This window comes from Haliotis rufescens, unplaced genomic scaffold (genome assembly GCF_023055435.1).
Source record: "Haliotis rufescens isolate VD_foot unplaced genomic scaffold, xgHalRufe1.0.p SCAF_69, whole genome shotgun sequence".
NCBI classification, from domain to species: domain Eukaryota; kingdom Metazoa; phylum Mollusca; class Gastropoda; order Lepetellida; family Haliotidae; genus Haliotis; species Haliotis rufescens.
Genome location: NW_025964360.1, coordinates 4,537 through 76,625, shown reverse-complemented (window position 1 = coordinate 76,625; position 72,089 = coordinate 4,537). Strand labels below are relative to the sequence as shown.

Genomic DNA, 72,089 nt, shown 5'->3' with positions numbered 1-72,089 from the left:
ATGCATGTCTCAGACGGTTACCACTTTGGCGAAACCAACGAACACAGATTTACTGCTGACAAACCACGAACCATGTGTGATCAAGATAACCATTGGATACTAGAACAGCTGAGCGACGTTACTCTGCATAACGAATAATAGAGATGAAAGTGAAATATGACATGAAATATCAACACATTATTTCCTATTATCAATGTATAACAGCCCTAACCCCCGTGAACATCCGGGTTAGAATTAGTCTTTAGCAAGCGATCGGTTGGTCAAGCTCATTGACTTGGTTGATGAATGTCATTGTAATTGCGTAAATTTATGCTCATGATGTCAATCAATGGAATGTCAGATCCAATCTCGATTATTTATAGAACGCCGTCATATAGCTGGAATATTGTCAAGTGCAAAACGAAACAAAACAAAACAAACAACCGGCTGTCTGAGCATGATAAAACGAGCAGACACATAAACCATTTTGAAAAGAAGCCAAATCTGGCAATCAAACAGATAGAGTTTCCTTCCTGTTCAATCATGGCGATTGCTCTTCTGAGCGTTCAAGGGACTTATAAAAGCACCGCCGCCTTTTAGATTATTTTGGTTCAAAGCAATATCCTCAAATTAGTTTAAACAGAAGGAAACAAACACGCATAGAGCAAACAGCCTTCCAGTATCGCCACCAATTCGTCTTGCAAATTAATTTCCTTAACTTAATCCTGGTATGCCTCTACTATGTCAAGTGTATACTACTCAATTTAGGAATTAGAATAACTGTGGCCATATCCAGAACATTAATATATACACTTGTAAATAAAATAAGCATCACCTTTCAAGACAAATAAACTGAGCGTTGCTATTTGCTGTTTGATTGGACAGGTAAGGAAAGGATATGCATCATCCTTCTGGGGATGGGGTTGGGGGAGTCGCATTTGTGGCTAGGGGTCAGCAGTCGCATTAATTTGGAGACGCACTAATTTCCAGATTTACAGTCCATACCAATGGCGGATATAATGACGTTCAAGTTACTAAAGTCTCCGAGTCAACACGATCCACTGAACAACAAGCAAAGTTTGCTGAGGATACTTTCAACACTGGATGTCCCATTGATGAACTTTTCCTGAGAAGCATCCTATCACTGTTTCATATTTCGACATATGCATACAAATTCGGAGTGACAAACTATCCACAAGACTGTATCACACGAGGAAAGACTCCACCTTTCTAAAAGTCACTTTCCTTTTATGTCCAGCAATATTTCAGCAGCTCAAACCTTTGGTGTCTACATTTCACAACTTTAAAGCTTCAACCGATCATGCTCTTTCTAAGATTTCAGAGAGCGTCGTGTGACTTTGGCTCAAAAGCTGTTTGCCACCTGTGGGTCAAGATCACCTTTTCGCAAACATCTGGTATCCCCACTATTTGACATGCTCATGATTTTGTCAGTCTTCGGTTTTAGCAGAAAAATTCTGACGATAATGAAAAGTGTTTGTCGCTTTTATTTACATTTACCTGTGTTCATATACCGGACCAATAGAATACATTAAGTTGTATTGTTACATTTAAATTGGAAATAAAACCTAATATTACAAGTATTATTAGATGTAGATTAATTACAATATTGTCAGCTACTGTTTTTTAGGATTAGTTTGCAGGTCGTATACATATGCCTGATATAGCTTTATTACTCAGCAATATTACGCTGAGATGACGGCGGTCTGTAAATAATCGAGCTTGACCTGACAAACCAGTGACTGACATCATGAACATCGACCTACGCAATTGAGATACGATGGCATGCATCAACCATGTCAGCGCGCCTGACCACCCGATCCCGTTAGTCCCCGCTAACAAGCATAGGATGCCAAACCGGATGTTCAGGGGGCTATTACCTCAACATCAACTCCCAATTAACCACTCTCTGACAAATATTAATTCTGCCATTTTATGGTAATGTCGATACAATATTATCCACTAAATGAAAGTTAAATATAACAATAATTCTTTACAGTTTTTAAGCCATTTGTATTAAGTGTTTACGATAGTATTATTTTTTCTGCAAGATATTTGTTTGGTGGAAAAGGGTTAGTACTTATTTGTACTAAAACAGCAACATAAAAAAGTATTGATAGTTTTATAAGTAAATGTCACATTCAAAGATCGACACAATTACTCATCTTTGTTAATAACTTTATGGCTCAAATTGACTCTGGACGGGTTCTTCAAACGGAAAGTTAAAGCATTGTTGGAGTATGTGACATATTGCTGTCACTTCGTCAAACATAATCCCTTCTCGTCCTTCGGAATTTTGGAGAGAAACAACGTTTATGACATTTCCTTCTTTTTCTTCTGCATAATCTAAAACAAATGTCAGTGCTTGGTCATAGAAACACGTTGAGTCGTTTCCACAACCAACGGCCCGCATTCTTGGTTTTGTGGATAGAGCGTCTGCCTGGCACTTGGGCTTTAGAAGATAAAACAAGGACTTGCAAAACGTAGTCAGTATAATGTTTCTGAGTGGGGTATTCATTTTAAAACTGTGACATGATATATCAGTGGGATAGCACTATCAAACCGGTATTTGTCCGAACAAGTTGAAGCAGACATAAGCGCGCGCACACACAAAGACATATACACACACATGTTTGCACGTGTATGCACGGCGCTATATAAGTCCATTGCGTTAAACCCCGCGGATTTCACCTCACCTTAACTATAACCAGCGTGTTTGACAGCTCTACAACATAACCATGTTCGTAGCTTCATGGTTGAAATGGCCTGTGTATTCGATTATTCAAATCTTAGTTGGAGAATAAGAAAGAAGGGAGGAATATTCAAACCTTTCTACTTCTGGTTGAAATGCTTTGAAAAATGATATCTGTATTCATAAATATATTTTTCACTCCAATAAACCAAGTTATTTTCTCCCTCTTTTTCAATTTACTCTGCCAAATGTCATACCTTCAGGCTGATTTCCAGAATTATGTTGACAAAAAGGAAATGAGTTTCGACACATATTTTCATTCATAGTTTCATTCATATGTCTACCAGTCTGTTATTTGGAATGCTTATGAAAGAAACTCTCGGTCGTGTCACCTTTAAGGTTTTGTATTCCACGGCCTTTTGTTGGATGTAATTGGCTTGTGATTATGTTGTAAAAACACAGTATCGTGAGTTCATGTCGATGTTGATGGCTTTCATGGACACATCCTGTAACGATAAAGTGATTCCCAGCAAAATGTAGTTTTTGACCGTACGTGAAGCAACTCAATGACCGTCTCTTCGTTTGGTGTGCTTCTTTGTCTGCCAAATGTCATTATCATCATAACTGATTTAATCTATAGCAGCGTTGTCGCTGATAACAGAAGATGACAAGAACTGGCTTTACACGTGACCTGAAGCACAGACTTGTGTCTGCAAGAACGATGCCTTCTGGTGCTTTTGATTGAAAAATACTACAATATAAAATCTACAACGTCAGCGCCAGCGCTCGGTTCAAAATTCAAATGATAGGCATCAAATCTGAAGTGGGACTACATCAAATATCAAAACACGATAGGTTTACCTCGTGATTTGAGTTTTGAAAGGTAATACCTGTAAAAATAAATTGTCAATGCAAGAGAATAACCAGACTTGATTTCCACTGAAACTGATTTATATTGGCGTAAAGGGCAACATAGCTGTGAAAATGATATGAATGCACCACGGAAAATCAGTGATGGCACCAGGTGTTTGCGAAAAGCGTAAGTAAGACATAATAAGGCCTTAATTCACACCTTGTTTACACACCTTATTATTGAAATGGAAGGAATAAAAAATATAGTTTCATGCATTATAATTGATGTTCAAGGTAACACAACTGTACAATATAGATGTACTTTCATGCCTTAATCAATTAAGCCAATTTTCTTTCCTATTTCACAGAGTATTTAATGCGATTATTAACCTAGATAGACTCATTGTATATTTTCTTGATTATTCCCAATTGAGGTTATCCAATGATGTGAAGACAGCAAACAGGCTGTATGTGTAGTTTGGATTCCTCTCCTGCCTACTATCTCCCATGCTTGTCGTAAAAGGCGACTATACTTGTCGTAAAAGGCGACTAACGGGATCGGGTGCATGTCATCGTATCCCATTTGCGTGGATCGATGCTCATAATATCAATCACTGGATTTTCGGGTCCAGATTCGATTATTTACAGACCGCCGTCATATGGCTGGAATATTGCTGAGTGCGGCGTAAAACAACAAACAAACCATCCAACCTGATAACTATATGAGACTGATTCCTTTTAGCGCTGGCATGGAATGCATAATTGCTTCTGAGATAGCTGACCATGGCCAAGCCAGGCACTGTTCGCGTGGGAAGATCTCATCATAAGGTAACAATGGTTTGGTTGGTCCCCACATTATGCTCCTCCAGACAGTGCAGGTCCCTCGAGACGAGCACGAGGAAAACACAGTCTTAGATTATGTATAATGATTGACATACGAAAAGTCAAAGATGGTTTGGGTGAGAGATTTGACAAGGCAGAGATGAGTGAAGTTGTTGGGAAAAAAGGAAGTTTTTTATTGCTTACTCTTATACTGAGCTCACAGCTATTTTCGATGGAAAAAAAGTTGTTCTAGACATTATATTACGCAGATAGTTCAGATTTTTGGCGGATACGCACAAACGTGAGAGCGTTTATGATGACTGACATGTGACCGGTCAAAGACGAACTATGTGAGAGGATAAGTTAAAATGTTGAAAATTTTTCCATTCCTTGGATACTGACACAATGCCGACATACCTATTGTGAACGGAAGACATAGTTTGGCATTCCTAATCAGAAAAAGAAATGTGGTGCTCCGAACAAACAGAAAACGGTGCTGCTTCAGTCTAGACAGAACCCCCCAAAATCAATTTCCCTTTCTTGATTTTGAAAAGTTTTAATTGACATATTATTTTATCATTCAATTAAAAAGAGACAAATTTAATTTGTTTTGATCGCAAGGAGGAAATACAAGAACTACTGTGGCGTACGGGAGACCGCCATGGCGTCAGGAACAGAGTCTGCGTCTATTCAGTCTTGACAAAACACAGATATTCATTCCAGGATTAGTCTAGTTCCAATGATTATACAGACTTCTTTTGGAGGCCATGTTCCAACGATATTGACTTCACTCCCAACATACCATTGAAGTAGTCCGATAGAAATTGAAATTCTTAAAACGGCTACCTAGTTCTTTCAATCAGAGGATGTTAAATAGGATTCTGTGTATCTTGTCTGATGCCCTCCCTACCCCTCCAAAAAGGAGGGAAAAGCAGGTAGTATTATTCCTGTTACATAATGTTTTCCGTTTTTGTTGAATTGCATCTTCGAGTCTATATTTATGTAATAGTTCTAAATGTGGTATACAAGTAAAGCTTTGCTGTATGAATATTTAAGGTTATCCAAGGCGGTGAAGAATATGAGAATGAAAACGTGGCCTTTGAAACTCTCTGTATATAATAGATATAAAGTAGTAATAGCCTCGAAACAACCATATGATAAGTACTACTATGCTATATACAAAAGACCTACAAAACACTTTCAATAATCTTAAGAAATCCCATTGTACGATTCCAAATATATTACAACCATGTGTTTATGAATCACTATGAAATACTGATGATACCAGGTCTTTATTGACGATCTATAGACCAACTTTGCTCACGATATTTTGGGGTAAAATGGGGTATATACATTGTCTTAGTGGCCTGTTAGATCAGAATTTGCTTAGGTTAATGCAATTTGTTTTCTTTTGGAATATTGCTCCTAGGTGTAGGAAGCCTACAAGAACACATTATCAATACTTTGTTTTTACGTTTACACGTATTAGCCTCCATTTAATATATATCTCAACTCAATTAATCTATGCTGTATGTCATCAGTATTTGTTGATAATAACACAGCATCGCGTGCATATTATCAAACAAATATATTAATAATATTTTAAATACGATAATTAGATTACATGAATTTAGCTATTGTTTCGTCCGTCTGGTAGGAGGTTGTACTTCAGGTCATTATGAAATATAGGAAACAACACAGGCGAGAGGCTTACACCCTGTCGGACACCTGCTGTACACCCGCTCCATGATTATATATTTTGATGCATGTTAATAATTTCTCCAAAGCATGTTACTTTTATTTAATTTCTAGGTAATTTCTGCCAAAGGTCACAACGCCTTAATGTATACGCTATACACTCAAAGCAGAGTCCTTTGTATGATTCCGACTATTTCATAAGCATGTGTATATGAATCACTTTCAAATAGTGATGACACCAGGTTTTCGGAAAATGTGAGAATGATAACCCCGATGCCCTGAGACAGTTGGCAATGTGTTTCATGCTGTTGGTAAATGTATAGTATAATAATGTGATGATTGCCTCTAGTGGCTGTTCTTCATTTTCATGTTAAATAAAAAAATATTGACGATGTTGTATTGTTTCACCTGGTATCATCACTATCACCTGCTCATGATATAGTTGGAATCGTACAATTGACACTGCTTTTTGCAAAGATTTCTTTTGACTACAGAAAGGGTTTGTCGCTTTTATGTCATTTAAGTTTACCCAAACTAGGTATGTGACCGATGAAAGTACAAAAGTTACACAATACTCCTTTGATAATTTTCCAAAATGGAAAGAATATTTAATTTTAATTCATAATCACCTGCTCATGGTTTCATCAGAATCGAACAAACGACTCTGTTTTGGGCAGAAAGCAAAGTGATTCAGTCAGTATGTTGCAGGATTCTCGCTTCCTCTGCCCTGAACCATGTTGTTTTTAAACATTGTCGTCTAAAAAAATACGAATGATGAAATACTTATTTATAAACATCAACTTTAAGGTATGATGCCATTCTATATGGATGAAATGTAGGGAGGCCATCATTAAAGGGGAATAGAAACAAAATGTCTTTACTTTAGGAATTTGAAACAAAGAAGAAAGAGCATGACATAACAACTAACAAATTCTTGTGGATATTGGGTTTGATGAATGTTTTAGAATATTTTGAAAAGCAGAGTTTTTCGGTAGATATGAGGAGGACATTTCCCAAAATCAGTGAAAAACATATTACAATTTCTTTTTTCGACTTGTAACATACGTTCCCAAGTTTTTTGTAGGTAAACAATTGACTTGCCTTTGCATGCATGTGTGTGTGTGACGGGTGCCATCGGCCGGGCAGGATACGCTTATTTGGGAGCACCTGGTATGATCACTATGTGATGGTGATTCATGAACATATGCTTGTGATATGGGTCGGCATCGTACAATCGACTCTCCTTTGAGCAGAGATATCTATTTGATATGGTCCTGGTTATGTCGCTTTTATTTATTGAACAAATCAGACCTTTGATCATAGATTGAATTACCTACTGTTTAATGCTTACACAAAACTCATTTAAATATTTCCGAAATGGAATGAATAATTATTTTTGGATGCAGCAACTTTGACACAGTGTGGCTATTGTAGCTAACAGGAATATACAATGCCAGTGCAGTCGGAAAAAAATGAAAGGTGGGGGGGAGAGAGAGAGGATATAGAAACGGGCCGTCCGTCCGTCCGTCCGTCACTTTTCTTTTCAGGAGCATAACTCACAAACCGTTCAATATGTTTTCATGAAACTTGGCAGGTCTGTCAAGTACATGCTGTACTGCTGCCTTTTGCTATTTAGAAATTTTCGAATTTTTTATTTTTTACGTTTCCATGGCAACAATATGGACTTAGGTTCTGTAAGGCTAGGGTTCGTTTCCGGAGCATAACTCAGAAATCGTTCAATATTTTTTCATCAAACTTTGCAGGTCTGTCAGGTACATGCTGAACTGGTGCCTTTTGCTATTTAGAAATTAGAATTTTTAAAATATTTTGTACGTTTCCATGGCAACAAGATCGACTTGGGTTCTGTGAGGGTATGGTTCGTTTCCGGAGCATAACTCATAAACCGTTCAATATGTTTTCACGAAACTTTGCAGGTTTGTCAGGTACATGCTGAACTGGTGCCTTTTGCTATTTAGACATTCTAGACATTTTTATTTTTTACGTTTTCATGGCAACAAGATGGACTTAGGTTCTAAACTCTTATTTTTTTACAATTTCCATGACAAGTTCCACCTCGGTTAAAACAGGTTAGGGTTTGTTTAGATTTAATTATTTCATAAATTCTGCAACAGGGGCGGGCATATAGCCACTTAAGTGCCAAACTCTTGTTATCAGTGAAAGTGTCACAAAAAAGCGGTTCGAGGAATGGTTTGGAATTAAGCAAAATGAGCAACGTTTCTGATATTGAAGAGATGTTAGGTGAAGACACTGCGCTCTTTACTGATTTCGCGGCAGCGGCAGTCTCCAAGGAACAAGTAAAGATCAAACACTGTTTCTGGTGGATTACGTATGATAATATGGGTGGTGGGCCAATGGTATTACGAAAGCTGTCAGAATAACTGCTCTTTGGATGAAATTACGAAGGATGTGTGTCACAGCCGGAACAATGTTAGCCAATGAGGCGTATTGTGACATTACCTGTGATAGAGACGTCAGGTTTGAACTCAGGCTACTTCAGGCTCGCGATCTTGGATATGTGACCTTTTAATGTGCAGGTGGTAAGACACTGAGATTCAATCGTCATGCCAGGAATCAATAAAACGAGATATAAAGCTATTGGTGGACTTAAAGCTAAAACACAAACATCAGTGCCCAGAGCACAATGTTCCGACTTTGGGCACAGTATCTGCAACATGACAACATTGGAGGTCGCCTGCAATCAGGGAGGCCTCACATAATCGCATCCGCCAAGGATCGCAAAAACCGGTTTCTTCACCTTCGAATCAGGACACTGGTTGCAACGTACACTGCAGCTAGGAAATACCTGGTTTGCATCCCTTGTCTGTCTGTAATCATTTACTAGCTGCCAGAATGCGAGTAACAAGGCCCAAGGTTGGCGTTACCTTACCCCAACGGATTCGGCGACCCAGGGTGTCAATCACATCATTAGTGACTGCGCCACACTTGCGTAGCATTTGGTTTAGTGATGAATCCATTTTTCTTCTTCAATGCAGAGATTCGTGTATATAGGAGCGTTATACTGGATGTTGCATACAACACTGCCATGGCCTTCAAGATCCCTTTTTTCCAACCCGACTGACAATCTGTGGGATGACGTTTATGTCAGTGTAAAAAAATATTTACCAATTACACACATCCCCTCAGAAAGACCAGGCTGTCATTCCAAAAGGTTGAGATAGTGAGGTGAGCGGCACATGCACAGACTTCTCAATTATCGTTTGATAACCTGTTTTACTTTTTGTAATCAAGCCAAAACACATGTCCCACGAATTGTTTTTAAAGCCTTGTGGAAGAATGAATCCATTGACGACGGCATGCGTTTCTACGGTTCGGTTTATGTGCACAAATACCAATGAAACGAGAAAAGTAATGGGATTAACGGGATAGAAGCCAATTAAGTAACAGTTAAACATAGTGATGGGGCTGGGTGCGATAACAATGTAACAACATTATAATCAAGGTTTCAATTCGGGGGTAATGATTGGTCATAGCACAGTGTAGTATATACGCTGGGCCAGTAGATGCCTTGGTTTGTTAATAGCTGACTTGTGTCTTTGGATTTCTATAGTTTTTCTGGTGATTCAATAACCATAACAATAACAGACTGCTACCCTGACTGTCTCAGCAAAGAAATCCAGCACCATGTACACACCTCCACCACCTTTAATGGCTATCCAAAACATCTAGGTGAGAAAATAACTTGGACACTCAGTAAAACGACCCCAGGCCAAAACGACCCACCATCACCTATCTAGTCTTACCAAGGGCCCAGAACATCTTATATACCAATTGTAAAGGCCCAACCCAGTGCGTCCAAACCCTTGGAGATGTATGCACGAGAACACTTGTAACAGTGGAGACAATACATTGGAGAGACAATAGATTTATCAGATCTTGTCTATGTCTGATATAGTTTATAGACAGACAGTGTCTATTTGTAATTGTCGACCAGGAATATTGGTATCTGGGACATCGACTTGATATTCCCCTGGTAGATTTGTGATAGAGGAGGATACAGCAATCTTGTGTTTTACTGCAATAGGGAAGTGACAGGAATAAGAGTATGTTCCTTGATGTGGTTAGTTATACTCGTCCAGCTGATCCATCATTTGGTGTGTACATTGTATGTGGTAAGGTACTTTAAAGGCTTTAATTATATATACATTATCAAGTTTTATATTTTATTTCTGATTTGAAATATGAGGTCATTTGAAATGTACATACATGTACTATCAGAACAAATTTGTGAATATTTGAAAATGAAAGATGTGGAATGCAGTCATTGTAATGAATGGATAAGAAAGAAGAAGGACCTGGCAACCAACAGAACATGTTGACGGTGTATTGTAAATGTGCAAACAACCAAGAAAGACGACAGGGCGAGAAAAAAAATGAACGTTTGCGATGACTTGATCAACATTGGGCAATGCCCCGAAGATTGGTAAAAAATTTGTTCATACGGCGTGGCATGTTCCGAATCATTTTCCCATTGACAATTTGTGGGAGTCTTGTCCAGTCCAGTCGCCTGGGACAGAACGGTTAATGCAGCGGATGGCCTTTGACATCGCATGACGTTCGTTGGGACGAACATGGATTCATCCACGCCTATCCAGAAAGTTCAGAGTAAATCGTGACTCATCTGAAAACATTACAATGGCTAGAATGTGAGGATTGGTTAGCGTTTGTCCAACAATTTGTCGGCGAGCATGCAGATTACAATGTTGCTGCATGCAGACAATTTCTTTTCGTCTTGGCTGGCGAAAGTGAACAGCAATCTTGATTGGCTTTGTTGGCTCGATTTCTTAATACCTGGTTTCTGATTAAGCAACCATGCACTTGTGTTGTTGACCTAGGGTGCCCTGTGCGGGGCCAAGCACTGAAGTTTTGTGTCTAACAAAACTTGATCCTTAGTCTGCAAACCACAGACTAAGACACATTGAACATATTTGCTACCTCTCGCATAGTTTAAAGGATGCCAACAGCCCTGATGCCTTCATCAGGTTGTACACGACGCATTTCCAATATACTGTATTAAAGAATATAAAGTAGATAGCTTGCACGTTATTGTTGACAGTGAAAATCAACAAGACTAAAGTCACTATACTCCCAATCAAGGATGACTCCCTTCCCACGAGGACGGGGAAACTGCATGGTCCTCGTGCATTGTTTCGGGTGTGTTCGCGCGTTAGAACGGTTCCAGAACCATCTCTAGGCAGTCATTTTTCTTCTGACAACCAATCACAACATTTATATTTCATGATTCCCTACTTTTTGGGAGAGTATATATTCGGACCTTCATTAAGAGCTCCCAAACTCAGATGGGTTCATGCAAGTAATGCTGTTCTTATGTTGGGGGAAACCCAAGGTTATGCACACAGTCACCATTTACATCATGACGTCTACCATTTTGCTGAAATACACAAGCACTGGTGTGAATCAGGGAGAACTTCAGATTCGAAACCTTAGTTCAGAGAGACACGCCTCCACCTTAGGCAACTCTTTGCAACATTTTGTTGTGTATTTGGGCACTACAAAGTATTATGTTAAAGTGTTCACTGATCACAACCCGGTGACTTTCATGAGATGAACACAAATCAGAGATTGGAGAGTTTGATCAGGGGTTTAATCAAGGGCGAGATCAAGCAGCATTGCAAAGGCAAAGACAATGTTATTGCTGATGGACAAAACAGTTTTGCTAATTATGTAGGTCGGAAGTGATTTTTTGTTCTTTTAATAGAGTGAGTTTTCTAAACTTTCTCCTGGAAGTTGTCCACTTTAAGGACAGTTTCTACATTTGTAGTAATTGTCAGTGGGTACAGATGATTGAAAAACCAGTAAAATGTCTCAAGTGCAATCATGGACAGATCTGAACGACAGTCAACAGCCACGAGTGGAGGTTTCCAGTATGGTTTGTACGAGAATTAGACTTATCTGCTCTTGGGTTGTATATGAAGATGGCAGACTTGGTCGTTCTGGATTGGACAGTTTCTCGAAGGCTGGTTGCACCTGTATAAGAGTGACAAGGGGGCGATTCGATGACTTTTCAACCTGACTGGTTTCTCATCTATTTGCCAAGTGTAGGTTGGACATCTTTTTGGAAACAGGATTCCCACCACCTTCCAGAACTATCCTGGATTCTAGCACAGTCACAGACTTCTTCAAGACTCTCAACGATGACAATATTCTGAAAATTCGTAAGCTCACATACATTATTTAGTGGACCTGTAAGCTGTTGCTGCTACCGTATATGTTATTGCCTTTTAGTGTAAACCTAAATATGTGTGTTTGGAAATAATTGACTAATTATTCATTGAACATGTGTGATCATCTACCGATTTAAACATTTAGGAAATAATTCACTCGTGACTTTGATTGTACAAAAAACACTGAATAAACAAACTCATTTATTTTGTGAATTCATTAATCATTGGGCTTATGTGAAGATACCACAAATGTAAAACATGGATGTACCACCATAACAACATGATTAAGAACTCACTATCACTATAAATTATTTTATACCCTGAAGGATGTTTGTACAATTTCATTTAGTACGTGCGACTTCATGTTTACACTGACAGCCATACAACAACAAGCAATTTTGTTAAATAAAATAGTTCCTCTGAATGAGTGAGTGAGTGAGTATGATTTTACGTCGCTTTTGCCAATATTCAAGCAATATCACGGCGGGGATAGAAATGCGCTGTGGAAGTAGTCTGTCAGTGTCATTTCAAGGATAGTCTCATGACAAATGTATGAATGTCGAATTGTTTTGCTGATACACTTGTCAAATGGAAAAGACCTATGTCGTGTAGATTTCACATAAAAGATAACAGTTTATAATATTGTTTTATGTTGAACAACCACTGAATGGAAAATTAATTGTACAAATGTTAACATGATCTGGGTTGTTACAAAGTCGGACAACACAACAATTTCGAGAACCTTTATCAAAAGTGAGTAAACTTGCAGACAGGAAACATTTAGTAAAATGAGTTTTATTCTTCACTTGCCTAGTTTCCTTCTGATACAGCAATAGGAACGAGGCAGATTCTGACTGGCATGGAATAAATAGATTCTTGTGAAATGACTGATCATGGCAAAGCTACGGACTATTCGTGTGGGAAGATCTCATCACAAGGCAACAATAGTTTGGTTGGTCCCCACATCATCCTACAGTACAGTACAGACAGACAGTACAGGTCCCTCGAGACGAGCACGAGGAAAACACCGCCTTAGAGTTTGTATGATGATTGATATATGAAAGGTTACATCGCCTTAGAGTGTGTATGATGATTGATATATGAAAGGTTACATCGCCTTAGAGTGTGTATGATGATTGATATATGAAAGGTTACATCGCCTTAGAGTGTGTATGATGATTGATATATGAAGGGTACATCGCCTTAGTGTGTGTATGATGATTGATATATGAAAGGTTACATCGCCTTAGAGTGTGTATGATGATTGATATATGAAAGGTTACATCGCCTTAGTGTGTGTATGATGATTGATATATGAAAGGTTACATCGCCTTAGAGTGTGTATGATGATTGATATATGAAAGGTTACATCGCCTTAGTGTGTGTATGATGATTGATATATGAAAGGTTACATCGCCTTAGTGTGTGTATGATGATTGATATATGAAAGGTTACATCGCCTTAGAGTGTGTATGATGATTGATATATGAAAGGTTACATCGCCTTAGTGTGTGTATGATGATTGATATATGAAAGGTTACATCGCCTTAGAGTGTGTATGATGATTGATATATGAAAGGTTACATCGCCTTAGAGTGTGTATGATGATTGATATATGAAAGGTTACATCGCCTTAGTGTGTGTATGATGATTGATATATGAAAGGTTACATCGCCTTAGAGTGTGTATGATGATTGATATATGAAAGGTTACATCGCTTGAGAGTGTGTATGATGATTGATATATGAAAGGTTACATCGCCTTAGAGTGTGTATGATGATTGATATATGAAAGGTTAATGATGGTTTGGGCGTGTGATTTGATCAAGCAGTCAAGTAAAACATTTAGGAAAAGGAAGTTTCCTTTCATACTGAGCACATTCTCATTGTCAATGAAAGAACTAGTTTTATGTCCTTAACTTGAAATAGCAAGGTAATACAATGTACAGAGCAGTAACCATGCAAGTATCATTCTAGACCGAAGTCTCAAAATGAATTACACTATCCTAGCTTAAATTTTAATTTACCAACTATTCTCAGAATTTAATTAAAAAGTGCCAAATGTAATTTATAGTGATTGAAATGATGAAATACGGGATCTAATGTGAACTATTTGACGTGAAGTAGACCGTTACATCACGACAACTGACTGAGTCTATTTACTCTTGATTGTATACAGAGATTCATTCCAAGATCCTGAATGTTTTCTAATGAATATTGAGTTCTACTGCAAGCCTTACCACGATGAACAGCATGCGACTGATGTAATCCCCTGATCTATTTTCCAGCTCTACCCTTCTCAATCGTTGCACCATTACGGTTGCATGTTCTAATATAATTTTGTCTGTGATATTTTCTTTATGTAAAATCAAATCCCCAGACACGCATCTTGGAGTCTGCATTTTATGTCCCACGAGGATGGTCGTATTCAACATATATTTTGATCCTAGCAAAAACAGTGTATTGAAAAAGTGAGGTGAGGTGGACTGGTGTTTAACGTGACGTTCAATATTATAGCACTTATATAGCCACAGGTCCACACGTATGTGTATTCTGCTTGATGTACTAGTACTTTAGCTAACTGAGATACCCTGTCGCAGTTTAACATAGATATCTCACTCAGACACATACTGACTCCGAGCCGACCGTTTCTTTTTTAATCCCTTTAATGCCAAGCGCCAGGCAGCGTAACAAGAAATGCTTATTTATATATTTATGTCCCCGGGGATCGAACCACCGATCATGCTGCTCTGTGGGCAGACGCTCCATCAACAAGTACACGGAGGTGGAATATTGAATATACATATATCAAGTATGAAAGGAAAAGGACCAATGTTTGTGACACAAATGCCTTGGCACTCGACATCCAATACTTCGACCATGCCTTCCATCAAACCAGGCACTGTATAAAGGTATTCAGGCAATAGTGCTAAGATCTCGGAACTTGACATGTTACAGAGTTTTGCAACGTGTACGTTTGTTATGGAAACGACAAGTTGATGGTATCAACACTAACCACTTTGCATCCATTCAACTGAATTGTACACTCGAAAAAGGACCATGTGGTAAACGTTTGCATCAACAGAAAAAAGGCCTTAAGAGATTATGTTATTATGAGATTAGCGAAGTGAAAAGCAAATGGATCATCTTTCCAAATAACTTGCAAATGTGGACAAATATGTTCTTAAATACTCTGTGATCTTCTTAACTTCTAATAAACAGCGTGTGGCATACAACGAGACATCTTGGCATTACTTTCTCCTTTGCAGCGACAATGTTCAAACGGGAAATTTGCATCACAATGTCTTACTCCTTCTCTAAGTAATCAGGATAACAAAACCTTCAGATTCCAGATTTCTGAGGTCACATTGTCATCTAGTGGTCCTGTTGATTTAATATTGAATGCGCCGCGGTGATTCTGGGATAGAATTGGTCTCCAGCAGGCTATGCTGGTCGTAATTAATTAGTGGATGCTCGGGGAGTTGGTTAATTGCATGTCATCTTTCCCCGACAGCGTTGATCAAAGTATCGATCAGTGGATTGTCTGATCCAGACTCGATTATTTACAGGCCACTGTAATATATAGTTGGTTGGTTGGTTTGTTGTCTAACGCCGCACTCAGCAATATTCCAGCTATATTCTGTAAATAATCCGTGAAGATTCCGGGGTAGAATAGGTTTTCAGCAACCCATGCTTGCCGTAAAAGGCGACTATGCTTGTCGTAAAAGGCGACTAACGGGATCGGGTGGTCAGGCTCGCTGAATTGGTTGATGCGTGTCATTGATCCAAATTGCGTGGATCGATGCTCTGGATCACTGGATTGTCTTGTCCAGACTCGATTATTTACAGACCGCCGTCATATAGCTGTAATATTGCTGAGTGCGGCGTTAAACAACAAACCAGCCAACCAACTGTAAATAATCGAGTCTGGACCAGACAATCCAGTGATTAATATCATGAGCATCGATCCACGCAATTGGGATCGATGACATGCATCAGCCAAGTTAAATACTCATTATTTCCTATATTTATTCCCTTGATGTGTGGTTCATTTAGTATCAGTATTGCCAGTATTTCTGCACAAAGAATAAATATGTAGGGAGACAAAGGGTCTCCCTGGCGACATCCTCTCGATTTTTAAAATAATAATGATGTACCATATCCATTAACCAGAACGCACGACTGTATACCGTTGTAGAACGTGTTGATCCAACCTTTAATCGAATTGCCAAAGCCAAAAAAATGTAATACTGCTTGAATAAAGGGCCAATAGACAGTGTCGAAGGCTTTCTCAAAGTCCACGAGCGAAACTGGTCCTGGAATTTGATGGTTTCATTGTATTCAATTAATTCAGATACTTGTCTTGTGATTTCTCCAATATATCGTCCAGACATAAAGCCTTTTCGCTCCTCGCTTATTAGTGTATGAGGCACTGTTATAATTCTGTGCAAGCTTGGCATTGATCCACTTTTATAGAATATTGAAAGAAGTGATATGGGGTGACAATTTTTAAGGAAAACCTTTTGTTTTGTACCCTTAGTGATACAAGTAATTAAACCTTGCTTTTGAGATGTTGAAAGTCCTATGGGCATAGTTTATGAACGAATAAGGTACTGTTCAACATCGTACCAAAATAATTTAATAAATTGAACTGTAAATCCATCTGGGCCTGGACTTTTATCATTCTTTAGATTTTTAGCCGCCGCTTAAACTTCACCTTCAACTTGACCGTTAACTCACCTTCTAGCCCTTGTGGAATTCCAGAACGAAGTGTTGGAATGTCGTATTTACCTAACAACACATCTAAGTTTATTGTACTAGTTTCATGCTTAGTACTCAGCTATTATAGTATCTTTGAACTTCTTCTAGTATGTCATTCAGTTTACCAATTACCCTACGCAAAGAACCTTTTTACGGCTTATCGAGTTGTAAGGGTAATTTCTAGACTCAAGTCTATTACCTGGCTTTGGAACGTAGTAGTGAACCATGAGTTTTAAGTTTATAAATTTCCTCCAACTCTTCATTAAACATACCAATTTCCATTAAAATTTCTTTCTGGTTTCTTCACAGTCTGCTTCATCTTATTTGATGGCTAATTTATTGAGGTTATTATTTTCTCTTATTTCCACGATCTCTATTTATGTATGATAAGTATTGAATGGTTTTCTCCTGAACATTAAAATAATAGTTTCCCAAAGAAGTTGGTCACTAATACTCAATTCATCAATACATTCTTCATTATAGTTTCGATATTGGTCAGTTGTTTCTTTTATAACACTTTTTACTAGAATTATATATTCATAATTTTTGAAAAGCGAATTGTTAAATTTAAAAAACCTTTACCACGCTGAAAGTCAGATAGTTTAAAAGTTATAGATATCGGAGAATGATTTAAAGCTGTGTTTAATTTCTGATTTAACAATAGATGGAATCATGTTGTGAGAAACTAGGAAAAAAACAAGACGTGCTTGTGTAAGAAGGTTTGGTTGTCGCCAAGTGTTTCTTTTTTCAAATGGATTTCTTTCTCTCCAAGGGTCAATGAGGTCAAGATCATCTTCATCTTGAGGATTCGTTCACTTGATTTAGAATCATTAACATGTTTGTAATTGTATGTATCAAAAGTATGGCTTTGTATGGCATTCCAATCACCGCTGAGATCTATGTGATCACAATCAAGGGATCGAATTAAATCATCAAGCTTTCGCGTAGAATTCAGAATACCTGGGTCATACCTTGTGAATATTGCAAGTTGATATTCGTTTATGGTCAGTCTAGACTTAGAAGGTTACCATTAGTTTGTGGTATCTCATTACTGACGGTACAGTCGAATGTTTTAGAAAACCACATTGCAACACCACTACATTTCCTTCTGTACCAACTGAAGAGGCACCATTCTTCTCGAATTCCTTGATCCATTTCACAAGTAAAATGTACTTCAAGAGGACAGTAAATCATGGCTCGTTTTTTCTTTAAAAATGTAAACATTTCCCTGCGTTTTGTTTTGTCATTGACGCCCCTACAATTTTAAGATATTACTTAAATCGTATTACCCATAACTTAAGGACGTTTACGGAACTTGTTAGGTTGCTGTAGACGCGAACGTTTGTGGCTAATGTTGCAACAGACCGAAAATGTTTTTTGTGTTTTTCATTAAACCAGATAAATGCAGAATAGTTTCTATGACAATGTAAGATTTATGTCACAGTTTCGGTAAGAGCTGTTTGATAGGACTCACCTCCCCATGGTTTTAACTATGACAGCGAGTGAGTAAGTATGGTTTTACGCCGCTTTTAGCAATATTCCTGCAATATCACGGCGGGGGACACTTGAAATGGGCTTCACACATTGTACCCATGTCGGGAAGCGAACCCGGGTCTTCGGCGTGACGAGCGAACGCTTTAACCACTAGGCTACCCGTCCGCCCTATACTATGACAAGTTAACCCAGACACATACATTAAATTGTACACAGAAATAATCAGCTCAGTTAATTAAAATATATTCATTTTCATTATATACAATTTGAATAACTAAAACAAAGTGGGCGATGGCCATAACCTGGAATCTGGAGTCTTCATCTGACAGCTCTCTTCAAGCAAAATTTTCTCATTTTCATTATATTACAATTCCTATCACTGCTGACTTGACGATATATAAATTCCAGTAGTTTTTCCTTTGGGGAACTTCACTGATAAATAGCTAGTCTAAAATCGACACATGCGAGGTCAGTAAGGAAGAGGGCTGTCTTCTTCTGACAGTTCTTTTCTTTTGGAAAACTTGCTAATTTTGATTCATTTATTACCGTGACGCTGACCAACCGATAATACATTTTCTTTTGGGAAAAGCGTGACTGACAAGACCGAAATCGCCAAATACTTCTAAATAATGTGCTTCGAATTGAAAGAACGAATCCGTCTTCATGTTGTGTTTAAAAAGGGCTCAACAGGGAATCAATGTCCCTTTTCTACAATTTACTCTCCACTCTAAATGCAGTTGGTGTCAACGGTGGATCTGTTTCATTTAAACGATTGTGTACACCACAGGGATTTATACAAACGGTGCACATTGGATTTCACGTTTGAACGCATTCAACATATCGAAGTCAATTCTTGTAAAGGTTAAATCCCAATGTGCCTACATCCCATTGTGCCTACATCCGAATTTGCCTACAGAAATAAATGTAGGAAAATTGGGAACACAGTTTCATCCTTATTTATGTAAGTGGATTAAAACATTATTGTTTGACTTATTTGTTTTTTAAAATCTGTTGCTCAATCAAGTCAGGCTTATTCTGTTGCAGATTGTTGCAAATAAAAGTACCTATGACTTATTATCTTTAAACAGCACTAACAAAATAACATAATACCAATCACATTATCATTCTTATTATTTCTACTCAAAGTGGGGGCACGGGTGGCCCAGTCGTCTAAGGCGCCGCGATTCACTGTGCAGAGTTGCGTACCTTGGGCACGCCAGAAACCTGTGATTGTTGGTTCGAATCCCGGTTCGCCCCGATTATGTTTCTAGGTTTGTCAACACCATATCCGTGCTCGTGGGTTTCACCAAAGTGGTAAACGTCTGAGACCAACATCACTTCGGACTTTCCTCCCACATTAAGCTGACACGCCGTGATATAACTGGAAAACTGATAAAAGCGGCGTTAATCCCAACTCTCACTCACTCTACTCAAAATTAACGTACCGTTTCAGTTCAAGCAAAATCAGTTACTATTTGTTTCCAGATGCAGAAACTCGAAACGAAAATGGCAGATGGTAAATGATATGAATATACACTGGCAGAAAATTCGCAAACAGAAATGAAAGCAGGCCAATATTAAACATCACCTCCCAGACTTAACGATTCTGATTTGATGCACACAATCCAACAAAACAGCTACTGCATACATGGAGATAACAAGGCACATTCGCGAAATTGGACAAAGATATGTCGGGCAAAGATATGTTTTTGAAAAGTTTCACTTTTTTGACACCAACTGCCCTAGCAGAGGACAGTAAATATTGGAAGAAGAACTTTGTTTGCCCGTTTTACCCTTCTCTAACACAATGTGAAAGCGAAATCGATATTTCAATTCAAATAACACAGATTGCAATGATTTAGAGGTAATCGGCGATTTTCAGACTAACCTATTCATCAATGAAATACCCCAATGGAAGATTTATTAAATGTCTTGATCAGTGGGTCATCGTTACAGTAATAGAAGTTTAAAGAATGGCTTGGAAATAATGAAAATGAGCAACGTGTCTGTTATGAACGTGCTGTCAGATGAAGGCATCCCCGGGTCTTTTGTGTCAAAACCGCAGCCTGTTTGTAGAAAGTAAAGACCACACTGTTCTGTTAGATTCCGTTCGATAAGATGAGGGAATGGGAAGGATGGCAAATGATTTTGTAATTGCTTTTTGGTTTACTGTTCTCAGGAGCTAAACGCAATGCATGAAAGCAATTGACTTTTCCACATGGAAATGAAGAATCGCAGACAAATATTTCATAGCCAGAATAATGGCAGAGCACAGTTATCCCATTAGGCGAATTGTGACATTATCTGTGATAGAGATGTCAAGATTGGATTCGCATTAAGCTACTCCAGGCTCGCTTTCTGAGATATATGTCCTATGGATGTACGTACATTGGGTGAGATGCTTAGATGTGATTTAATAATATCAGATAAGGTTAACTCAATACCGAGGCAAAGCCATGCCATTCATGAGAACGCGTGACCCAAGTGATATTTACCGTGGAAGCCATTGAGAACCTCCATCCAGGGACACTGCCCATGGCCAAGATGGTAACTTCTTATTTACATTTTACACATGACGGATGTTTATCCTTTCAACTCCGTGACAAATTTGACAATCCAACTCGTTCACCCCTCATCAATCGTACCTGATACATGCACGATGTCAGATTAAAGTGTCTCTGTTTATTACTGCAAGATGCCACGTATGACAATATATCATGAAAAAATGTCACATAAATACTCTCATTCCCATTCAAGCACGCGATTATCAGCCAACACATTTTACCACTACCCCTAATGAGAGATCAAAGACGACATTTGACGTGTATATTGGTAAGTGGTGATTTCCAGTCAAATGGATTCTGTTCGACAAACTAATATGCTTAACCTTCACAGGATTCCTATCTGATATTTGTTTCTTATCAAAGACAATAGAATTATACTTATTAGATCTTGCCTTTAAGGCTATGTCTGATATATTTATAGACAGACAATGGCTACAGGCAACGGTCGACGAGCGAGGGCAGTTTTATTGTCACAGTAAGGAAGAAGGGAGATTTGGTTTCTCGGACATTGTGTCTTTGATATTCCTCTAGGAGATTTGTGATGAAGAGCAAGGATCATTCTTGTGTTTTATTATCCCCCGCCCAAACGAAGTTGGCAGGGGATATAGAAATGGGTTCCGTCCGAGTGCGTGTGCGTGTGCGTGTGTGTGTGTGTGTGTGTGTGTGTGCGTGTATGCGTCCCGAAATCGTTTCCGGAGCATAACTCAGAAACCGTTAAATATTTCTCTACGAAACTTTGCATGTCTATCAGACTCATGCTGAACTGGTGCCTTTTGCTATTTAGGAATTTTAGAAATTTGTATTTTTTATGTTTCCATGGCAACGAGTTGGACTTAGGTTCTATAAGGGTGTTGTTCGTTTCCGGAGCATAACTCAAAAACTGTTAAATACTTTCTTACAAAACTTTGCATGTCTACTAGGCACATACTGAACTGGTGCCTTTTGCTATTTAGGAATTTTATAATTTTTTATTTTTTACGTTTCCATTGCAACAAGTTGGATTTAAGTTTTAATATAGGATTGGTTTACTTAAGGAGTATAACAAATAAACTGTTAAATATTTCCTTGCCAAACATTGCATGTCTATATATATAAAGCGCATACTGAACTAGTGCCATTTGATATTAAGGAGTTTTAGAAATGTTTATTTAAGAATTTCCATTGCAGCTATTTGGACATGGGTTAAGAGAAATGTTGGGTCAGTTACCTGGTTTGGTACCATAACGTGTTATAATGGGCGGGGGATATAGATGACTTTGTCAATTATACGCTTGTTGCAGTAGGTGACAGGAATGATTTGGTTGGTTGGTTGGTTTGTTGTTTAACGCCGCACTCAGCAATAGTCCAGCTATATGACGGCGGTCTGTAAATAATCGAGTCTGGACCAGACAATCCAGTGACTAATATCATGAGCATCGATCCACGAAATTTGGATCGATGACATGCATCGACTTAGTCAGCAAGCCTGACCACCCGATCCCGTTAGTCGCCTTTTACGACAAGCATAGTCGCCTTTTACGGCAAGCATGGGTTGCTTAAGACCTATTCTATCCCGGAATCTTCACGGGTCGTGACAGGAATGAGAACATGCTGATTGATGTTGTTAGTTAGACAGCTTCAGTTAGTTCATCAAATGTTATTCAAATTGTAAATGGCGAACCTGGCAGAAATGTAACATGATTCAGTGTAGTGTCTGTTATCACCAACGTCAATGACCACAACACAAGATGCCTGGTACATTGTAAGTTGGAGGTAATCCCCGTGTGACTTTCCTGCAGTTCCGGTTTCATTTCCTCTCCTGAAGAAGGGTTAGCCTACATAGTCATCTTAAACTTGCAGCTGAAATGTGGTGCCATGATTGTCTCTTGCCATGAAGGAGTGATATATTTCAGTTATGAAAAAGACAACTACCATTCTGTCTAGGAATCTTGTTCACATAAACTGTACCGTGTCTAGAGAAGGCGATCTCTCTAGAGTGTGAACCGCTTGTAAACCAGATCAAAATTGTATTTCAGCATTCGCAGAAGATGATGATTACAGTCTTGGCAATAGTGTATGGAGGTTTGAGGACAATTCTGACTGTTTTCCACTGTTCAAATGAGTAGTAGTGGAAAATTGTAAGTTCAAAAGAGTTTCTTCGAATATCTTCTTGAGATCTGAGGATGCCTGTTTATGGTGCATGTAAGAAGCCTACCATTAAAAGCGACAGGCTTGCATTTTTGCATCACCATGGGGCCACGGTCATCGTCATTTTTGTCATTTGTTTGTTTTAGCCACAAAAAGATCAGGGCGATCATATTGTGCACCTGCAGAAAGAATGATGTTGAGACAACACCCGGGTAAATCTTTGATTGTTGTAATTCAATAAGTTACACTGAGAGTTAGATTTTAAGTAATATGTCAGTTCATGGATATTACCTATCAAATACTGACTGAACCTTCCGCGATCAGAATAAAGGCCATTCTTTGGATTCTAGTGTCACCTATCCACAAGGAAAGATTGTTCGGGTTAGGATGTTTTTTTCTATCGCGGCATCAAGTAAAATTGCAATCAAAATTCAATTCTTGTCATGCGCTTCTGTCCAAGTATGTTTTCAGCATGACACTTCTACAGTTTTGCCAACCCATTGAGTTAACTGATTATCACCTTGACTGTCTGACTGACTGTGGGGTATTTTCATGTTCTGGAAGGCTATATTAGTTCCCTTTGTTTGGACCCTGATCAACACAGATCCTAAGATTATCTGACTTCTTGTGAACGATTGAAATTTGACAAACCGATGGAGGTTGTCACTCCCACATTCTGCCTACAATCAAACTCAGCTCTCAGGTTCGACAGCCAATTAAGCATTTTGCAGGTAAGCAGATTCATCGATGCTCACGAGTCCAATGTTACACTTTGGCGAATTGGGGCGGTCGGGTAGCCTAGTGGTTAAAGCGTTCGCTCGTCACGCCGAGGACCCGGGTTCGATTCCCGACATGGGTACATTGTGTGAAACCTATTTCTGGTGTCCCCCGCCGTGATATTGCTGGAATACTGTTACAAGCGGCGTTAAATCAAACTCACTCACTCACTTTGGCGAAGGAAGGCTGATCTGAGTGCTATTCCTTTCCCGACAAGATATGCAAGTGAAGATGCAAAGTTATTTGCTGGATTTTACACTGAACAAAGCACAATTCCAATATGGTGGAATCTGTTTTATCAAGTTTGTAGTCAACAATTCTGAAAAAATGATCAAACTTGATGCAATTATAATGAGATCAATGATATAATCACATTGATGCCCTCAATCCTTCGGCATTTCACTGTTTGTCTGACTTCTTGTGGACTTCTTTCCCAAAGCAGAGTATTTCTTCTCTCATGTTCTGTAACTGATCTTTGTATGTTGTAACCGTAGAATGTTATTCCATGTGACCTTGGTGCCCTCATACGTCTGCGCTTACTCCCCCTGGGTGTCTTCAGCCATTCATTTGTTAAGGACAGTCCTTGGCTGAGCTGTAGCAGGTTTCAGCTGCATCACAAATGTCAACACGCCGTTGTGAGATAACACTACGCTCTGTAATGTGGACTGTTGTGCAGTATAGTCTCCGGGGTACAGCACCAGTCTATCTTTATTGGCAGATGAATTGCATTTGACACAGTGATTGAATGTTCAAACCAAAAATGGAATTGATCCTTAAACGCCTCAAAGGATTCTCCATCGTTCTGCGTGTGTCTGTTAAATACAATTCTGTCGTAGTTACATTATCCCCAACAACTGCAAATGACTAATTTGTGTCCCTATTACTTCTTCATTTGTCCTTTACCCAACTGGATTAGCTGGACTTAAGTGAATTCGAATAGGGCACATGTGAAGTGGAGTTATAGAGGATGACATGTGCCATGCTGTAAGGCCCAAACACAAGGACAGTCATGGATGCTGTATTATGTCAAGGAATCACTATTGTTTAAATTCATAGAACACCTGTATTCTCTATTAAGTATAAAAACGTTAAAGTTTAATCACAGGTCTTTATTTTCATATCGTTTCACCCGTGACTGATGTACATCTGTGTAAACACGTCGTCGTCACCTGATAGAGAAAGCAATAAATCATGATCACCAACTTGACCACCTTGTGTGTATGTATCGGGCACGGCCGGCCCCACTGTCTAGCGTCCTGTAAATGGTATTGAATTCACACTAATTATGATGCTTGCTTTGTCAGCACCCTACCCGTAATTCATGGGTATCATACAAATTGTAAATGCCTTGGAAATGCTTCACTTTCCTCCCACATTCACCTGACCCGCCATGACATTACTGAACCCACCTCATTCATGTGTGGAGACTCCAACTAGATGTTAGCTGTCTCAGTTAATGCATAAGACTTGGACTGGTACTGAGAGGCTTCCCCTTTTTACTAGCACCTGTCGTCATCACATGTTTTCGGTGACCATTCATGCGATTTTCATCGTTATTTTGCTTATTGTGCCCAATGGGGTTTTGAGGATCGAGAGTGGCTGGTCTCAAGCATTGGCATTTTCTGTTCACAAGACTCAATGCTTACTGTACCGAAAAGGAACACTTTCAATGTGATGACTCAGCATAATCCTATGGGCATTGAGGGCTCTATGTACATGTATGGCTGTGAGAATGTCCACAGTCTATCCATATGCTCTCTGACACATGTAAGACCCACGGTAGCAACCTTTAAGAATAATGAGCCTATTTGAACATAAGAGTTTTACCACTTTTTGTGGTTCTATACCCGTGTTGTCTGGCACTGGGGGCGTGGCACGTTCCTGAGTAGTCTGAGTAGTTCCTGGAGATTAGAAGCAATAGCCATGCTCCGATAAGAGGGTGTTATGGTCTGAATAAAGTGTTCACCTGTTCCAGTCACGTAAGTAATACTGTGAAAATAGGCTCAACATAATTCTCATCCAAAACTGGCTCCCACAGAAGATATCGCTTGGGTGAGATCACATTGTAGATATCGCTGCAATGAAATTGCATCACAACGCTTTGTAGACCATTGTGACGTCATTGGTTACCATAATCTGAACGTTAATCTGAACGTCTGGACGACTCCGAAATGACGAATCCTTCTTTACGGGACGGTGAGTGAGTGAATCGTTGGGTAGGTAGGTATACGTAGTTAAGTGGGCGGATTGAGGACACCAGGTACAGTATGTATTTCACACAGTTTACCCATTTGGGGAATCCAACCTGAGCGATCAGTTAGTGTGTGTGTGTGTGTGTGTGTGTGTGTGTGTGTGTGTGTGCGTGCGTGCGTGCGTGCGTGTGTGATCCTGCTCGTGACTAATGCACTAACCGCACTTAGATATCATGCTGCAGTCGACCAGACCTTGTTTTTTACTTATCAGCCTTATGCGTACCGTCAGGCAAGATAACACCAAATACCATCTTCAAACATCTTATGATATGCGGCGGGATGGAACCACTGACCTTCCAATATCAGCCGGCGCTCTATCCACTAGACACATGACGGTGCAAATGCACACAAAACACAAAATAGACTACAGGCATCCTTGACAGAAGGGAGATAACCCGTAACAAGAGGTAAGCTTTATTGAAGTAATACCACTACACCACAGCAACAATATCGCTTACAGATCAATACCAAATATACATATTCGTGAAACCAGTATGTACAATATATACAGACACATCTAGTCTGCTGCGGCGTTAAACAACAAACAAAGAAACAAACAAAACATCTAATCTGCAACAATATCATAATCATCATCACTTTCAGTCTCCTGTGATTTCGCCATGATAACAACACATGTATAACAAAGAAGACCAATGGGCCATCAGTGACTATGTATATCAACAGAACAAGGTACGTTTACAAACAAAGCAGACATACCGATATGTAGCTATAGCCGCACAGCTTTCAACATTAGTTTTATAAAATATTAATTCGTCTCAAAAATGCAACTCAATTTTAGATTTTGTTTTTTTCATATCTCTATCAAATTTCATTTTTTTCTGAGTGGGATAAGAGATAAACTACAAAAACACACTCAAGCTGTAGATGGATATGAAAGGGGGAGAATGCTCTTTGCGTATCATTTAATAAGTTACACATCATTAGAGCAGCTTATACATTCCGTTCTAATGACTTTTAAGAAATCACTTGCAGCGAAATCTAATTGTTATGTAATAGGTTTTGTCTCTTTTGTAAAATAAAGCATTTTTTAATTATTTAATTTCTGTTTTTAAACACCGATCGTAATAAAGGGCATATTATTCACATGCACAGATCTGATGGATTATGAAGTAGCGTTCCTTTGATGGTTACGAGGGTTGATGTGAAAGATCTCTTTTCCCGTGTCAACGGGCATCTTATTATCAGCTATTTGAAAGAAATTGGTCTGTATAATAAATTTTAAATATGTATGTGAATAAATAAATGCTTGTTTTTAAATTTGGTGTGATGCTCTTAATTACTGAGTTTATTGAAGGCTCTGTCCAGGCGGTTAAAGTATCGTAAAATTATTGCCCCCCTGTGTGACACGTAATCCTATCATAATCGATGTGACTATCATCAACCAGTGTTTTTAAGCCAACTCATTGCTGTGTATCTTTTAATATTGGCTAGTATTGTGCGCAACCACCAGTAGCTAAAGTGATGACGTAAATCCTGCTGGGGTATCATGCAGGAAGCAGTGGTACTGTAAGTCCCAATGATCCCCAGCGAGGTGGCCTAGCTTTGGTTACTGGTGGACTATAGCCCGTGTTTTAAAATGTATACATAATATTGTTATGCTCAAATATGTTTCATAAATTGTGTTAAATATATTATTCTCAAATATGTTTCACAACTTGTTTTTAAATTAAAAAAATGCATTAATAACTAAATTGTAAATATATTAACTTGGTCTCGTCGCTATATGGCTGAAATAATGTCAATGGGACGTTAAATTTTAACTCACTCACTCACTCACTCTAAGCCTCACAGGGAATTCCGTAACAGTAAAATCCTGTGTTGTACACATGTCCTAGGGGTATATCCACAAAATCAACCCTCGTATGTGCATCAGGCGAAGTATGACCTCAATTATCATACGTAATACTAATGTCACGGTCATCTAATTAATTCATTTATGAACCGTTATCCGACACAGGATTTAAAGTCAATATTTTGAGAAATTTTAAATGTAATCTAGGTCTATTTAGAAATCGTGTTGGTTTGCCAGAACAATCTTACCTTGAAAAGGCCCGGAGCCATCGAAATTCGTTTCATCCGAAACTGGTTATTCATATAAATATGAACTATTAGTACTATTTCAGAATTTGTTTCGTCATAATCGATTATTCATTCCATCCGGCATAGATATTTCCGGACTGCATATCTTACCTGGGATATTTATGTTCGACATGATATTCTTACATCTTTCTACTGTGAAGGTGAGTGAGTGAGTTGGGTTTAACGCCGCTTTTAACAGTATTCCAGTTATATCGCGGCGTGTCAGCTTAATGTGGGAGGAAAGCCCGAAGTGATGCAGGTCTCAGACGTTTACCACTTCGGTGAAACCTACGAGCACGGGTATGGTGCTGACAAACCTAGAAACATAATTGGGGGAACCTGGATTCGAACCACAATCATAGGTTTCTGGTGTGCCCAAGGGACGCAACTCTGCACAGCGAATCGCGGCGCCTTAGACGACTGGGCCACCTGTGCCCCCTTACTGTGAAGGATATCACTGAGGTTTGTGTGAGTGGAAGGACAACTAGGTAATAACATTGTTACCACACACGACATTTACTCACGATATGAAATTCAACAAGATGCTACGTTTGTTTCACACCAGGGTTAACCAACATCGTAAAGGTCACTCAAATAGTTACCAATTTATATATAAGGCTGATGCACCTGAACAATGTATTCCTCGATTATGTATATATTCCTTGAAGAACTCCCATGTGTTACTCTAAGACACACATATGTACTGCTTGAAAGAATACATAGGTGTATGTATTCATTAAAGGACACGTATATGCATTCTCGAAACACACGTGTGTTGCACGAGTGAGTGAGTGAGTTAGGTTTAACGCCGCTTTTAACAGTATTCCAGTTATATCGCGGCGTGTCAGCTTAATGTGGGAGGAAAGCCTGAAGTGATGCAGGTCTCAGACGTTTACCACTTCGGTGAAACCCACGAGCACGGGTAGGGTGCTGACAAACCTAGAAACATAATCGGGGCGAACCGGGATTCCAACCCACAATCATAGGTTTCTGGCGTCGCCAAGGGACGCAACTCTGCACAGCAAATCGGCGCCTTAGACGACTGGGCCACCCGTTCTCCCCGTTTTGCACGAAGGTTCACAAATGTATTTCTAGAAAAACACGCCTATTTTCGAAAGACACACATGCGTATTTCCCTGAACGTCACACACATTTCATCTTTAGAGGACATACATATGTATCCTTAGAACAACACACATATTTAATCATCGAAGGTGCATATAATTAATCCTCGATTGACACTCGGTATTTCTCGTGGACTCACAAACGTTTCTAGCGTCATACAGCATTTATAGATAGGGATACGTTTATTATCTCGTGCACCTTGTCAAGCAGACAACATTTTTTTACAGAGTTATTTGAGCGGGTTGTGTGCGTTCGTGCTGCGTACATATCTCTTGTGTTCTGCTAAGTGTGAAAAGTGACGATGTCATGTCGACTAAACAGGATACGTGTCTGTTGGCTCATGATCTTAAGAAGACGTGGATACGTACTAAGGAAACATATTGACGTTACCAAAACATTAGGATAATATTTAGTGTTGTAAATTAAACAAAAGTACATTTAATGTATTTGCAAACATGTAATGTACATATTAACGGTTGGCCCAGATTAAGGTTACATTATTCAAGTTAAACCCTATGGAAAGATCTAGACCAACATTTAGTGTCAACCCGTTCTCTATAACAGTGAGTGAGTACGGTTCTAAGCCGGGGACATAATCAATAGGGAATCGAACCCAGGCCTATCTCTAACAAACATAGATTTAAACTATAGGTTTTAGGCACGGCTTTAGTTTACGAATATAAATATTGAATAGAGATTGACGCTCGGGGATATGGACATTCAAATGCAGTTGTAACTCCATAACATTGCAAAGTGAAACTCATTAAACACAAGGTCGTTGTCGTGTGATTTACCAACACCTACCTTTCTGTTTACCTAGACGTACTCTACCCAAAATCAGAATACAACAATACACTCTATAGCGTGATTGGCGCTGTATGCTGTATGCACGAGTGGGCGAGTCCATTCCACAACCAGGGGACGCTTGACAATAAAAGCGACACAACCCCTTCCATAACCATACGGAAAAAGTCCAGTGTTCGATTCTGACCAGATCATAAGCATGAGTTCATGAATCACTATCAAATAGTGATAATACCTTGTGTCCCCAAAGGGTGAGCATATCCTGCCCCACCGATGGCAACCTTCACAAACACATGCAAAGGTAAGTCAATTAATTGCCCTATCTGCTGCATCTGTCACAAACACATACAAAGTCATCTGTTCGCCTACAAAAACACGGGATTATATGGTCCAAGACAAAATAAGGAAATCAGAAATCATTTTTGTGACTGATGCGTGAAAATTGAAAATGTCCTCCACATGTCCACCATAAAACATTTCTAAAGTTTCACAATGGCTTTGAAGGTTGTAACCCTGATACAACACCTTTAGAGCAAGAGTCGTATGACGCTCTTTAAGTCTTGGTAGAAAGAGCATGCTCGATTGTACCTCAAAGGTTGTGAAATGTAAAGACCAAAGGCTGGAGGTGCTGGAATAATGCTCTTCATGAAGGGAAAGTTGACTATTGGAAATTTGAAGTCATCCCCCTTGTATTACAGCCTTGTGGAGAGTGTTTTGTCACTCTGAATCTTTATATTTCACAAGAGCTGTTTGACGATCTTTGAAATCTTTAAGGCTCCAAAGAGCCACTTTGGTGCTTTGCAGAATAAAACTGGCCCTGGCTCCAGCAGGGACGGAAGGTACACTGTACTCGTGTAGTGTAGTTTTAGTATTTTAGTGAGGGAACATTTCACTAAACAGGGTCCACGAGGAACATCTGCATCCGATTCGTTTTATGGACTCTTTACGTTTTTGAACACGTCAGTGGCTTCGCTAAGTCGGTACTGTGTGTACTTCTGTCACAAGTATATACGTGCAACGTCACGAGAACAATGGCAGTCGGAAAGATATGTTTTATCATACCATCTATGATATGCATCCCGAATAGTTAAAGGGTTTTGTCGCTTTTATTAGAGTATGTTAAATTATTTTTCATTTACCTAAAGCACTTCGAGTTTATAAAAATGACAAAATATGGAAACGTACATGTAAATGTCAACTTGATAAAAAAGCTTTCACTCCAAAACTTTTCAGACTATGCGAAGCTTGAATAACGTTATTTCCAAGGAAACATGACGTCACTCCAAATGAAGTCACTGATAGTCGTTTAGAAGTTGGAAGAGCATGAATACATGTCACTTTTTTATGGACAACTTCTTTATTCTTTGTAAACAATGTTACTGGGCTACTTCTACTCACTTCATCAGTATTCACCTGATGAAGGAGCAAGTAGTATCTCTCAAATGTCGTTTACAAAGAATAAAGAAGTTGTTATCCATAAAAAAAGTGTAAAGTGTCTTCAAGTCTCTCCAAATGTTTCCGAATTCCAGAAAAGGCAATTCCAAAGTATTTGGCATCACATGGGCAGTTTGGAATGAGTTCTTCTTCAATGATTTTACCAAGCATGGAACGAGAGCTGTTTCTTTCAGTGAGTGAGTGAGTTGGGTTTAACGCCGCTGTTAACAGTATTCCAGTTATATCACTGCGTGTCAGCTTAATGTGGGAGGAAAGCCCGAAGTGATGCAGGTCTCAGACGTTTACCACTTTGGTAAAACCTACGAGCACGGGTATGGTGCTGACAAACCTAGAACCATAATCGGAGCGATCCGGGATTCGAACCCACAATATAAGGTCAAAGGGACGCAACTCTGCACAGCAAATCGCGGCACCCACACGACTGGGACACCCCGTGCCCCCTCTTTCTTTCAGGGTTATATCATGCAATTGTCCTTCAAATCAAAGTGCTGTCGCCGGTGATTGCCGATGTATGCAGTGAAGAATCTTCAGTTCCATGAAACTGCATCTATTGCTCCTTTGCCATATTCCATCGACGAATTACACATCCCATGAATATATCACAGACGGAGATCTTGCAAACGTCTGTCTTTGACACTTCAGTACACACTTCCGCCTTGGCGAAACAGCTCGTGATCTAAGAATTGTCGTGATGACCTTAGTTGACCGTGGTGTGAGGGAGGTAATTCTAACAGTTACTGATAGACGTCAGAGGTTTGGCTGTCCTGTATCTGTGTATCTGGAGGTGCTTGTTTGTTGGGGTGGACTGGCTCTGAAACAAACAGTAAACCGCTGAGGGACTGATAATAATAATAATAATAATAATAATAATAATAATAATAATAATGCGCAGGACCAGTCCCTTCCCACTCGAAACCGTCTATGTATGATTTTGCATCAAAATGTAAATATGAAATGTAGATTATGCAATGAATTTAATGAGACTGCCCAACACATTGTCAATGGATGCCCAGCTTTGGCACAGACACAGTATCTTAAACGACATCATGGTGTAGCTCAATCATCTTATTGCCGTCTTCGCCATGCTTGTGGTTTTGACACAGAGGTCCACCCATGGTACGACCCGGAATATGTAGAGGGCGTCATGGAGAATTATAAATACAAAATCCTTTGGAATAGGCTCGTTTACAGCCACAGACGTATCAAGGCCAACAAACCTGATCTTGTCCTTTTTGATAAATCCAATGAAATCATTTATATTGTTGAAGTCTCTGTCCCTTTTGACACTTATCTGATTGACAAGATTCCAGAAAAACAAATATGGGGGGGGGGGGGGGGGGTCGGGGGGGCTGAGCTTATGATGACCTGTGCCAGGATAACCTAGACCCTCTTTGCTGAATCGTTTAAAGCTGTATAAACTACTACTACTACTACTACTACTACTACTGCTACTACTTATCCTTCTTATATGGTAATTAGTGGTTAAAGCGCTCGCTCATCATGCCGAAGACCTGGGTTCGATTCCCCGCATGGGTACAATGAGTAAAGCCCATTTCTGTTTGAATATTGCTAAAGGCGGAGTAAAACCATAATAGTACCATCTGCGAAATTGACCTATTAGAAATTAACCTATTAGAACCGATAATTGACTATGTTGGCGATATGTGGAGACTCGCAGCAGATTGTCTATTGGCATGGTGCACATGATGCCTTTACACATGTCTATATATTTGATGTCAAACGGCACGATCTATTAACGAATATCTCCAAATCATTTTAAACGTTTAAATTAAAAATCCACTTGATTTTGGGACCATTCTAAACACCAGAGGGCGCGCATCATGTTTCAAGAAAGTATCGCAAATCAATTTTTGAATGAAATGGTACCATCTCCCCATATACACATGTGTGAAATCTTTATGAAATCACTTTGCTTGAAACCAACAAGTCGATTGAGATGCCTTTCATTCGTACAGACTGTAAAAATAATGGATCAAGATTTGCTTCAATTACCAAACACCTCCAGTGGGAAGGAAAGTGACGTCACAACTGGGACCTTACCGCATGTTTCAGCTTTCCCATGTTCTTACGTCACACTTACTTAAATTTTGAAACGACGAGACAACTGGGACCCTACCGCATGTTTTAGCGTTCTTGTGTTATAACGTCATACTTACTAAAATTTCGAAATAACGTCAAAACTTCGACCTAGCGGAATAAAATTCAACAGTCAAAGAGTTAAACATTTTACTTCGCAACAGTTGTATAGAAAAACATAAGAGAATATGTTTTTTTGAGTAAAAGGTAGTCCTTCAAGCCGATGGGATACATTTGAACATGTATAACTAATGCAAACGCTGAATGAGACACATTCCTTGGACCTGACAATCAGATTCCCTGGACCTGACAGTCCGATTCCCTGGACAGGACAATCAGATTCCCTGGACCTGACAGTCCGATTCCCTGGACCTGACAGTCCGATTCCCTGGACCCGACAGTCCGATTCCCTGGACCCGACAGTCAGATTCCCTGGACCCGACAGTCAGATTCCCTGGAAAGGACAATGAGATTCCATGGACAGGACAGTCAGATTCCAGGGACCCGACATTCAGATTCCCTGGACCCATTCGCCACAATAGCTTCGTTTTGAACCCGATTTAAATTACACGACGATATGAAGAGCGGTTCATAAAGAGAGCCAATCAAATGTCTCACTGTCAGAGATGTTCTGTGCTAAGATTGTGTTAAGAGAGATTGACATGGAAAAGTGACCCCGAAACGAAGCTGTGGTATTTATCCTTACAGAGTGAAAACATACCACAGTGGATAATCGAGGATGTTCTAGAGCGGGATCAAAAAGTGGCGGGAGATTTTTGTTACATTTAAGCGTGACATAAATGACAAGCAGGCTAAAAATATCAACGGCCTTTTTATCTGGTATGTATTTATGAAAGTATTGGTAAATGGACACTCGCATGTCTGTTCAAACGATTGATGATATTGCCTGGTCATCAGTATATAGCCATCGTGTCATAGATAATTGCCATGCATAGATAAATCGATCAATTTGTTACACCCAATAGATAATATGAGTGAGTGAGTGAGTAAGGGAGTTGTGTTATTGCAGACAGTATTCCAGTTATATCACGGCGAACCAGCATGATGTTAGGGGAAAGCCCGAAGTGATGCAGGTCTCAGACGTTTACCACTTGGGTGAAACCCACGAGCACGGGTATGGTGCTTAAACGGGATTCGAACCCACGATCAAAGGTTGCTGGTGGGTGTGCCTGAGTGAGTGAGTGGTTTTACGCAGCTTTTTGCAATATTCCAGCAATATCACCCCGGGGACACCAGAAATGAGCCTCACACATTGTGTCCATTTGGAGAATCGATCCCGGGTCTTCAGCGTGACGAACGAACGCTTTAACCACTAGGCTACCCCACCGCCCCCGCGACGCCTTTGAGGGCTGTGCCCTCAGGTAACACAAGAAAGGGCCTCTTTGGCAGGTACTCAAAACTCAACAGATTGGTCAAACTAATACAGTTCGAAGCAATATAAAATGCATCTACTACTCGTAAGTCCATCAGGATGAAACAGATTTGCCACGAAAGAATAGGAATAAATTGCATAAGGAAGGCTTCAGACTGATGAATGAGAATAACGTTAAAACAAAACCAAGAGGATCTTTCGTAGGACGATGCATTACCAGGAACCATTATTGCATTTATGAAGAATTTGGGGGTCTGGCAATGCAATTCGATTATCCACGCTTCTGTGGGTATAAGACAAGGAGCTGTCCTGGTCCTCCATTATAAAGTGAGTTATATATATTAATTACGATGTGGAATTCTGACAGAGAATAACTACTTTAATAGCAACGTTTTTAAGTATATACATTTATCTGACATTTGGAAACAATTTTTATACTTTTAAAAAATAGTTTATCGTTTGTGGATGTTTTGCTAACTAATGTGTTTCGTTAGGTCGAAATTGAATATTAAATCGCTTTACAAGTTGATTGCTGATTTTACTAGGAAACATATGTTTATTCTGCCAGTGCAGGATGCTTATGATATTTACAGTGACATGAATAGAATACTCGTGTTGGAAAAGGCTCCGTTTAGTGTTTGCAGAAGCCAAAGATAACAAATGATGCATTTAATCAATTATTACGTAAAAGGTTTAGGAATACATGTAAATGATTGTAAAAGTTTTAGATTTATCTGTTGTTTTAATCAATTCTCAATAAAGCGGTCGGAAAAATGAAGATAAAATCTAACTAAATGAATATTTATTTTAATTTTTGATTGTGTTTTTTTTCATGAACTTTCGGGAAAAAGGGGATTCCGTCCATACGTCAATGGTTATTTTTTACATCGCCTGTCACAACCCTTATCTTTGAGTACAATAAGATAGCGATATAAGAATGTTTACGAAGCACGTTTTGTCTAAGTTCGATGAATTTAATTGACTTGTGTATGTACCCTTCTTTAACTCTCAAATTAATTATTAAACCCAAACAGAAGACCGAGGCTGGTATTTTCAATCGAGATTAGATATTTATTAAGCTACAGCCACGAAATCTTGGCGCTAAGGTGATCGTAAGTCCCATACTTTAACTAAGCTTACACTACGTTTGTCGAAGCGCTGGGGTTGTTTCGCGGAAAGGGTCCAGCGATGTATTGCTTGCCATGAGAGCGACTGAGGGACCATTTGATATTCTGGGTGGTAGGGTTCGGGGTGGGGTGGTGGTTGGATTTTGTATCGAGATAAGACTTTTTCAGCTTCAGCTACAAAACCAGATATTTTATTATTTAAAACTATGAGTCTGAATTTTTATTAATGAAAAACACCTTGCAGCAATGTCTTTTTTGACAGGCGATTTTGTTCAACAGTCTTGAGCATTAATATTTTTTTAAAAGAATTTTCGGGGACTATTTCCTCCCGATTATACTGATTGCAAATGGTACGCTTCTTCATGTCGAGTGGATGCAGAATCTGTATTCATGTTTTTAGAAACGTTGGACATCAATTTCAGAGTTTGTTTTCAAACTTCTTGGCCAAAGTACCTTCTTTCGACTTTGCCAATCCAAACAGAAATTCTGATTCACATTCATAAAGAAATAGATCAGTAAGAAGGCTTATTGCCAAAGGGAATGGCTACTTCTTGCCTAAATGTCTTGCTCCCAGATATTACATAAATGTTATCTGTAAGGAAGTCAAGCATTTCACATATTGTTTTCTCAGTTAACTTCAGATGGTATTTGCTTTCATTTTTGACAAATTGAACTGAACCTCTGAAGCTTTCATGGACGATGTTCCCGAGTACTGTCACCCTTGGCCATGTTTGACTACACTGATTTTGTTTTTCCTTGTCTGTTCTAAAATATTTTTACTTATAACGATCATTATGGGTATGCGGTTCTTGAATCACAAAATGCCTCCCAAAGGAGAAATTGCATCACTGCTTTGGAGGGCATTGTGGCGTCATTGTGACGTCATCAGTAACTATGACATTTGATTGTGACGTCATAGTCACTGATGACGTCACAATGACGTCACAATCAAATGTCATCACTCACCTCTCTGCCACTGAAGCTATAGCTAGTTAGTTAGCTGTACTTCTTACACTCAAGACACAAATTATTACTGTTCAGTACGGAGAAAAATTTTGGATGAAATATAGAACAATAGCCGAGTGTCGTTTGATATCAGACGATAGGTACGCAATAAATCGCAAAGAACAATGAGGAACGAAGCGTGGTTTATTTCACGATAAAACATGCTTCTATCGTGACGTCATTTATGGAGTTTCGAATATACGCTCGCAACCTGATGACGTCACATATTGGACGACGGTTTATTTTTTTGGAGAGGGAAGTGTCTTGTAAGTGGTCATCTTGCAGTACGTCATGTTGATATCTTTTATAAGAAATAAACGACGAGCGGGAGTCGTGATCGTACGATAAAACACTGCAGGGAGAATAAACCACTCGCCCCTTCATGGTTTACTCTCCCTGATTATTTTTTTATACGATAAACAACTCCCACTCGTCGTTTCATCTGTCAATACTTGTCGAATCTTGTTTAAACTCCTCGGCAAGTCATATTTCATATAAAACTAACGGAAAAACTAACGGAACTATCCGTATATCCATCTGATGGATGATATGTGACGCACATATAATATGCCATAACACAATATCGTTATGAACTCCGCCTCTCCTATTTGTGTTTTTTGTTGTTGATTGTTTGTTTAACGCTACATTCAATATTCCAACTATATGAAGCGGCTTGTAAATAATTGAGGCCGCTCCAGACAACCCAGTGATCGATATTATGATCAACGACACGCCATCAACCTATCCACCGAGCCCGACCACCACTAAAGTCGTCTCTTCAGACCAACGGGGCACAGGTGGCCAAGTCGTCTAAGGCGCCGCTATTTGCTGTGCAGAGTTGCGTCCCTTAGGCACGCCAGAAACCTATGATTGTGGGTTCGAATCCCGGTGCGCCCCGATAATGTTTCTAGGTTTGTCAGCACCATACCCGTGCTCGTGGGTTTCACCGAAGTGGCAAACGTCTGAGACCTACATCACTTCGGGCTTTCCTCCCACATTAAGCTGACACGCCGCGATATAACTGGAATACTGTTAACAGCGGCGTTAAACCCAACTCACTCACACACTCTTAAGACCAACAGAGGTTGCTGGTGACCATTGGTACTGTCTGTACCATTGATACAGTAGTCTGTCCAATTGAAACTGCTGTAATACTTCATCTCAACATAACATCTCGCAACTACATACCAACGTCGAGACATGCTTTGTATGCAACAACAACATCATCATTAACAAGTTCTGCCAGTGGAATAACCACGGTGGGATTCCAACGAGCACACAGTCAGTTAATGAAGGCGTATTTCACACAACGACAAACGTGTTACCGCTCGTCCAAACTTGGTTTTAATCAGATGGATGTGCCGATTGGGACCTGGGAGGGGGAAATTGGGCTTGGGCTGGGGACCAATTATGTGGTCAAGAATTCTGGGAGTCCAGACAGATTGTTCGACCATGTGGTAGTGACGTTGTTTCTTATTCATGGAACTATGGAATGGAAAATTGACCTTCAGAGTTACAGTGACACACATCACAGTTGCTGACAGGGACTGAAAGGTGGATTTGCTTTAGACGGATCTCAGACAGCAGTGATGTTATATTCATGTAGCCTATGCCTGAAATTTGGTACTCTACCAGAGTGTGAACCGTAAGTTATGCATCTTTCGCATCCGAGTCAATCAGAGTGTTATCACTGGATGAATACTATCAACCTGTAAATTCAGCGAGGAGCCATTGGGACTCTTCAGATAACGGAAGTTTAGATAAATAAATAATTGCAGTTATAGCACGGCGTGAGTGAGTGAGTGAGTGAGTGAGTGAGTGAGTGAGTGAGTGGGTGGGTGGGTGGGTGGGTGGGTGAGTGAGTCAGTGAGTGAGTGAGTGAGTGAGCGAGTGAGCGAGTGAGTGAGTGAGTGAGTGAGTGAGTGTGTGAGTGTGTGAGTGAGTTAGTGAGTGGATGGGTGGGTGAGTGAGTGGGTGAGTGAGTGAGTGAGTTAGTGAGTGGATGGGTGAGTGAGTGAGTGGGTGAGTGAGTGAGTGAGTGAGTGAGTGGGTGGGTGGGTGGGTGAGTGAGTGAGTGAGTGAGTGAGTGAGTGAGTGAGTGAGTGAGTGAGTGAGGGTAATGGGTAAGGGTAATGGCGATTTTATAGTGCTAGCCCACTGAAGTGAGGTGAGGTGAAATGGGGTTTAACGTCGCGTCCAAGATTATTGCACTTACATAACGACGTGCATGCACGAGTGTGTGTGTGTGACTGTGTGTGTGTGCGTGCGTGCGTGCGTGCGTGCGTGCGTGCGTGCGTGCGTGCGTGTGTGTGTGTGTGTGTGTGTGTCGCTGTTTGTACAAGTCCGGACTAATACTGTTTTTAAAAGTGCTATCCCACTGAAATACCAGAGATTTCTAATTAGTATGAGTTTTTATTTATTGAAAAGCACACTTTGCAATTTTTGGCATCACTCTTAGTTACATTCCTTATCGGTGGAATGTTTTTGTTCGCTATATAAGTATTAGCACACATGCAGTTATCTTCGTTAATTAATCATCGATATTTCGTGATTCTATTTTAAATGGCGAGGGCCATAGAAACGATTTGTTAATTTCGAATTACTTTTCTATATCGTAATAGGGTACATCATACATTCACAGTAAACGCTTCTATTCATGGTTATTTCTTTGTGGCTGTTAAATAATCGAGTCTGGGCCAGACAATCCAGTGATTGACATCATGAGCATCGATCTACGCCATTGGGATACGGTGATCCCGTTAGTCGCCTCTTACGACAAACATTGGTTGGTGGAGAGCAATTCTAGTCCGGAATCTCCACGGGTCTTCGTGATGGAATCAAGTGCTGCTGATCCCAGCGATCGTAATTGGTTCATATAGACGTTTAAATCATTTTCACACTTGAACCATTAACAGGGACATATAAATCTATCTCCGGCCCCTGTGAATAAACTGATGTTTTATAGCACTTAAACGGCGGCAATAACGTCTTTAGTCTGTGAATACGCAGCTGTACTCAACGAGACATCGGCATTGGCGTAAACCCCATTAGCAGGACCTGTCATTAACGACTTACCTGTCTGTCGCCCCTATCCCCGTGTATTTAACTGGTATGTAGGGTATTTAGTTTTGGCCTTGGTCTGCGAAGAAAACAGCATGATGTATTCTATTTCTAAACGTATTCATTCACACGTCGGTGTCATGGGGTGAGGGCTAATAAAGAGTGTCTGCCAGACATTGTTAACAGTGGCGAAAACAGATCCTATCAAATGTCAATAGGTATGCTCGTACTGAGATATCGCCTGTATTATCTACACGCAAACACAGGTTATGTGACAGTTGGTGGCTGCTGGAGCAAGTGACCGTGTCCGAAGTTGGCCTCAGTTCATTCAGCAGCGAATGGGTACCCGGTAGTATGAGAAGAAACCTAGCGCTAAATAGGTATGTGCATACTCCCCAGTGAGTTGAGAACGTAGACTTGAACTGTTGATGGTGATAATGATTGTAAGTGTTATGAGCAAGCACAGATGTTGTCTGTTGGTTTGTTTCGTTTGTTTGTTGTTTAACACCGCACTGAGCAATATTCCAGCTATATGAAGGCGGTCTGAAAATAATCGAGTTTGGACCAGACAATCCAGGGATTGACATCATGAACATCGATCCACGCAATTGGGATCGATGACATGCATCAACCAAGTCAGCGAGCCTGACCACCCGATCCCGTTAGTCGCCTTTAACGTCAAGCATTGTCAACTTTTACGAGAAGCATGGGTTGCTGAAGACCTATTCCACCCTACGCTCCTGTTTGTGGCTGTTGTGTCCCTGGGTGCACAGTTCTTTCACAAAGATGGTAGGTGTACCCTTTGGAATGTTAGTGTGCCGACAAGAAACACATATATTATCCAACCCGTTGAATGTAAAAAATACGTAATAATCATTTGTTATTTAGAAGGTCACCACAACATTCCTTGTCATTCAGTTTGATGACTTCCAATTCAGTTTCAGAATCCCAAGGTTAAATTCTTTATTCATACCATCCACGAGAGTCAGTGAGTATGGTTTTACGCCGCGTTTAGCACTATTCCAGCAATATCACGGCGGGGGACACCAGAAATTGGCACCCACGAGACGTGTTAGCCTGTTTCGCATGTGGTTGCCCGGTTTATTTGATTGACAGACATTAATAACTAAATGATATAATACACAAATTATAATGTGTTCCCGTAAGGCTCCGGAACGTACTGAGCTGTGCTATTATAATTATTAGCGATCTATTGGCACGCTGATACAAGAACCCTGAACTGCAAAACACGAACCTACTCTCAAAACAACACTCCATACCACTTTATCGGAATAACGATATTATCGATTTGATACCGGTTTGGTGTTACCTACTTTACAAGAAAACACAAAATACCGAAGACATTGGATCGTTCATTAGCCCCAGAGCTGTATCCTGTCTTGGTGATAGCTCCATGATGCTTGTTGTCACACATAACTGATAACGACCTTCCTCTTAGCTATGAAGTCAAGCTTTTCTTTACACACTGTTAAACTGGCATTAACCCATTATCATGGCCTACTCCTTCCCCCCTCACCTCGTTAAGTGCCATAGAGCCTTAGTCGTGGGGAAACAGTACAAGAGCCTTGTCCACACGGGCGCTTATGTTCTAATGGTTTCATCTCTGGTGTTCTTTTTAACCAATAATCTGTGTGTCTCAGCATACCATACCTACTGGTCTTTGCCCTTTCAAAATCAAGTCTCTACTTGGCATCAGCTTTCAAAAGTAGTTCGTGATGTCAAAGTCAGTGAGAACCTGGTCACGAGAAGGGTGATGAAGTGGGCTGGAACTATGGTGATGACGTGACCATGGTTCCTCTGACACTGCGCAATATTTCAACACAATCAATACTGTCTCTGTTTTAACCGAATTCTTCGCGGATTCATACAGTTTGCACATCGGCTTTTACAGAGTCAATCCTTAAATAATATTATGTACAATTATTCGTTAAAACTGAAGTGTTCCGACTTCCACAATGTAGAATATATATTTTGGGCAAACTGTTTGCTTGACTACGAGACGCAATAATGGTGACGTTCAGTGTAGAACCTAAACATTTTGTCATGAGCTACAGTTCCAAATTCGATTTAGTGCGGTGACGTAACCTGGTTAAAAATAATTAAAAAGCACACGGTATGCTATTTCCTGAATATAATACACAGAAATAAATAAATAAATAAATAAATAAATAAATAAATAAATAAATAAATAAATATATAAACTAGTGTCCAAAAGAAACGATACCACCTGTTTGCAACGACATAAAAGAAAAACTAAACAATGCAGAAGTTTAGGATTGGTGTTATGCTTTTGAGAAATCCTTTCACAACATCTGTACAAAAAATTTATTTCAATAAAATCTGTACAACCAATATGACAAGCCTTTAAAGATGGGTGGGGTCGAAAAATGAACATTTCGTTAGAGCACTGATCACAGAAACAACGGGAAATGTCACACCACACGTCTCAAAGTCAAGTCAGTAGCGGGTATGTCCACCGTGAGCATCAATACATGCCAGAACACGCCTACGGACTGATGACGTCACACGTCTGATGACGTTGGGAGTGATGCGTTGCCATTCCTCGAGGAGACATCGTTCCAAGTCCTGGACGTTGACTGGAGGCACACGGCGACGTCGGATTTGCCGATCGAGGTGGTCCCATAAGTGCTCGATGGGATTCATGTCCGGTGAACATGCGGGCCATGGCAAAACCTGTACGTTGGCGTTAGCAAGGAAGTTCTGTGTCAATCTTGCTGTGTGTGGCCTTGTATTGTCATGTTGGAAAAGGAGTCCACGAGGCTGTTGCTGAATAAAGGGCACCACAACAGGCCGTAGGATGTCATCAAGATAACGCTGTGCAGTCAGGTTTCCACGAATTACGACAAGCATCGTTTTGACGTCACCACATATGCCACCCCAAACCATTAACCCTCCACCTCCAAACGGCCGGACCTGTTGGATACAGTTAGGCGCCAAACGTTCACCAAATCGTCGGTATACAAGCTGCCGTCCATCGTTTCTGAAGATGAGGAATCTGCTCTCATCAGAGAACATAACACGTGCCCAGTCCCGCCGTTGCCAACGTCGAACTCGCCTGGCCCAGATCAGTCTGTTGTTCCGGTGTCGATGCGTCAGGAGCGGTCCGCGGTAGGGATGACGTGGCCGGATACCATAATGCCGTAGTCTCCTGTAGACGGTCTGTCGACTGATCCTGTGTCCCAGTGCTGTAGCCGCCGTGCACGTCGCTGTTACGGTGCGGTTCCTCAGGTGTAATACCCGGATGTAACGATCTTCACGGGGCGTGGTTACTCGTGGTCTTCCACTCCTGGGCCTGTCTGACGTCTGACCTGTCTGACGTAACCGCTGCATCAACCTGGTGATAGTGATGCGTGCGCAGCCCAACCTTCTGGCGACGTCGACGTGTGACGCTCCTTGTTGGACCATTCCAACGGCTCTCTCTCTCTCGATGGCTGTCAAACGTGTGTTCTTTTTGTTTCTCATATCAACGTGTCTGATCAGCCGTTTTATACAGTTTTTCTGCACGTGCAGAACATGCTAGAGAGGGAAATGTCACTTTCACGAAATTTACGTTTTTTCCCGGAAGTGATCACGTGTTCCCGGTATTTTTTATCGACTATGCTGTGTTTGGGATGTGCAATACGAATTGGTATGTTTTCATACTTGACAATTCACTTAGTAAAAAACAATTTTGAAAATAAGTTGGTATCGTTTCTTTTGGACACTAGTTTATATATATATATATATATATATACATATATATATATATATATATATATATATATATATATATATATATATATATATCGTATCTCTGTACGATATAAAGGACAATCAATCATATTACAATAAAGTGTAAATTTTACATTCAAATCAGCGTAGCAAACTGATTGATGCAAAGATCAAATATAACTATCTAATGAATATGAGTGAAGGTATATTTAATTAAACTAAATCATTTAATTTAATTAAAATGGTCACATGGCAAGATATACAAATCTTAACTGGTCCAGATATGCAAATTGCTATAAGTCAAGATATATGCAAATCGTCATGGGTCAAGATAATGCAAATCGTCACAGGACCAGATATGCAAATTCCCAATGGTCAAGATATGCAAATAGCCATAGATCAAGGTATGCAAATCGCAAGAGGTCAATATATGCAAAGCAGCAGTAGGGAGGGTTAGTAGTGTATTTAATACCAAATACAAGCTGAGAATTGTTTGTCAGGGATGTTTTGTATCAGAGCAAAAAAAATGATGCCGGATTGAAAGGCAATATCCCGCATGTCATTTCCCAAAGTTAGGTCAAAAACATGAACATAAACTCATTCGAACATTTGAGGAAAACTGATAAGACGATGTGGGTAAATTGCAGAACCTCTCCACGTCACTGCGTGATATCTGCGTGAGAATGAAAATCAAGCACTCACTGATCGAATGACCGGGGTCATAATGTTAGCACTTTAAGCATGCACAGCGTGTTTGTTTGCTGTTTAAAGTCGCACTCAGCAATATTCCCGTTATATAACGGTGGTCTGTAAATCACCGATGGTATGGTGCTGACCAAACTAAAAACATAATCTGGGTGATCCGGAAATCGAACCCAAATTGTGTTGGTACGTTGTAGGCTTTCAGGAAATGCGGGACAACTTTGGAATGGCCAGTGGTCCAAACTTAACAATATAGAAGGTTTTGGTTTTGGTTTGGTTTGTTGTTTAACGCCCACTCAGCAATATTCCAGCTATATGACAGCGGTCTGTAAATAATAGAATCTGGACCAGACAATCCAGTGATCGATATCATGATCAATCCACGGAAATGGGATACGATGACATGTATCAAACAAATCAGCGAGCCTGACCACCCGATCCCGTTAGTCGCAGCTTACGACAAGCATAGTCGCCTTTGCTTTGGTTGCTGAAGACCTATTCTGCCCCGGATCTTCACGGGTCGCACCGAGTGTGTAGAGGGTGGGGAAATATAAGTACCCTACATTATTACTTATGTCATTATATCTGAATGTTTGAGTCATCAAACCCCTTCTTCTCTCTGTCACAACTTTAAATGTTGAAAGTTTTGATATCACGTTAAGTATATATAACGGTAATTTCATCGATTGAGTGAATGAGTTGGATTTAGCGCCTCTTTGAACAGTATTCCAGTTATACCACGTCGTGCCAGCTTAATGTGGAGGGAAAACCTAATGCGATTCAGGTCTCAGACGTTTACAACTTTAATGAAACCCACAAACACGGGTTTAACCCTAACAAACCTACAAACGTAATCGTGCTGATTTTTTAGAATCTGTTAAAATTTGAAGACAGGAAACTTAAAAGATGATCTTTATTTTTGCTACATCACCTTCTAAGTCAGATGATGAAGAGACTAACAGAAGCCAGGACACGTCGATCAAACGTTAACCATAACTGCGTGAATGAGTGAGTGAGTTTTAACATCGTTTTAGACACTATATTTCACACGCCTTCTCTCAAAGTTTAACACTTTGGTAAAACCACGAGTACAGCAATGATGTTGACAGATAATAATGATGCAGTTATCAAGTATTCTTCATGTCCTGAACGCCAAAATATATAACGTCGAAGTGAACCCGCAAATCCTTCACTCTGTATATCGATAAGTTGAGATATAGCAGTTGGAAAACTTATATATACATATACACTGACACCTCAATACTAGGAGTTTTGAATTATAGTCTATATCGACATTAGAGTCTTAAACGGGATTACACGATATATTTTCGATGGACTTATTAATGGGTCTGTCTGTACATATGTTTGTAAGTATAAAAAAACGAAAATAACCGATCTCCATCATCAACTAAAATATAATCAATAAATTATTGCGAAAGAAGCAAAACAGCGGTTAAGATATATATAAATGGATAGTTGATAATCAGTTCAACATTAATTCTATTTTTAGTTGGAAATAACATACTTTTTTAACATACCATGCGTTTATTTACATCTGTACTTATCAACATTTATATCGCTAAATACCACCGAACGTATGTTACCCTCAATGTTGTGTGTGTAATATGAGAACATCAAACGTTACCCTTAAGTGACAAATGTTTTTTCATCATCTCACCCGTTAGGATCACTAGCATCAGTACCAAGATGAGAGAGAGCACTCGGGGGTTAGAATATTTACGTAATCAGCAATAACACGGACTTGAAGGAAGTATGGTGGAGTCATTTCTCAAACAGATCAAAGCATGAAACAAACCATAGATGTTGAGCAACAAAGGCTACATACGTCTTGTGTACTTCAAGCAACACCGACAACCAAGACATAAGGTAATACACTTAGAACAAATCGCACAAAAGATAACATCTGTGTTTGCTTTGGAACTTCTTAAATAATAGTGCATTAAGTCGATCGTAAAAAACGTGAAGAATCAATACAAGACAAATCTGAATCCACACAATCGAAAAAGACCACATATGATGCATTTGGGTATTGAAAAAGGTTATCCACATTGTAAAAAAAATAATACAAATAGTTGATGTCATTAATGTTGACAAAAAGCTCAGAAACAATTCACCTCAAAACAAAGACCAGTGACGTTCATGTGCAATATTTGCACAGTGAGCCCGCTATCTCGAAATTAATGGAACCAAATTGGGAACTTCGAGATATCCACACTTAAAAAAGAGGAAAATATGAACTTCGTTGACTTCGAAAATCCAAAAATTGAAAATAAAAAATAACATAAACATGGCCATCAGTTGGTATATGTCGAGGTAGAATACGGTTCGAAATAGAAAAATGCCATTACCGGGAGAAGATACAAGTGTATTTCGAGATAAACAATGTTTCGAGATGACGGTCGCTTGTAACTTAACGCCTACAAAAGCCATGCAAAGCAGGGCATCTACACTTCCCATGCAGCCATAGCTAGAGACCCAAACTGGTTCTGACATTGCTGTACGCACTCACCATGGTTACCGCCTACGAAGCAGGAGAGGGTACTGCGCAGGTCCGGAACTACTTTAACAACAGATGAACAAAAGGCTCTTCTCCTTTGATATGCACTTCAAAGGCAACAAGGGCACCTGCTGCCACGATCCTGGCTTTGTGAAAATAAAAAACATAAACTCTACAAAAAAATGATTGTCCCACATGCACCAGCCTTTACGTTAATTTTGTTAATCAAAATTGGGGTTCCCTGAGCATCCCTGACAGTCCTTGTCATCGCATAAACACGTGCATTGCATGCTGTTGTCAATTTCAGGAATTGTGTAATCACAGGGACGAGGGCGTGACCGCTTACTCCAGACTTTTTTCTTCCGAAACGAAACCATGAAGACTACCTCGCTTTGGGACAAGAAGAAGGATGACGTCCTTGAACTTCGCCGCCTCGTCCTGGAATTCATAGCCCTGTTGATCCGAAACCGGTTCCACTTCTTCCTTATGACACTCTGAACCTGGAACAGGTTATAATATAAAACGTCAAGGCCAGAGCATATCCAGTCTCGATTATCCACTGAAAGAGATTCTATTTGGCGTGAAAGGCCAAATAGCGTGACAATTATATGAATGGATCACTGATAAAAGAAACATCGATCCCATAACTGTTTTAAACCGGTAAAGCATTTTAAAGATTTATTTTAACAATATATACATAAATATCTATGTTTTTTGTTGTCAATCTGGGTCAATGATTATTAATTATTATCTGATTGCGTAAACCTTTACGCCACTTTAGGCAAAATATTCAATTTTACGACAGACATGAAATCGAATGTTTTAAATATGTGAAATAACTGTTCTTCCATACTTCTGGTATAAACATGTAATGTGGAGTGTTGAATGAGCCAAGAAAAACATCCTTAAAAAAACATGTTAAGTTTAATATTGAGGTGATACAATATGATACTCAGGCGTCTTTAATTTATTGTAATCGTGGCACATAACCGGAATTATGGAAGATCAGAAGAAGTATTGTAGAAAGCCTGTAGGCCTATGAGGGTATGTGGAATGGTGTTTAAAAGTGTGTATGCACGTGTGTGTGGCTGCTTGTACTCGTCGGGACGTATGTCCTTTTATAAATGTTAGCCCACTGTCATACCATGCCGCAGTTTAACATGGAAACCCCACTCAAACACAGTATACTGACTCCGAGCCGACCAGTCCTTGTTTTAGTCCCTTAATGCAGAGCACAGGCAGGGTAACAACAAGTATAATATTTTAACGTCCTTTGGTGGGATGCTCCCAGTGAACGGACCACGTCATTCATACACGAATTGAAAAAAAGAATGGAGCATAAAGGATATTATTTCAAATACTAGTTCAATTTCGGGGTACTTAAATATATGGGTTTTTTATGAAGTAGCATATTCTTACCTCCGTATTCATAAAGCAGTATAAAACCGTCACAAAGATTCCCTGCAAAATACAATATCTATGTGTTAAATATAAAACATGTTATCAGTTCCTCATCAATAAAACGTATTATCGTTACATATTGTTCTAAGCATTAGCAGCCAAAAAACATCTGTGAATTGTGTGCTCAACTTCATTGCACTCTCAGGATATGACCAAGTATGGATATCATACCTCGAGCGATATCATATCATATCATATCATATCAAGGGGGCACGGGTGGCCCAGTCGTCTAAGGCGCCGCTATTCGCTGTGCAGAGTTACGTCCCTTGGGCACGCCAGAAACCTATGATTGTGGGTTCGAATCCCGGTTCGCCCCGATTATGTTTCTAGGTTTGTCAGCATCATACCTGTGCTCGTGGGTTTCACCGAAGTGGTAAACGTCTGAGACCTGCATCACTTCAGGCTTTCCTCCCACATTAAGCTGACACGCTGCGATATAACTGGAATACTGTTAAAAGCCGCGTTAAACACAACTCACTCACTCACTCACTCACTCACTCACTCACTCACTCACTCACTCACTCACTCACTCATATCATATCATATCATATCATATCATATTGTTTTAATTAAATAGCTCGTCGCGATATCGCTGAAATATTGCAGATCTGACGTTAAAACTCACTCACTTTGATCAAATAGGGCTCGCTACTTATGCTACACAGAAAGGGAGATAATCATGTATCGCTTTCCAAAATGGCTGACGTTTGAGCAATCATGATCAGTGGTTTAAGTAAACGTCAAAAGACCTGAAACATTTAGGGTTTTGATCCCAGGGTATATTCAGACGCTGATATAACTGAAATACTGTTCAACGCGTGAAACCCAACTCACAGTAGTCACTATGTAAATCCGCTCCAATCTCAGCGTTTCGACATGGTGCGGCGTTAAAATGGAGTCTTAGCGAAGGGCTGTGGTCGCTTGCTTTGTGGGACAAAGGCCGTCGCATAAGCGATCTTAGTGTCACGACTACAGCTAAGATCGCTTCGTGGACACGGGCCCAGGCATTTAAAAAATCATTAAAACAGATATTAGTTCAAATCCAAATCTTTATCACTAACCTGACATGCTGGTAGAATGGCGTTGGTTACCCTATATACCGCCATCAACACACTCTTGTCATCTGATGGTTTAGCGAGAAACAAACAGTTGGTTATCCCTAACAGTGGGAACAGCACAACTGTTGCTTTGATGGCTTTTCTGAAAGAAAATATACATCTTGTTAGGTGAGGTGAAATTGGGTTTAACGTCGCGTCCAAGATTATTGCACTTATATAGCGACGTGCATGCACGTGTGTGTCTGTGGCTGCTTGTACTAGTCCGGACTGATGCCGATTTATAGTGCTAGCTCACTGAGATACCATGCCGCAGTTTAACATGAATCCCCCACTCAGACACAGTATACTGACTCCGAGCCGACCAGTCCTTGTTTTAGCCCCTTAATGTCGAGCGCCAGACAAGGTAACAACAAGTACCATCTTTTAACGTCTTTTGGTATGACGCGGCCGGGGATCGAACCCCGGACCTTCCGCTCTCCGGGCGGACGCTCTACCACAAGACCACGGAGGCGGCACACATCTTGTTAGAATTTAGATTTTCAAGATCATTAATAAAGTGGACAAACAGCTGCCATACATCTGGGTTTATTCTGCGGCATACGCTTCCTGCTTAAAGGTTGTTTGGTCAAGGTTACACCATTCAAGGCCTCAGTAAAGATTTATGGTAGACATGTGGAGGACAGTTTCACATTTGACGCATCAGTGGCAAAAATGATGTCAGATGCAATTCCTTATTTTGACCTGTACCATATTTTCTCGTGGTTTTTTTCAGGTGGACAATTGACTTGCCTTTGCGTGTGTTTGTGAAGGATGCCACAGGCAGGGCAGGATACACTCATCATTTCATGGTATTATCACTATCTGATAGTGATTCATGAAGACATAATCATGATAGAGTCGGAATTCTGCAATGGACTCTGCTCTTGGCAGATAATTCTTATTGATATGAAAAGGTTTTTTTATTTTTTATTTATTGATGTATTTGGCCTGAAACATTAATATTATTAACTCATTAAATGAGTTTATTGTATTAGAATGAATTATGCATTCATGTGTTAATTGACGTTATAATCACATAAATATACAGACATGTGGACATTTTGTGGAATTGAAAAAAGTTGTGTTAAATCTATATTTAATGGGTTTGTTTTAGGGAGGGGCGGGGGATGTTAATATTATTTGCTGGATAAACGTCTCGTATCGCTGATGAGATTAAGTCCGTAAAAGTAGAAAGTGATTAAGACTAAATTAGTTCTTTACACACAGGCATTGGTGCAAGCCGTTTCGATTTGCATTTTCCCGAGTCTCTAAACCACCTTGATGGCTTCTTCGGCTTCCTTTCATGAATAAAGAAATTGGGTTTTATCTTAGATTACTCTCAAAGGAAGTGTGCACATTCGTAAACCCTTTGGGGTTAGTATTGGTCCCTAGCTGGTCTAAAAAGACGATGAAAGAAATCGGGCGGTGACGTTTCGTTGACTTGGCCGACGACGTGGATTGCTGCTCATAATATCATTCACTGGACACACACACACACACACACACACACACACACACACACACACACACACACACACACACACACACACACACACACACACACACATGCTCGCACCACACACACGAACGCACGCACGCACGCACGCACGCACGCACGCACTCACACGACACACACTCACACACACTTGGACACACAAACACACAACAGACTCTCTCACGGCTTGGTGTATACACCTGGTATATAAATGTTAAGCGTCCTCTGTTATTTTGTGCGTCGCTCTTTAAGTGCAAGATTGCGTGTACGACTTCATAAACGTAGAAAAACAATAAGCGCCCCCTGCTAATTTGGCCATGAGTATTGCATGTGAACATGTGCTCTGGTCCCAAATCAGTGGCTCAAAGACCTGAAATGGTGTTATTGGTCGTCTACTGAAGGAACCTGACAAGAATGGTGTGGTCTCGAATTTTCTTCCACGAAGACGGGTTTGGTGGAGGGTGGTAATCAAATGTGTACAACGATCGGATCCGACGCCTGTTCCTGTCCCCGATTGGCCTGTTTGCCGTGTTTCTGTCTGCTAGACCCGCATACTCCCGTCTGTGATACACAACTAGCACCAACTTCCACCAACGTCTACCATGCCAAAACGGCCCCGACCCGTGAAGATTCCGGGGTAGAATAGGTCTTCAGCAACCCATACTTGCCGTAAAAGGCGACTATGCTTGTCGTAAAAGGCGACTAACGGGATCGGGTGTTCAGGCTCGCTGACTTGGTTGATACATGTACATGTCATCGATCTCAAATGCGTGAATCGATGCTCATGATATTAATCACTGGATTGTCTGGTCCAGACTCGATTATTTACAGACTGCCGTCATATAGCTGGAATATTGCAGAGTGCGGCATTAAACAACAAACCAACCAGCCAACCAACCAAAACGGTCCCTGCGATGACGAACTCACAAGATAGGATACTTCATCACCCTCCTTGATCTCCAACTGATTTCAGTCGATTTCTCAATGTCTGTGATGACAGTTGTATGTTGCACACCCAGTTCTCCTTCAGACAGGTGTTTGTGGCAAATGGTTGTCGCCTAACCAAGCGGACAGGTCGCAATCTTTGCCTGCTGACGAAACCCGAGGCCATCCAGGCCTCGGACAGTCCTAGGACTATGCATGTTTCTATGACAATCTGCTTATAGCCAAATGGTTACCGAGCTGACGACCAACAGTTTTGAAGGACATTCCTGCATCAATCATGCCTGTTATTCACCACCATTCGCCGTCAGATCTCCTACGAATAATATTTAACAAGAAATAGGACTACAGTTCAGAATAACTCCAATTTGTGCAAGAATTTAGCGTCGACTGATAGTGCACTTTTAACATGCCGCAAGTGGCTTGCTGAACGTGCACGTTCTTTGATCAGAACCGCCAGCAAACATTCACATCTTATCTAATAGTATGCATATCGGCATTGGGTATGGACAAAGCCTATATGCATGGTTATGAAGTTCCCGGCAAGCTGAACGTGACCACACAGAAGAAATCGAGTTTCATCAAAAATGGAAAACCGAAAATCAATAAATTAAAAAATACAAGTATGAAAAACGTATTGTTTTTCCTATGAGATCGGGCTTTTCAAGCCAAGTGAGTTGAGTGCTGGAAAGGATTTGTTAGCAATCTTCATCTACATTTATTCCCTTCTGTGTGAAAATGGCCATGTATATATATTGGGACATTCATTAGCATCCATAGCTGTACAAGTATGTTAATGTAGCTCGGTGCCTTCTGTGTTGGACCCGTGAAGATCCGGAGTAGAAAAGGTCTTCAGCAACCCATGCTTGCTGTTAAAGGCAACTGCTTGTCGTAAGAGGCGACAGACGGTATCGTCAGGCTCGCTGACTTTGTTGATGCATGTCATCGTATCCCAATTGCGTGGATCGATGCTCATGATGTCAACCACTGGATTGTCTGGTCCAAACTCGATTATTTACAGACCGCTGTCATATAGCTGGAATATTGCTGAGTGCGGCGTTAAACAACAAACCAAACCAAAACCAAAACCTTCTATATTGTTAAGTTTGGACCACTGACCATTCCAAAGTCGTCCCGCATTTCCTGAAAGCCTACAACGTACCAACACAATTTGGGTTCGAATTCCGGATCACCCAGATTATGTTTTTAGGTTGGTCAGCACCATACAAGTGCTTGTGGGTTTCACCAAAGTGGTAAACGTCTGAGACCTGCTTTCCTCTCACATTAAGCTGACACGACGCAATATAAAGGAAATACTCACTCGCTCACATACATATCTTATTTAGTCCAGTTCCAAGCACTGCCTCCCAACGTAGTCATCAAACGCTCATTTCAAGCGTTGCTTAATCCCACAGCGAGACTCACGTTTTCATGCTGTCGTACACAAAAATTCAAACGGGTACTTATAACATTGTTGTGTGCAGAAAAGTAATTCCATTGTGACGTAATTTAGGCCTATTTAGACTATGAGTATCGTTCGATGCCTTCCTTTAAATAGTACATTCGTACGTTTCGTCTGTGTATCTAAAAGGTTGTATATTTGACTTAAGAACAAATAAGGTATACCATTATATTGGGACTAGTTATTAATTCAACCCATCAACTACAATCCTTTCTGATTACATTGAAATGCGCTTCTTGACGGTGCCAACGGTGGGGCCAGATACCAAACATCTGGTATCAACACTATTCCCAAGATTTTGTCGAAATCGTGCAATCAAGTATGTTTTTAGCAGCGATTATGTCGTTTTTATTAACACACACGTAGAAATAAAATAATTAATACGTCAGGAAAACACAAAAGAAAGATTTTGACATAAGTGGTTCCCATTTTCCTACACAGCGTTTTTTTTGAACTTTGTGACGCGTTTCTGACACTCAGCAGCAAAACGATCTGCGCAGGCTCACTTCGAAGTGACGAATACATTTATTTTAAATAAACCTACAAAATCCATTTGTAATATAAAATCCTAAAAAATATTTCCAATCATTTCTTTTTTCGTTCATGACGCAACATAAAAATGCGAGTTTTCACCCTGTTGATGGGATCATTGACTTTTAAAGCCATCATTAACCATGCATACACCTGGCTTCCAATGAATCTCTTAATGAATTTATAAAAAGAATGAAAATAGCTATCATGCAGCAGCATGGCCCTTTCACACACTCTGATACTCTTATGACAGATTAGGAAACATCACATCGCAAGTTGCATTAAGACTGGTTTTACATCTTACATTCGCAACCTCGTAGAAGGGTCCGTTCAATTAAGAAGACTTGTGAAAACATCCTTATTTGACAACAGAGTGCTTTCCTCTGTTGTAGAAGGATTTCCTCCCTCTTCTGATAAACAGACCATTGGCTGCTATTGATTTGATGCTGGTTTTGTCAATGTATTTCTGTAATCAATGATCCCACCGGATACCGGTCAATGCTCTGTTTCTAAAGATCAAACATGCTTTGAGTGACTGGCGGGCACTTATTTCACTCATTCGTGTCAATCGAATTTCACTGGGATTTAGTTCATTCACTTGAGACGGATTGTTATAAATGATGAAATATCAAGATTGTATTACTAATACGTAACCTATAGTTTGTTGTATTGATCTATTTGGCGCAATTTTGTCTTGTATATATCAAGTAACAGATGACATTTATGGAGGTATTGACCGACGTCGTTTCTGAATATCAATTCAACTTTTTAGCCTCTTGCTGGGAGCAACGTAGCAAAAATAACCTTTTATATTGGTCGCCTCGTTATCTTGTTAACTTTATATTATTGATATTAATCCTGCCCTGTGCAAGCACATCAGCCTGTCTAAATATACTGAACAACAAAAGTTCCTTCGACAAGATTTAATGCAAAGACGCTCATTTTCGGACAGGCGTGGCATTTCGTAATGTTGAATAATTGCGTAATTTTGTTGTTTTTCTGAGTGGTTGTTGTCAGCACGATGCTAAAGAATGCCTATGGAATCCCGTTAACATACATGTTTTTATACCCATTCCTGGGTAGTGAAATGCATGGGGCTTGCATAAAAGTCAACTTTTGCATGGAATGCATGCTTTTCTGTGGCAGTTGCGTTTTTGTGACTTGATTCCATACATAAACTACAATATTGAAAACCAAACTTTACTTGTTTAAAAAATACACTAAAAGATTGGTGTCACAAGGGATATGCTAGCTACATGTGACCAACCGTGAGATAACTAAAGGGATCTTATGGGTGAAATATCCCATTTTGACTTTTCATTATTTTTTAAACTACAGTATCTTCGGATGACAGAAATGCAATTCACAAGGGTCAATTCATATTATTACAGAGGTGTGGATATTACTACACGAGTGTCTGTCAGATTCCAATAGTCTTTCAACGAGTTGTTTCAAAATGTATCTAACGAGCGAAAGCGAGTTAAATACGCTTTGGAACAACGAGTTGTAAGATAAATGGTATCTCACAGACACGAGTGCAGTAATCTGTTTCTGACACAGCCGGTCATCACCATGGAGTAGCCAATCGTGGGCTTGGAAATCGATCTCATACATATGTTTGATACTAGTTATCTTAAATGGGTTTCTCACTTACAGATGTGTAAGAAACATCAAACATGGCGCTCTTCACTGAAGTAAGTTGACGTCAAACGTCATTATGACGTCATAGCACAGTTGTATCTTGGCATCGCGTCTATGAAATTGCAGAACAATATTTTGCAGACCACTGTGACGCCATCGGTACCATGTCGTCACAATCAAATGACATCACTAATCCCTGCCACTGAAACCGTACACTCAAGACACTGGTTATTACTGTTTACAAATAGAAAAAGTTGGAAGAATGATTTTTGATGATAAATAGGATCTCGCCTTAGTGTTTTCCAAGCCCAAATATACCAAAACGCGAGGATAAAAGTAAATAATTTGTAATTGTGCAGATCAACTCGCGTTTGCCCTAACAAAGCTTTTTGTAAGCGGTAATTTATGGATTGGGTGGACAAACTCTGTGACGTGGTTGATTGCGTGTGACGTTTCCCAACAGCGTTGGCGGCTGCTCATAATAGCAACCATTGGTTTGTCTAGAGCAGTCTCGAGGAGTTAAACTGTTACAACAACAGTGAGTGAGTGAGTGAGTTTGATTTTACGCCGCTTTTAGCAATATTCCAGCAATATCACGGCGGGGGAAACCAGAAATGGGCTTCACACATTTTACCCATGTCGGGAATCGAACCCGGGTCTTCGGCGTGACGAGCGAACGCTTTAACCACTAGGCTACCCGACCGCCCCGTTACAACAACAACAACAACAACAACAACAACAACAACAACAACAAAAATGATGATGACTAACCTTATCCGTCTGGATTCTATAGTGTTGTGCGCCCGTAACTTTGTTATCAACACTCGAATAATGTTGATCAAGAAAGCAAGATTGATCTGAAACGAAAAACCGACCGGCATTTTAGATTGTACAGATTCGTCAACAGATTGATTTCCTTTCAGCCTGTTACAACAAGAAAAGAACACAATAATCTGTCTCAAGTGTTTTCCTAAAACGTTTGAGGAGAAAGTTAAAATTTAATTAGCCTCTGCGAGGTTTAAGACATTTTTAGAAAACTTCAGAATTTATACAGATTAAGGTCATCTTGAGGTCTGAAAAAACAAACAATATAATTTATCGTCATTTGTTTCTGAGACCTGAATCACATCTGGCTTTTCTCCCACATTAATCTGTCACGTCGTGACATAACGGGGATAGTATTCAAAGCGGCGTTAAACAACAGATACCCATTCTGAACGCTTCAGCGACACGATGTGCTATAATTAAGTGTTTTTTTCTAAACTAGAGCAAATAGTTATGTGTACTTGTTGATGTCAATCGTGCTGCCGTTAATAAGCTATCTGGAACATAATCGACGCCAATTTACTTTACCGCAAAACGCAGCATACACACGATCGGATTTGCTTGTAATTTTGAAGTTTCGCTAGTTGCTAATGACAAAGCAGTAATTTCCTCCTTCTGAGTATTTGTTAGAAGATTAAAAAATGTCAAATTGAAAACATAACTGGTTTTGATAATGTTTGGATAGTATAGGAATAATTGACGGTTAAATAACGCTATATTATTTCACAATCATGGCATGTTCTGCCTCAATATTTTGTTGTTGATTCGGGATGAAATCGAGTTCTTGGCACGATAGCAAATTACAGAACCGAGTCGAAGAACACAACCATAATTGATGGTATTTTAGGTTACAGCACTCGGTCCTAACCCTTTAATATTATGATAGCTAACAGCAATATGCAGAAAAATATGACCGTGTAGCGGTGCGGGTTGTGGTCAATGAGAAGATTGATTGATAATTCGAACGAACGAACAAACGAACTAACGAACGTACGAACGAACACACGTACGCACGCACACACGCACGCACGCACGCAAGCACGCACGCACGCACGCACGAACAAACGAACGAACGAACGATTGAACGAACGAACGAACGAACGAACGAACGAACGAACGCACGAACGAACGAACGAACGAACGAACGAACGAACGATTTATTTGTTGGTTGGTTGGTTGGTTGGTTAGTTGGTTGATTGATCGATCAAACGATAGACTTATTGGTTAATCTATCCATGGGTTGATTTATTGGTTGAGCAGTTGAAGGCGAACTTGAGAGATCGTTTAAGGGCTTTCCTTAGGATTAATGCATTCTGTCATTCGGATCCACTCGGCTTATTCCGTTACCTTCAGAATACCTCGACAAGCCCCGGAGTAGTGATACTTCATGATTTCCCTTTAAAAACACATACCGACCGATCCCTCCGCAAATAGTTCGACGACATGACGGTCAATTTTGAGGAAAACATTTGTTTTGTATGGTTAATGAATGTAAGGTATAAGTTATAGCATTCATATTTGGTTAACGACTGTCGCCATATTGTGTTGTGTAATGTATTGGTCACTTGAACGAGACAAATTTTAGTTGTAAATCTAATTCCAATATGGATTCTTCCCAATTCTGGCCGAGATAACAATGTATTGAGATGTACGGTAAAGCATATGTGACGAATAAGTTTATCACTTACAGACATCGCAAAGAAGGATAAACATAGAAAATCAAAAATCGAGTTTACTCACCACAAGAGCCAGAAGTATTGGAGCGAATATGATGAAGATGAAGGGAGAATTCGAGGATGCGTTCCAGCATTTGTCTCCATTGAAGTAATGAGTTACCACAGCCCATGTGATGGTTATTATGGCAGGAATCCCTGGCGAGGAGACAACAGTATGATAACACTGTTTGACTGTTTGTTGTTTAACGCCGCTCTCAGCAATATTCCAGCTATATGACGGCGGTCTGTAAATAATCGGGCCAGACGATCCAGTGTTTGACATCATGAGCATCGATCCACGTAATTGGGATACGATGACATGCATCAACAAAGTCAGCGAGCCTGGCCACCGAATCCCGTTAGTCGCCTCTTACGACAAGCATAGTCGCCTTTTACAGCAAGCATGGGTTGCTGAAGATCTATTCTACCCCTGATCTTCACGGGTCGTATGATAAAACACATCAGTAAGAAAACTATGAAAAGCATAATATGGCTTCAGATTCACGTCACTGATTTTGTTATTGTCATTTTCGCATTTTACAATTTCCGCATGGTCAGTATATATCTGCCAAAACTACGAATCACTAACACCTAAAGACATGTCCATTCTTCTTTTGTACTGGATTACAAAGCTCCAAATGCTCGAAGAGAGATGCATTAGGGGTACAGCTAATGTACCAGCACATCCCACGTTTTAACGATTATCCATAATTCTCAATACAACCAAGGAAGAACTTTCTTTATATTCAACTAGTTGAGACACATGGTATAAACACCATGGTGATTCTCAAAGCGCAAAGGATTTGCCTGTTGTTTTTGCAATGTCAGAAACGAACCAACTTCAATTATGACAAACCATTTGATTTTTCAGTATTTTACATCACAAGGCCACGCGACGTTAAAGGAAAACTTCATTCCTTTGATCCACGCGGTGTGAATATGATCAGGACAGTCAGAAAACGAAAGTAGAATCGTTAATCAAAGTAAAAAAATTCTGAAGTTTCCTGACATAAACAATTGGGGATAGAACGTTCAGTGAAGAAGTCGGTATCGCCATGGACACCAGTTGTGCTCCCTCCTTACTGATGTGTTTCTTGTTTCATACGAGTCAGAATTTCTGTGCGGATTGGCAAGTTCAAAACAAGGGAATATGGCCAAACAGTTTAACTTAAGCTTCAGGTAAATCGATTATTTGATATCGTTCAATATGGGACAAAGAGCCAATTCCCTTCCACTGATATATATCACCAGTGAAACCGCCTCATCTCTTTTATATTTAGATCTATGTATGAGTGAGTGAGTGAGTATGGTTTTACGCCGCTTTAAGCAATATTCCAGCAATATCACGGCAGGGGACACCGGAAATGGGCTTCACACATTGTACCCATGTCGGGACATGAACCCGGGTCTTCAGCGTGACGAGCGAACGCTTTAACCACTAGGCTACCTGACCGCCCCGATCTATGTATGAAGATTCAGAGTGACAAAACACACTCAACAAAACTGTATGACAAGGGGGATGACTTCAACTTTCCAATTGTCAACTTTCAATTTATGTCGATCAATATTCCAGCTTCAGCCTTTGGTGTTTACATTTCACAACTGTTGAGACACAATCGAGCATCCTCTTTCTTTCTTTGGCATACGACTCTTGCTCAAAAGTTTTTGGATCAGGGTTACAACATTCAAGGCCTTAGTGAAGCTTTTTAAAACATTTTTATGGTAGACACGTGGACGCCATTTCTCCATTTCCAAGATTCTTCAGGTGAACACTTGAGTTGCCTTTGCATGTGTTTGTGACGGGTGCCACTGGTGGGGCAGGATATGCTCACCTTTTCGCGAACACCTGGTATCATCACTGTTTGACACATCCATGGAGACATGCTCTCACATGGTCGGAATCGTACAAAGACTCTGTCTACTTTCAGCAGGAATTTCTTATGATTATGGAAAAAGCTTTGTCGCTTGTTTTAACCTGTAATGCTGCAACTCTCACCGCCTCTCTGGTCTGTGGAGAGTGCGCCTGCCCGGAGAGCGGATGGTCGGTTCGACTGCCTAGCCGCGTCATACCAAAATACGTTAAAAGATGGAACTTGTGATCATGACTACCCTGCCTTGCGCTCGTCATTAATGGGAGTAAACGAGGACTGGTCGGATCGGAATCAATATAATGAGATGTTAAGAATGGTACTTGTTGTTACCCTGGCGCTCGGCATTAGGGGGCTAAAAGAAGGACCGGTCGACTTTTACTGCCTGGTAGGGGTGAAACAAGCCCTGGCCGGGTCGGAGTCAGTTTGCTGTGTCTCAGTGGGGTATCCATGTCAAATAGCGGGATGGTATCTCAGTGGGCTAGCACCATAAAATACCTATACAAGCAGAAACATACACGCACACACGCCCGCACGCCCGCACCTACACGACATGGTTTGTATAAAACATAACAAAATCGTTTATGTAATAAGGCCTGCATATAACAGAACTATTATATTTTACAATATAACCGCGATGCAACTATAATACTACTGTCTGCAGCGTGCACTGTGTGCCACCTTGGTGTATAAATCTAGTCAAAAAGTTAAGCGTCTCCTGCTATTTTGGCCACGAGGTTTCAAAACTTGCGCTTCACTATATAAGTCGAGTAATCTTGAAGTCAAAGCCAGAAGACCAGCAATGTAGCATAATTAATCAAACTATGCATGCGCTCGTCCCTTTCATCGCATCGCTGTCTGCACCGTGTTCCGCTTGTAGTAATGCCGCTTAATGTACTAAACAAATCAACTCGAAAAGACGGGTCTGAAAATTGGATATCCGTTTCCAAAGGTCGCTGAATCTTCACTAAATGGACGAGACACAGCCAGAAAGCGTAAGTAGCCTCTTCAGCGCACCTAGCCATAACAGGTTAAACTAGCGGGGCGATAACTCCAGGTTATTGTCGCGATCAACACTCTAACAAATTATTTTCACGCATCAGTTGGAAAATCATTACACACTATCAATCAATTACTGCAATAAGTTTGAATTAGCCAGTAAGAAGAACCATTACAGAGACAAGATCGATAATCGACATATCGGAGTGTTAAAAAGAGGATAATGGCCGATACTTCGTTACCGGTTTTATTCGACGTGTGTTGGAAACATTGTCGAAAGTAGACAGGATACATTATAACCGTTTTTCTCAAGATGCTTCGACAGCCTTGTTTAGGGCTTATACCTGATAGAATATACGTTTTTAGAATGGTACTTCAGGTTACAGGAAGACTTCGTACTGCAAACGGAACATGCTCGAAATAGCCGATTCGCTATCCAGATTAAATAGCAGTTGAGTCAAATTCTTACACGATAAAACTTTCTATATACAGTTTTAAGATACCCGTCACCTCTTAGGCAAGCAGGGGGCACAGGGGGCCCAGTCGTCTAAGGCGCCGCTATTCGCTGTGCAGAGTTGCGTCCCTTGGGCACGCCAGAAACCTATGATTGTGGGTTCGAATCCCGGTTCGCCCCGATTATGTTTCTAGGTTTGTCAACACCATACTCGTGCTCGTGGGTTTCACCGAAGTGGTAAACGTCTGAGACCTGCATTACTTCGGGCTTTCCTCCCACATTAAGCTGACAAGCCGTGATATAACTGGAAAACTGTTAAAAGCGGCGTTAAACACAACTCTCTCACTCTTAGACAAGCTGCCTTGTTGTAGAAAGTCTGATTATTTCTTCTGAAAGTTTTTTATTGGTCAGTATTTACTTTACGTGTTTATGAGGTCTCAAGAGTTCAAGGTGTAAATCATCTTGAGGAGGGCGGCAGGGTAGGCTAGAGGATTACGTGCTGGCTATTCCATCCGGGTTTGATTCTTCACATGGGTACACTGTATGACGCATATGTAGTGTCCTCCAGCCGTCATAAAACAGAGGCCGCCTCCGTGGTCTAGTGGTAGAGCGTCCGCCGGGAGAGCGGAAGGTCCGGGGTTCGATCCCCGACCGCGTCATACCAAAAGACGTTAAAAGATGGTTCTTGTTGTTAACCTGTCTGGCGATCGGCATTAAGGGGCTAGAACAAGGACTGGTCGGCTCGGAGTCAGTATACTGTGTCTGAGTGGGGTATTCATGTTAAACTGCGGCATGGTATCTCAGTGTGCTAGCACTATAAATCGGCATCAGTCCGAACTAGTACAAACAGCCACACACACACTTGCATCACGTCGCTATATAAGTGCAATAATCTTGGACGCGACGTTAAACCCCATTTCACCTCACCTCACCTCACCCCATAAAGCAGATGATTGTTAAAGCGGCGTAAAAAACAATTCACTCAGCCTAAAAGTTTTAATGAAAAACGACGATTACAGCAAATGCACCGTTCTGACAAAGTACTGAATCCTATTTAGTTAATATTGCGCCTCTGTCGTCCTCAAATGAATTAATAAATGTACTTATGCGACTAAGTCATAAATGTCCTAAGTCTGTATTTATCGAGTTCTGAGAGACGTGGCACACAGCAGAGTGTGCAGAGTCTAGTGAAAAGGAAATCGAGGATTACAAACCGGAGTTCAATCACATTTCCCTTAATGAAAACCATATCTCATATGAAAGGTTCTTCAGCCCCGTCGCCCCGTGTGGACATCTTACAGCTACTGCCGCGCGAGATGTATAAAATGTATTACATCCAGCATAGTTGAGGGAAATTACACGTAAATGCCACCAGCATGTGGAATCTATGTCATGAGACGTGCTTAGTTGAATGAGATTACGCAGGGCCGAATAATTCAATGAATCTTACTTCCCATTCGACCCAATTTGATTACATGGTATGTTGCAAGTCGCATACTTAAAAGAGTATTAAGGGTGAGACGAAACTGCTTCATCTCGTCAAAAAGCTATTTCACACAAGCTTGTGGTTGCCATTTGACATACATGTACGTCTTGAGATGGCATGGTGGACACACTGAAAGCGGATGTACTGCTGGTTGGGTAGAACCACAATTTAAAATCTCTGTAAGAGGAAAGTAGATCAGGATATTAGAGTGTTGTGTAGTGAGTTACCGGTGATGTGACATGGGACGGTTCGGTAATGATAAGGGGAAGTGCATTCAGAGAGGGAACACAAAATCAATGGCAGATTCTTAGAAGAAGAGTCGGTTTCAGCTTCAAGAACAAATGATGGACCAGTGTGGTGTCTGTGACAGACATGTGTCATCCAAGACTTGGTGGTGGTGTCACTGTGTCAGTGTTGAGGTGAAGCATACAGATATGAGTGCAATCTATTCAGTGGTCAAGGTCTCAGATACAAAGAAGGAAGTGTTTTGTACTTTAGGATAAGGGACTTGTATATCAGACGAAAACGCCACTACTGGGCCCATCAAAGCAACTACTCCAAATTAAGCCAATAAATTGGAATAGAATATTTTTTAATATTTGTAATACTGAAATAATTGTCATTTGTGAGTAAGAGTACTGGCTTTTGCTTTGATACAATATTTATATTTGGGGGTGCTGCTGTATATTTTTATTGTGTAGTTATTCTTTGTTTGTTTGTCTACTTTAATTTTTGTATTGTATTAACGCTTATTTTATTTATTGATAGACTTAGATATATTTGGATTTTTATTTAATTCGGGTTGTTGTTTTTTGTTATTAAATTTTTTTAAATAATTTTTGTGTGTGGGGTTGTTGTTGTTGTTTTGGTTGTTGCCCATGTTTTTTATGAAGGGGTATGTGTAAAGAAACAATAGTTGCCGAATCGACAATAAGACATAAAATATAATATATAATTATACATCACTTTTTCAAGGAAGCCTCACGCTTGTCCACATGCTTACCATAATACTTTTTGAAAGTTTTACCAAGGCCTTGATGACTGTAATGGTATAGTTCTCTTTGAACCTTTGCAGAAGGTAACGCTCGATTGTACTTGAAGAGTTGTGAAATGTAGACACCAAAGGCTGGGAGCTACTGTAATATTGCCTGTCATAATGGGAAAGTTGAAGTCATCCCTCTTGCATACAGACGTGTGGGTACTGTTTAATCACTCTGAAGCTTGATGCATAGATCTAAGTATGAAACAGATGAGGCGGTTTGAAGACAAAACGAATGTATTGAACTGCTACTTGTGAAAAGGTACCTCCCTGCAGGCAGGTTTTTGTAATTAGTTATTGAAAACTATGATGGTTACAACTCAATCGCTGAGCTTGTAGAGACGATGTTTGAGGACAAATGCTCCCTGCAACCTTGTCGCAAGATCGATGTCACTGAACAATATTTCGCGTGGGTTTGCTGCAGCTTTTGTTTTCAAATTACACCATAGTGTCTTGTGACATAGGTGTAGCATTGTGCCGCTTAAGAAGACCGACCGTGTGTTGAGAATCGCTAGCATGCTTTGGCACAGTAGTCTTCGCATTTAAATAGCCATCCATGACTGGGAAAATGCATCTACAACATTCAAATTCAGTTTTGATTCGTGTGAAATTCTATCAGAAAATCATCGTTATGTTTCTATTGAATATTCGCAAAAAAAATAGAACTATAGTTGTTCGTCAATACGAACATGAGGGGCGTGGGTGGCCCAGTCGTCTAAGGCGCCGCGATTCGCTGTGCAGAGTTGCGTCCCTTGGGCACGCCAGAAACCTATGATTGTGGGTTGGAATCCCGGTTCGCCCGATTATGTTTCTAGGTTTGTCAGCACCATACCCGTGCTCGTAGGTTTCACCGAAGTGGTAAACGTCTGAGACCTGCATCACTTCGGGCTTTCCTCCCACATTAAGCTGACACGCCGTGATATAACTGGAATACTGTTAAAAGCGGCGTTTAACCCAACTCACTCACTCATTCACTCACGAACATGAACGTCCTATAACCACGTAACCAGAAACCACGGATTGCTTGTCTAATCCTCATTTCCTTCTAATTTGAATATAAGAGACAGAACCTTTCGATATTCAGAAGAAAATCTGTCGATGTCAAAGCATTCGATTGTATGACTTTTGAGCAAAAGTAGTATGATGCTCTTTTCAATCTTCGAAGAAAGAGCATGCTCGATTGTACCTCAAAAGTTGTGAAACAAGACACCATAGGTTGGAGCTGCTGGAATATTGATCGGCATAAAGGGAAAGTTGAGTATTATAAAGTTGAAGTCATACATCGTTTCAAACAGTCTTGTGGAGAGTGCTGTGTCACTCTGAATCTTTATGCTGAAATCTAAATATCAGGGGGCACGGGTGGCCCAGTCGTCTGAGGCGCCGCGATTCGCTGTGCAGAGTTGCGTCCCTTGGGCACGCCAGAAACCTATGATTGTGGGTTCGAATCCCGGTTCGCCCCGATTATGTTTCTAGGTTTGTCAGCACCATACCCGTGCTCGTGGGTTTCACCGAAGTGGTAAACGTCTGAGACCTGCATCACTTCGGGCTTTCCTCCCACATTGAGCTGACACGCCGTGATATAACTGGAATACTGTTAAAAGCGGCGTTAAACCCAACTCACTCACTCACTCTAAATATCAAACAGATGAGGCGGTGTCTCTGGTCTCCTTTATTTCTAGTTCAGGTGGGTAAATCAGTGGAAGGGAATTGGTCATTTGATGGTTATTGAACGACATCAGATCATCAATATACCAGAAGCTAAAGTCTGTACTCGTTGAAAATTGGAAACTGTTTTCAAACTGTAACATCATTGTAAGTTAGATGTTATGATCATCCACCAATTCAATTGATTTTCCACGCCCTATATTAGACAACTCCCGTGACAACCACTTCGTGTTTTAAAAACAACCGTATTCCATTTTAAAGAAGGATGTTATGAACGCCCCTCAACCATCTTAAAACAATATGGCCAATGTTTTGTACCAGATGAGTTTGGCATGAAGATTCTTCACAAATGTTCGGCGGGCATTTCGAGATTTTGAACATAAAATATCTACATTGTTGGAGACAAGGGGTACTTGTAGCACATATAACGGGAATACGCTGTAGGTAAGGTCAGTGCTAAGTGCCGGACAAGGGACGAAGGCTAAAGACAACGAGAACGATGACCGTACTAGAAAGCGTTTAACCTTAACTTTCACTATTCTGCACGAGGGGCATTGGGATAATCCAGTGTTCTAAAACGTCAGTAGTTGCTGAGCATAGTTGCGTCGACTAGCCGTACCAGGATCCGCGGATTGTGAGTTCGAATCGCAGAATCGCCACAATTATGATCCTTGGTCTGTCAGCACTATATCCATGCTCACCAAACTTGAGTTAATCCTGAGCCTGCATCAATATAGGCATTCCTCCCTTAGTCAGCTGTCTATAACTGTGATATAACTTGAATACTGTTCAAATCGGCGTTGAACCTAACTTATTCACTGTTAAGGTACCCGTTTAATGAATGAAAGTGTTGGGCCTTGAAAAATTGGAGATATATATGTTAGTTATCTCATTATTGTGTCGGGGGGAAGAAGGGACGAACTTACAACTTTGCTGACACCTAATACCATATTCATTTTGAACTGGGCTTGTGAAGATTCGGGGTAGTATAGGTCTTCAGCAACCAATGCTTGCCGTAAAAGGCAACTATGCTTGTCGTAAGAGGCGACTAATGGGATCGGGTGGTCTGGCTCGCCGAATTGGTTGATGCATGTCATCGTATCCCAGTTGCGTGGATTGATGCTCATGATGTCAATCACTGGATTGTCTGGTCAAGACTCGATTATTTAAGACCCCGTCACGTAGGTGGAATATTGCTGAGTGCGGCGATAAACAACAAACAAACAAAACATTCTGTATTGGGCGGGTCTTAGGCGAGACTCTCACCCCTAACCACTCGCTAACTCTAGCCAAAAAAGGTGATTAGACATGGAAATGATAAATAATCGGGATTATTTCGCAGAATATACGAGAGCCATTTCTTCCACAGTCGCAATTCCCGATTACTTCGAGATACCTCCGTCATATAGCTGGAATATCGCTGAGTGCGGCGTTAAACAACAAACAAACAAACAAACTTCGAGATATTTACCTCAATTGTATGAGAGGCGAGTTTGAAAATGGCTTACCCCATCCGATGAAGTAGAAGAGTTTGAATGGAGCATCCGATCTGAAGACGTATACGACAAGTCGGTTGTGTAGAAATATGCCTTCAACCAACATCCAGGAAAACGTCGCCAGAACTGAGTACCACTGTAGTGCCATAAGCACGTTACAGAGCCAGCGCTGCAACCGAAAACAACAGAAACATTCAACACTTTTACATTTTTGTTGGGGGCAGGGGTGGTCCAGTCGTCTAAGGCGCCGCGATTCGCTGTGCAGAGTTGCGCCCTTAGGCCCGCCAGAAACCTATGATTGTGGGTTCGAATCCCGGTTCGCCCCGATTATGGTTCTAGGTTTGTCAGCACCATACCCGTGCTCGTGGGTTTCACCGAAGTGGTAAACGTCTGAGACCTGCATCACTTCGGGCTTTCCTCCCACATAAAGCTGACACGCCGTGATATACCTGGAATACTGTTAAAAGCTGCGTTAAACCTAACTCACTCACTCACTTACATTTTTGTTAGATCGCGGACGCTGCGCGAGGTGTTCGCGCCCGGATCACGATGGTGGGGTGTTCTGTTATTGAATTGATTTTTGTCATTTTTTGTACTTGCTAAAGCAAATGTCCCTACAATCGCAACCCTATACATATACTCTATTGCTCGGAAGGAACCTCCCTCTATCACGACCGTTCGACATATTCGCACCGATCGTAATCGCGATCGCGGGCCGTTTGCTTTTACCCTACTCTTCAAAATAAACGTTCCTCAACTGAAGTGTCCATATATGAAAATTTAAAATTGTGTTGTGACTTAATTTAAATAGGTTGTTGGTTTGTAAATTTTAGAAGTATCATTTGTGTTTCAGATGTAAAGCAGTGTTCCGAAGATCAACAACAAAACTATTGTTCTTGGGAAATACCAACGTTTCCTTAGATTAAATAATGAAAAAAGCTTACGCTGTTCAAATGGCGCCGTTAACTTTTAAATCATTTTCAGGTTTTAAAACTTTGAATATTTCAATTGAGTATATGTCCACATTTTCAAAATCGTAAATTTGTATTGATTACTTCATTAACGAAAAGTTCCGTTACTATTTTGCAATATAACAACACATAATTAAACAGCAAGAACTATGAATAGGAAACAAAGTTGTGGTGATTTATTACACACACACAAAAACCAAAAAAACAAAAACAAATGTCTGACATTAACGAAACAATTTGTTTGGTTAGGAACATATACATATGTCTTTGATAACGTATGTACCTTACCATTTACATATTGACAAGATGGATGATACTCATTATCAATATAATGTTTTAGTATTTTCAGAAGTGAACAGTGTGCTTATTTTGATCCATATTGTTACAGGACATCATGCTTTGTAAACATTCTGTTTTGATCAATATTTCAATATCAGTGTGTTTCACCCCTTATGAAGTGACTGATAAAGATTATACAGTAAACAACGTTTATAACGAACACTCTTATTACGAACTTACTTTTTTGTCCCGACTATTTGCTGTAGTTATGCTGTATATATGCTTATAACGAACTACGGTTATAACGAACTAAAATTAGTGGTCCCTTTGAGTTCGTTATAACCGTAGTTTACTGTACTTTCAGTTTAGATTGTGAAATTGACATATCAAACTGATCAACTCCTTTAACTTATTGTATAAAAAAGATACGCTAACTTGGTTAATACATGTCATCGATCCTAATTGCGTGGAACGATGCTCATGTTGTCAATCACCGGATTGTCCGGTCCACACTCGAGTATTTACAGACCGCCGTCATATAGCTGGAATATTGCTGAGTGCGGCGTAAAACAACAAAACAAATTGTATAAAACATCACCTTGTACCCATTCCCTATAACAGCTGGCAAGTCCAGCAGTTCCTGCTTAATGTGGTCATAAGTGGTTTCACAAATATGCACTGAATTGTAACTGGCTACATTTGTATATGTGTAATATGTCATGTTCCCAATCAGGTTATTCAGCTTTAAAGGGGCAAAAAGTAGCTTTGTTACTATGTGTATATATCATAAAGAAGTTATTACCCGTAATAATAATACCAATAAAAATATAAGATATACTATCATGCAAACGAATGTCACGAGCTAGATATTATGGAGTATATACTAGTATATATATAAATAATGCAAAAAAACCCTTAACATCTGAATTACCAACTAAAAATCATGGAGAAAACTGTCACCAATCTATTCACAACTACAACAACATACATTCACATTTCCTTCCCTCTAATCACATGGAGGGGACACGGGTGGTCCAGTCGTCTAAGGCGCCGCGATTCGCTGTGCAGAGTTGCGTCCCTTGGGCACACCAGAAATCTATGATTGTGGGTTCGAATCCTGGTTCGCCCGATTATGTTTCTAGGTTTGTCAGCACCATACCCGTGCTCGTGGGTTTCACCGAAGCGGTAAAAGTCTGAGACCTGCATCACTTGGGGCTTTCCTCCCACATAAAGCTGACACGCCGCGATATAAAGCGGCGTTAAACCTAACTCACTCAATATTAGAGTCACACCATATTATGTAATTCCGGATGTTTTGACCCGTGAAGATTCGGGGTGGAATAGGTCTTCAGCAACCCATGCTTGTCGTAAGAGGCGACCTACGGGATCGGATGGTCAGGCACGCTGATTTGGTTGAAGCATGTCATCGATCGATGCTCATGATATTAATCACTGGATAGTCTGGTCCAGACTCGATTATTTACAGACCCCCATCATATAGCTGGAATTTCGCTGAGTGCAGCATTAAACAACAAACCACGCAACCAACCAACTAACCAAACAACCGGATGTTGTAACGTATGAATGAGATGTTCGTAACGTATCGCGCCCAGCCATCTCCACAGCCTCCTTGTCTCCCTGCTGAAACTTGAAGAATTTCCCTTACTTGCCCGTAGGCAGCAAACGCCCTATCTTGCAAATGATGTCAATTGTATCTATGCACACCTTATCAGTCGTAACGTAAATGTGTCGTTAACGTATGTATTGTTAATGGTAACGATGTCCTAAAATGGCGTTACAATAAACCAATTAAGAGATGATTGATACCAGTTGATTTACAAGCCATGTAATTAATAATTCACATTAATCACTGGGCAACATATGTGTCTGGTATGTTACAATTCTAATACACGTACAATAAACTACGTTTATAACGAACACGCTTATAACGAACAGGCGGATATGACGAACTGCTTTTGTCCCGGCCATTTGCTCAATGAACTGATTAGCTGATTAGCTGTATATAGAGGTATATAGTGGCCCCTTCGAATTCGTTATAACCGTAGTTTACTGTACACGAATAGATTCACAAAATATTCAACAAAAGAATCGAAGAGCCGAAGTCATCACAAAGTCCAAAACTTGGATCATTGACAGGGAAATTACGACACATTAAACCCGCCTGTCAAAGATAATGTTTTATCCAAACGACGATGCATGTTTACTACGGTGGTCATGAGCACAGCGCAATCAGGTGAAGTTCAACAAAGTCTGTCGCGGAGAGTCCTTGGATGGGTGTACCCGTGAAGACCCGGGGTAGAATAGGTCTTCAGCAACCAATGCTTGCCGTAAAAGGAGACTATGCTTGTGGTAAGAGGCGACTAACGGGATCGGGTGGTCAGGCTCGCTGACATGGTTGATGCGTCATCGATCCCAATTGCGTGGATCGATGCTCATGCTATCAATCACTGGATTGTCTGGTCCAGTCGTATTTACAGACCGCCGTCATATAGCTGGAATATTGCTGAGTGCGGCATAAAACAACAAACCGATCAACCAACCAACCTTGGATGGGTGACCGCGTTTCGGCAGCTTGGCACATGAGAGTTTCTAGGGCTTCGGTGACTTTGTTCGAAATGTGACCCTGTTCACCCAGCAATGAATGGGTACCCGGTAGGATGAGGCGGCAATGTGGTTGTTAATCTTCTAGCGCCTAACAGGCAGCTGTTGTATACTCCCCAGGGAGCTGAGAATGATTCCTTAGTGCACACAGATCCAGTAACAGGGATAATAATAGCGCTTTGAGCATTCCCCTGTGTGGAAATATGCGCAGTATAAATGGCACCATTATTACTATCGTAACGTATTTTTCCAGACATTGGTGACAGTCTTTCCAGGCGAAGTGCCATCAATATTTTACAGATCAAAACAAAATTCAAGACATCAGACACATATTCTTAAGCAGTGCAGTATAATGTTTAAGTGAAAAATATTTCCGTATGAACCTTTTAAAAAGAGGCCAAGTGTATTAAAGGGGCAGGTATCATTTTTCGTGTAAAAGAGGTTCTCATCAGTTAGCTATTGTGATGTACTGAACGCAGTATTATTGTGTTCAGACGACATCTGTATTTATATAATCTATGAGAAACATTTAAGTAGTTGATATATGATATCATCTTTTTCCTACGTTGGAGTGGGGCATCAAATGTACCTCCTTAGTGAGAATGAGTGTCGACCACGCCCCTCATCTACTCCATTCTGTATT

At 40.3% G+C, this 72,089-nt stretch overlaps 1 protein-coding gene across 1 annotated transcript; it reads right to left on the bottom strand.

Moving 5' to 3' along the window:
* Positions 1-29,406: 29,406 nt before the first annotated feature.
* Positions 29,407-67,735, bottom strand: LOC124112064 (corticotropin-releasing factor receptor 2-like). The gene is made up of 7 exons (XM_048387266.1): positions 67,587-67,735; positions 58,593-58,723; positions 56,799-56,884; positions 49,921-50,059; positions 48,818-48,859; positions 47,785-47,898; positions 29,407-32,554 (listed from the first exon to the last, which is right to left on the bottom strand). Exons 1-7 carry the CDS (start codon positions 67,720-67,722, stop codon positions 32,471-32,473), a joined length of 732 nt encoding a protein of 243 aa, XP_048243223.1. The 5' UTR covers positions 67,723-67,735; the 3' UTR covers positions 29,407-32,470.
* Positions 67,736-72,089: the final 4,354 nt, after the last annotated feature.

Coding starts and splice junctions, on each gene's coding strand:
- LOC124112064 (XM_048387266.1), bottom strand. CDS start 67,722: ATGGCACTACAGTGGTACTCAGTTCTGGCGACGTTTTCCTGGATGTTG. Junction 58,724..67,586: donor CTTCTACTTCATCGGATGGG/GTAAGCCATTTT, acceptor TCTCCTCGCCAG/GGATTCCTGCCATAATAACC. Junction 50,060..56,798: donor ATAGAATCCAGACGGATAAG/GTTAGTCATCAT, acceptor ATTTTCTTTCAG/AAAAGCCATCAAAGCAACAG.